Source organism: Charadrius vociferus, unplaced genomic scaffold, assembly GCF_000708025.1.
Source record: "Charadrius vociferus isolate BGI_N301 unplaced genomic scaffold, ASM70802v2 scaffold306, whole genome shotgun sequence".
Lineage (NCBI taxonomy): Eukaryota > Metazoa > Chordata > Aves > Charadriiformes > Charadriidae > Charadrius > Charadrius vociferus.
In genome coordinates, this window is record NW_009648963.1 from 1,462,386 (window position 1) to 1,534,474 (window position 72,089).

At 42.1% G+C, this 72,089-nt stretch overlaps 2 protein-coding genes across 2 annotated transcripts in view; both read left to right on the forward strand.

Annotated features, from left to right (window-relative positions):
- BST1 (bone marrow stromal cell antigen 1) overlaps nt 1-14,990 on the forward strand; it is a 16,962-nt gene extending 1,972 nt beyond the window's left edge. The window contains exons 2-9 of the mRNA XM_009887621.1: nt 2,120-2,249; nt 4,371-4,506; nt 4,994-5,076; nt 5,648-5,724; nt 8,895-8,987; nt 11,025-11,111; nt 11,611-11,670; nt 14,772-14,990. Coding sequence (XP_009885923.1) covers nt 2,120-2,249; nt 4,371-4,506; nt 4,994-5,076; nt 5,648-5,724; nt 8,895-8,987; nt 11,025-11,111; nt 11,611-11,670; nt 14,772-14,886 — 781 coding nt within the window. The 3' untranslated portion in view covers nt 14,887-14,990. The remainder of the gene's footprint in view (nt 1-2,119; nt 2,250-4,370; nt 4,507-4,993; nt 5,077-5,647; nt 5,725-8,894; nt 8,988-11,024; nt 11,112-11,610; nt 11,671-14,771) is intronic.
- Nucleotides 14,991-31,981: 16,991 nt separating this feature from the next.
- Nucleotides 31,982-58,786, forward strand: CD38 (CD38 molecule). Its single transcript, XM_009887622.1, has 8 exons — nt 31,982-32,220; nt 48,910-49,039; nt 49,687-49,822; nt 50,621-50,703; nt 52,452-52,528; nt 53,251-53,343; nt 55,251-55,337; nt 58,705-58,786. The coding sequence occupies exons 1-8, from the start codon at nt 31,982-31,984 to the stop codon at nt 58,784-58,786; spliced, it is 927 nt and encodes a 308-aa protein (XP_009885924.1).
- Nucleotides 58,787-72,089: the final 13,303 nt, after the last annotated feature.

A 72,089-nucleotide genomic window follows, 5' to 3' on the forward strand; every position in this document is an offset into this window, starting at 1 on the left:
GCTAGCTTTTACAGAGGCATGGCCACCTGGATAGGTTTTGCTTCTGAATTTATGTGCCAATAGAATAATTTTTTAAAAATACTTTGCTAACAGAAAATAAGCTAGCAAAGCATATCTTTACACTGCAACATAGTTAAAACATAAAGAAGTTTCTAGAAACATAAGAAAAACTTTCCCTTACATTAAAACAAAACATGCAAAATGGCAGTTAAAAGGTGCATTTTACAAGATGTTATGGTCATGTAGAAATGAGGGATTTGAATGGAAATCATATTTGCAATTTTCTAATAGGAGTATGCTCTATAACACAAATGTTCATGTAGCACATTTCCCCCATGTTTCTTTATTTGTAGTATATAATGGAAGTTTTGCAAACTTTTTTTTTAACTGACTAGTATGAAATAAATCTAATACAACTTACTAGAGTCTGTTAAGATTGGAAGGAATTGTCCTGAACTACAGTCCTTCCCCACCCTGTAGTTTCAACCAGTATTTTTGCCAGCTAAGAAACTTTGGGTAACAGAGCAGAATAATCCTTTTGATTTAAAAGCTGTTCAAACCTGGATGAGAAGACATGAAGGAAAAACATGTAATATGTGAATTAACCAGAAAATTACTGCTGGATTCAACTGTCAAGAAGGATGTTAAGAGTTCAGTTGATCATAATTTACAAGTACTAGCATGAATAAGTGAGTGCTTACAGTAGACAGCTCTTTAGCAGAGAGATAAGTATATGCAGTTGTCAGAAGCTAAAGTTTAACAGCCTGAAATGAGAAATAGGGTGCAAATCCTTTTATCAAGTAAGGCTATTTAAACATTGGAACTACTAATCAAGGGTCATATTGCCTTACTGAAGACTTTCAGATCAAGATCCCATATTTGCCTACGAAATATTGGGGTTTTTTATATAGTTACTGGAAGCATGACCAGAGATAACTGTAAGAGAATCTGTGGTCTGTTTCCTGTATGGAAGCCGCATAGCTCATTATAAGGGGTCCTTTATCTTTAAAGTGTCTGCGACATACAGCAGCGCAAAGCAGCTCCTTAAAGAATCGCACGAGGGGAAGCACCAGCAGAAACCTCGCTGTCTATGGATAACATTAAATGAGAAAAACACTCTGATGGTTTACTTCTCAGGACTACTGTTGTTCAAGCTACAGCTTTGTAATTGCAGCTGTTCACGTTAGGAATGCTGTATGCATATAAAATACGTTATTCTGTTCTGCAGAGTGTTCCCATCATAGACATTGTCACAGCGTATGTCGGAAAGGTACTGCGGGAAAGTGGTGAAAGTAGCAATTCCCTTTTTGATTTCTCCAGGCTTGCTCAGAGCTGTGGCAGATGAGATCCTGCCAATCCAGGGAGATAATACACTTCCGTCCCTAGATGGCCTGTCCTGTCCTTCCGCAAGAGATTATTGTGCCCAAGGCAGAGCTGGCAGAAGGGAACCATTGAATTGCGCAGCCTGGCATTTTATTTCAGGCCTCCCGTCACAAGCAGTTTAAATGCTGAATCCTAACAGTATTCTTGTAGCTGCTACACAGTGACAGTACGTGTCCCACGGTCACGGTACTCATTCCAGCAAGGTAAAGCTGCGTCATCCTAGAGCCTGTAGAAGGCATGTTTGTCAAAACCTTTATTCTACTATTGAAACTTTTCAGTAACTCCTCCTGCACTTGAATCTGACATTTTAAGAGTAATTTTACCTTTCAGTAGCTTTGCACTTTTAGCTGTGCCTTGATTGAAATGGCTTCTTGAATCTGGAAGATTTCAAAGAAAAGCATTTTCTTTAGTATTTCTAAAATGCTGAATAGCATGCTTGCTGTGTATACTGTACCCTCTAAGATTTTTGTTGAATTACTATGTATTTCTAATTCCACACTCTAAATCCTAATATTTTCCTTGCTTTCCTTCCTAATCTGCTGCTGTTAGGTATCAGGTAACGACAAGATCTATGTGCTCTTCCTGGGTTGCAAGTTTTCTACCACCCTAACTTCAGTTTTCTATCTTAAACTTGTGGGGGTTTTAATTTGGGATTTTGAAGGAGTTGGGAACAAAATACTTTCTTGCTCTGCTTTGAAAAAACAATTCTACTATTTCTTTGTTTCAATTATTACAGTGAGAAGAATTGTTCAGAGATATGGGAAGCATTTAAAAATGCATTTATTAGCAAGGATCCTTGCAGCATTCTACCTGAGGATTATGAGTTATTCATCAACCTGTCATTGCACACAATTCCACCTAACAAGGTAATGATTGTTAGTTATGTTAACAGTCCTGTGACATCCAGCAGATTTTCCATGACACAGTTCAAAATTGACCAAGACTCATTCTGTGGCTGACTCCTGATTCATTATTTTTGGCTTGTCTGTAGTTTACAAACAAGGCTCAAGCTTGATGGCATTTTTTCAATGTGTTTGGCTGCATTTATTTTACGCAGTAACTTCTCAGCAATTTCTCTGTTTTCATACCAAAGATCTCCCATTTTTCCTGTTGTGCCGGGAGCTCTGTCGTAGTCCCTGAACTTCTGCTCCTGCTTTTCCTTGTGGCTGGCAGATAGAGCTCAGAGGGTTGTGGTTAGTGGTGCAGAGTCTAGTTGGAGGTCAGTAACAAGTGGTGTCCCTCAGGGGTCAGTACTGGGTCCAGTCCTGTTCGATATATTCATCAATGACCTGGATGAAGGGATAGAGTGTACCATCAGCAAGTTTGCTGATGACACAAAATTGGGAGGAGTGGCTGACACGCCAGAAGGCTGTGCCGCCATACAGCGAGACCTGGACAGGCCAGAGAGTTGGTGGGAGAGGAACCTTATGAAATTCAACAAGGGTAAGTGTAGGGCACTGCATCTGGGGAGGAATAACCCCATGCATCTGTACAGGTTGGGGGCTGACCTCCTGGAGAGCAGCTCTGCAGAGAGGGACCTGGGAGTCCTGGTGGACAACAGGAGGACCATGAGCCAGCAATGTGCCCTGGTGGCCAAGAAGGCGAATGGCATCCTGGGGTGCATCAAGAAGAGTGTGGCCAGCAGGTCGAGGGAGGTCATCCTCCCCCTCTACTCTGCCCTGGTGAGGCCACATCTGGAGTACTGTGTCCAGTTCTGGGCTCCCCAGTTCAAGAAGGACAGGGAACTGCTGGAGAGGGTCCAGCAAAGGGCTACAAAGATGATTAGGGGATTGGAACATCTCTCTTATGAGGAAAGGCTGAGGGACTTGGGTCTCTTTAGTCTAGAGAAAAGAAGACTGCGAGGAGATCTTATTAATGCTTATAAATACTTAAAGGGAGGGTGCCAGGGGGATGGGAACAGTCTTTTTTCAGTGGTGCCCAGTGATAGGACAAGAGGTAATGGGCACAAACTTGAACATAGGAAGTTCCATCTTCACATGAGGAGGAACTTCTTTACTTTGAGGGTGGCAGAGCACTGGAACAGGCTGCCCAGAGAGGTTGTGAAGTCTCCCACTCTGGAGACATTCAAAACCCGCCTGGACGCTGTCTTGTGCAACCTGTTGTAGGTGACCCTGCTCTGGCAGAGGGGTTGGACTGGATGATCTCCAGAGGTCCCTTCCAACCCTGACCATTCTGTGATTCCTCAAGTTAGGTGCTCTGCCTGCAAAGACTGTTCCTGCTATTGTCTTTTGCTTCCACTCCTCACAGCCAAGTCTCAGGGCAATGACATGTTAAACATTGACATGTTAAACAAGCGTAAGCAGAAATGAGATAAGATGCTGTTATGGGTTTGATGTGCTGGCAATTGCAGACAACTGTGAAAGTGTAGAACACCACAGGTCTTTATGCCATTGTATCCCATCAGAATGTGTGCTTTGGCCTTCTCTAAAAGGTTGTGCTTTAAAGCATTTTTTCCTCTAGCACAATTATGCCTTATCTTTAAACGATACAAACTAAACTAATAAATACTCCTGTAAACATAGGTTAATTCTTGAATGAGTTTTGCAAACACAGAAATAACAGCTAGATGTATGATTTTTTCACACCATAAGTCAACATAGCAGTGTGAGAGAATTCTGGTAAGATATATCTGGCTTATAAATATCTATCTTCCTTTTTTTCTCCCTTTTCCTAAATCTGTCTGCTGAGGAAGGCAAAGCTAGGCCTAACTGTTTAATATAGGTCTAGCTCCATTCCCATCATGGTATGAATTCCCCTCAAGCCTCTAGTGATCAGAATTTACACCACTGTAAAAAAACCCCACACTTTTTTTCCTCTAAAAAGATAGCTAACATTTATGGTTATTAGCTTTATTTTGAAAGAAATACCAAAACATGTTTTAAACTGTTTTTAACACCCCATAATCTCATTGTGTCCACACCCAAGTGATGGTTCATTTCTCTGTTTTTTTTCCTTTTTTTATATAGTCTATCTTCTGGGAAAATAATCAGCTGCTAGTCAATACCTTTGCTGGCAGAGGCCGTCGCTACATGTCTCTGGGTGATACTCTGTTTGGCTTCTTTGCAGATTTTCTAAACTGGTGTGGGCAGGCAAACAGCGCTGGTAAGACAATGAGTGCTATATTAAACATCTGTCTGTAAAACTGTAATGGAGCCCAACGGGTGTGTTCTGGAGGAGCTAATTTTGCTCTTACCCCATGAAAAATCAAGGATAGCTTTGCTGTCTCGTTCTCTCCCGTTTTGTGTGAATATTTAACATTGCAGCCAGGGGAGCTCACAGTGAAATCTAACAGTGCTGCACAAGAGATAAACTTCCTTCTTAGTCCTCTGAATGTGGAGCGCTCTGCATCCTAGGTATAGAGTTAGAGCCGTTTCAGCCAAATTATTGAATCCACAGAAGGTCACTGTTTGTGTAAACTGTGAAGGATGGAAAATTACTGAAAAAAATACAATTTTCAGCTTTCAGCGTTATGTCAGAACATCTTATATGTTCAGTGAGTAATGCACAAATATATTTAATTGCTTTCTAAGGTCACTTTTTATAGCTATTATCATCTCTCTAATAACACAAATCACATGCCTTCCTACAGGACTGGACTATGAATCCTGCCCTACCACAGCGGAATGTGAAAACAACGCGGTGGAATCTTTCTGGAGGATGGCCTCAATCACTGTAAATACTGCATTAGCGCTGACTTTGTACATTAATGAGTGGTGGTACAGGAAAACATTGCCAGATCAAAACAGGTTTAAGTCTGTAACTCTGCCATATTACACTGGGTACAGTGTTTTATCAAGAAGAACCTAACTTTCACCTCAGCTAGATAATGTGTTAAAATTCTGTGTTAGCTTTGTTAATATATATTAAGCATATACTAAGCACAATAAGCGTACCAGTTGTCTACTGAATACAGGTCCTAAGTGACATTTGATAGCCCTGGGTGGAAACCCTTCGTTCACAGATCAAACCCAACACAGAATGCTTTCTTCCTATGTTAAGAAACTATAGGTGTGAGAAAATAGTTTGAGAAGGTGCATTGAATTAATGAATTGGCTATTTAGTTCTTGCCCTCTCTACTGCAGTGACCTGCTGGGGTGCTAATTTGGTATTATTTTCAGAATTCTGATATTCTTCTTGGTAAAATTCTTTCTTGGATATTATTGCTTGCAATACAATACTGAGTTATGTGACAAATGCTGTAAGATGAGTTCTGAAAAAAAAAAAAAATCATTGTGTATTTCAGTATGCACAGCACAGTTCTGGGGTGATACACGTCTTGTTGAACGGTTCTGCAGTTGGAGGAGCTTATCCAAGCCCAGGGTAAGAAAACTGACTTATTTGTGTGTACAAAGTCTGATGCCTGCAAAAAAAAGGGTCAACTGGTTGTTTGGGTCTTCTGCTGCACAAAGCATGGGAAGTGTAGCTGAAAGCCTGTTGCGTGGAAGTCTGCTCAGTTGTGGGCAGAGTTAATTGTCCCCAGCTGTAGGAATTAACATGAAATGGACGGAAACAATCCTTTTGACTCCTGCAGTTTATAAACTGCTGTGGCAAGCAGGATAAATGCTCTTTGAAAGCAGCCTTCAAGTCAGCATACATACTGTGGCAAAATGTGTATGTCTTAAAAAAGATGAGTGTTACAGAATTCCTATCCAGGGACATCTCCAAGGAGAGGACAGTGTTACAGGGAGCATAGCCTCTGTCAGGCCTAGGAGCAAACTTGGTAAGTTCTATAGTGAAAGTGCTTGGTCCTGCTATTTCTCCATGACAAGAGAGGAGATAGCTTGAGATCCGTTGTGGATTAAGAAAGTAAAAAAGATCATTGAGAAGGATAACAGCAAGGATTAGCTTCCTTTTCTCCTTATCCCTTGTATATTAAGGACAGATGTATTTTCCTGATTTATAGGTGTACCGATATGCAGAAGTTCATCTAAGCTGACAATGAAAATTCCTTGTAAAAATACACCCTTAAGAACTTTTACTGAATATGTGGCTGTAGTGATTGCCTACCTTTGATGAAAAATACATCTTTCCTCACCTCAGCAACTCTCCTGTCCAAGGCAGATCAAAGAAACCATCTTTAAAAAACCCATAGAACAGATCCTACTCCTGTGTGCTCAATGAGGACTAAAAATAATCATCAACAAAGTTAATTTTCTCTCTGGATAAGAGAGAAACAAGAACCATCTGTTCTAAAACACCTACTTACCTCCATCCTCCAAAAGGTCCATCTCTGTACACAGCTTTTAGCTAATCAGGAAGACTTACATGGTCTCCTTGGGTTGGTCAGGTGGTCAGCTGGGATGAAGTCTTCTGCCAATCATAACATCTGGCAGCAGGTCAAAGCCCAGAATCCCAGATAGAGTCCTTATTTCAGAAACAGACTCCTTATTTCTGTTAATCTACAGATTCCTTATTTCAGAAACCTCTGGCACATAAATTAATTCTTTCCACCAGTTCCCTGGGTTACCTGCCTGGTGGTTTCATAACCAGTGAAATCTCCACCACTGGAACACAGCCTGCCATGAAAAAAACCAAAGCCAGTTACTCCATCTGTTTTCTTTGCTGTGTATCTTCTGGCCCATTTATAACTGAAGATCTGGTTTGAAAGAGGCTTAGAGTTGAATAATTAATAGTAGAAGGTAATCTGAAAGATCTACCTGTCTTCCCAAATATCTCTCTGGTCCGTTTTCCGTCATTTCAAAGCCACTTCCAAAGTTTTTCCTGTGTTACAGTTTGTACGCATGAATCATTATTAAGTTACTTGTTACCATGTCAGTTAAGGTTTATTTATCACTTCACTGCAAAATAACTTTGCTCATCCACACCGTATGTATATAATTGGCAGAATTCTTTAATAATACTAGTTGGTTCAAAAATCAGTTTACTGACTCCAGTTGTACATTGTTCTTCCACAGTTTCTGATTCCTCTAGTTAAAGATTTCTTTATATTTTGAAGAAAGCTGAATTTTTGCTGGCAATAACATATTCACGAAGGGTCAAATGAGTTAAAAATAATTGGAATCTTTATTTTGGGTTATATTTTCACTATGTGTTTAAGACAGGCTTGAACACCTTGGACAGACAGACAAACCTGCTGTGGCTGCTACTGATCTCTGGTTAACCACCACTGTATCAGAGTCAACCAGAGAGGGGAACTGTTGGTATCCGCCTCCTCGTGTTCCAATTCTTCAGAAGTTTAAATTAACTTGCTAACCTCATGAACAGCTCTCAGCTGGCTGCCAACAGAGCTTGCAAGCCAGAGCACCAGTAGCTTGCCTCCAGGCATCAGGAGGACAGAGCGGTGGTGACATTGCCACCACTGGTCTCGTCCAGGAGCTGACAACTAACAATCTCTTCTAGTTTGGGGGGTCTCAGACCATTTAAAGTGGCTAAGAGACACTGCAGCCCAGATGTAGACATTTAAGAAAACCCATGATAGGCAAATTAGAGCACACACCTAGGCTCAGGCTTGGACCAAGCATTCAGTGCAGACACAGCCCGTACAAGCTTTCTGAGGGAGAAAAAAAAGCAATTAAAAGGATGGAAATCATTACAGTACATCTTGCTGGAAGGGTTGGAAATCTGTGGCTTTGAAATGCCTGCATCTCACAAAAAATTCAGTTTGCAGACATTAAAATACTCGTTTGGATTTGGCATCTTTAAATTAGATATTAGGAAGAACTTTTTCACTGTGAGGGTGGTGAGGCACTGGAACAGGTTGCCCAGGGAAGTTGTGGATGCCCCATCCCTGGAAGTGTTCAAGGCCAGGCTGGATGGGGCTTTGAGCAACCTGGTCTAGTGGGAGGTGTCCCTGGCCATGGCAGGGGGGTTGGAACTCGATGATCTTTAAGGTCCCTTCCAACCTAAAACATTCTCTGATTCTATGATTTAGTTGTCTTTTTATTATTTTGTTTCAATTGTTATTTAAATACTTATCAAAGTCAATTTACACAAAGCAATAAAGTGGAAGATTCCCTAGGTGAGGGATGGACACATCTAGAAGTTTCTCCTTTATGGTCTTATGTATCCTAGACAAATACTTCATGTTACTGTTGCTGTGATTTTGTACCTAAAAATATATTTGTCTTGAGACTGTTGTTATTTTTTTATTTAAAGCAAAATTGTATTGTATCTAAAAGCAATAACTACAAGAATGACCTTTTTCTTTTTTACTAAGTATCAAATGCTTTTTGGTTTGTTTTTGCATTTTTTAAAGTTCATTTCATTCTGGTTCATCTCTAAGTTGTAACTTTTTTTCAGCTGAGTTCTTCTAAGATGAAGAATATGAAAAAAAACCTTCTGATTAAATGCCTTTGACCTTTGAGGACATTTAGAATGTGAATCAGATTTTTTTTCTGTGTGTTGAGTCTGATTGTAATCAGAAGATATAAATGTAACAGAAGGATCAGAGCCTTGATTAATGCAAAGGGGAAAAAGATTATTTCTTTTTCATGGTCTTTATAGTTCTAAAAATTTGTTTCTTGAATCAGTTTTTTTGCAGATTATGAAATACCTAATTTCCAGAAAGACAAAATCTCACAAATTGTCATCTGGGTTGTGGATGATATTGAAGGACCAGATACGTAAGTTATGTCTTCCAAAAAATTTCATTTCTCCTTTTTGGACCTGTCTTCAAAATTTCACCTTAGCTTTCAGTTTGATTATAATTATATATTAATTAAACTAAAAACATTTTAGATGCTTTCACTAACACAGAAGACACACCCTACCATTCCCAAAGAGTATAGAAATACCAGTATTAGACAAAATATAAATAAATTCTAATATTAGGTCTGGAGTCCACTCTTAGTTAGAGAGATGTGTGTGTGGATCTCAGATCTTGAATGAAGATAATAGCACGTACAGTTTTACTAAGAAAAGCATAAATTTGAATTTTGGATTAAATGGTGACATGAAATATTTCTTTCGCCTTGCCATATGCATTCTTTTCATTTTCACCTGTCCTAACTGTTTGAAAATTAGTAGAAGCAGAGAAATACCACCAGGGGGCTTGTCTTCTCTCAATGCTTAAAATCAATCTAATAATAAAAAGTGGGCTTTAAAAAGTTCTAATTTTGCTGTTAATTTAATAAAAATTTTAAAAAAATAAACAAACAAACAAATAAACAAACCAAAACAGATTAGTCCAAACAGAATAGTCTGCTGATAGATAGCCAAAGACCAAGTGTTAATTTGCAACAGAAACATAATGGAAAATGGACTCTGAAGTTAAAAAAAATGAAATCATTAGGCCAGAAATTAGGTCTTGGGATTGATTAAAGGAAGAATTAAATAGTCTATTCATTATAGCTTTTGTGGGGTCCCTACAAATGTAAATAGATGAATCGGGGTGGAGGAGCAGAGGAAGTCAGTTTTACCCCAACCACCTGCAGGGTCCCTGCAGTTTAATATAACACGGTGGCACTTCATTGGTCTTGAAACTGCCCTGGCTGAAGAGAGCCAGAGAAATGGCCTCAGACGTCACTAGATCCACCACTGCTGACTGAATCCCTGATGTCATCTACATGCTTGGGAGCATGAGGCTTCTGTTCTTGCTACTCAACATTTTTTAGTTGCATCCATTTATTTTGTGTCATTTCCCTTTCACATCTCATCTCTTCTCTTTCCTATTACCTTTTGCTTCTCTTTCATTCAATTTTGGCATGGCCAACCCAGATGACCTATTTTATCGTAGTGCTGTGGAGTCTTATGAAGCATAATTCAGATTAGTGTTTCTCAGCCTTTCTCTTTAATCAAAGAATCATACCCTTTTGGAAAAAAAACCAAACGCATACAGCTCACCCTTGCAAAGGTCACCCTTATTACAAAGAAAAATTAGGAAAGGTACTGGCTGTTAATTTCTCTTTCAGTTTGTGCTTGTCTGGATTCATGGGAATATTTCTGTATTTTTATTAATTGCTTTTTAAAATTATTTTGTTGGACCCCATATGATTTCTTTAGAGTCATTTGTATTTACTGACAATGGGTAAGCAGCACTGGCCTTAATACTTGATGTTGATGCAAGTTTTAGAGGTCTCAGTAGGTTCTGAACTATGTTAAACTTTCTTTTGCTAATTGGACCACAAATTAAAAAAACAGTGCTAGACACAGAAGCTTCATTTGGGATTGTTTCTGGCTTTTTATCTCTCCTTGTCTTATTCTTCTGTTCTGTATTCAAGAGAGAGGACAAGCTTCTGACAACAAGAATAATTCTAATTTATTTTAACCAACTTATTCTGTGAAGACAGCTAGCATCAACTTTAGCACCACGTAAATAGCTGCCAAAGAATATTACAAATGAAACACTTATTATTTCACACAATTATTTTGCTCTTTTTCTGTTTGTCTAGTGAAATATTAAAGGTGGGAATATTGGTTAATAGAATCTGCAAACGCTACACTGGATGAAGCCAATCTTCCAGTCTCTGCAAACTGAATTTGTTAAACAACTGTAAGAAAATGAAGCATTATAAATAGCAATGTACACCAGTTTTCCATGGATGTTAAGGAATATAGAAGAGGCAAAGTAACGGGGATTTACTTTACTAATTCCATCACATTCAGTGAAAGGAAATTAGGTAATGAAAGACTTGCAGTAATATTAAAATCCTTTCTCACAGAGATTCCTGTGGAACTCATACTGTAAAGGTACTAGAAAACAGGCTGAAAACCCTTGGTTATGATGTCACCTGCACTGACAATTACAAGTAAGTGAAAATCCTTCATTAATATGGTGTATTTGCAGAAGTACCACATCTATTTTAAATTATTTCTCACCTTCTGATACGTAAGTGCCAGTAACGTTGTGTCTTCAGTAGGAGACTGGTGTGTTGGAGGGGTGATGCCACATTTTTCAGACGTAGCATTTTCAGGCCATGAATTGAGCAAAACACAACACCATATTGTATAATTAAGTGGAACGTTGTACTTACCCAATGTCAGACACAGAAGATGGCCTCATGTATTCCACTTCACTGTAAAATCTTTATTTGGATTGAAAATCTAAACAACAGTTAAAAACACTATTGAATGGCTGCAAAATTACAAGTTATTCTCAGCTCTAGTTACTCACAGTAGATTGTAAGAGAAATATGATTGAAGGGGAGCTTTAGACATGGTAATACTCTCAAGGGTTTTTTTTTGTTTTTCATTTGTTCTCCTCAGTTTTCTGCCTGAAAGATGCTAAATAAAATTATATCTTCACAGGTCTGTAATGTTCTTACTCTGCCTGGATTATCCTGATGATTCTAAGTGTACTCTTTCATCGTAAGTAAAAGAAGTTCAGTCCATCCTCACTGTCATTACAACCAAAGAAATAACACAGACATCAACAGTTCCACAGATTCTGCCTCTGTTATCTATGATATATCACCCATACGCAATATACAGTATTCTTGAATTTATTACTTACTGTGTATTGAGTAAGCAGTTTCTATCTACAACTTGTGCACAATTGTCTGTGAGCACCTGCTATTCAAAATTAGGGGTTAATCAGTTCTCATTGATCACGCAATCACACTGTATGAATGAAGCTTGTAAATACCAATGTTCTGATGCAAAATCTATTACAAAGTTGAAAATTATTTCATTAATACTCTTCCTTGAATAATGAAATTGTAGGTCAAATGGCAACAGATCTAAAGGACATTTCTCCAGCTACTGGAAATTTTGGGTCCAAATTTTGAGGAAGTTTCTTTTTAGTCTTCCATTTTGTGTGCAAACCCAATTTCCGTATTTTAATGTATTTACCTTGGGCTGGTAGGTTATCTGCAGAAAATGCAGATTACATCCAAGATACAACTTTCTTCATTAGAAGGCATCACTCCCAAACTAGCTTTTAATAGTTTCCTTTCCTATCCATATTTTTCTTTATATAATAAAGAGGGTTAGATTAATGTATGATGTATTTCAGTGAATTTACAGTAAAGGTGACTGTTTTTAATTGTGGCTAAGTTTCTTAGCTGTTGTTTAGCTGTTTCTTAGCTACTTATACATGCTGTTGCATGTATAGGTACACATAAGGTACTTGAACATCTGAATGTGAAAACTTCCTCACAGTTTGGAAAGTTGTAGGATACATAGATGCATAAAAGTTGTTCTCTAATTACAGTATTTTTATGCATAATCCATACATTTGGCCACATCCTATCTCCTACTGTCCTTTCTGCCCTAATTCAAGCACCTGAAAATACTCTGTATTTTAATACCTCTGTAATACTGCAATGATAACCTCTGCTATGAAAAACCTGATTTGCTGTCGCTGGGTATGGCAGCAGAGAGGTGTGACTCCTGCTTGCCTGCCTCTGGGTGTGTGGCAGTAATGCTTCATGCAGTACAGAAAAGGAGGTGTATATCACTTTCTGTAGCATATGTTCAGTTTTTAATACACCCTTACAGGGAAAGGGAGTATTCTCTGTTCCTGGTGGTCACGGAAAGCTTTTACTTATCTTGTGATGCAACAACATTTATTCTTACATCCAAAGCACCAACCTATAAATGTGTGATGAAAACTGGCATTTTAGATACCACTGGTATCTCCAGACTCCTCCTAGGTAGTACATCATAGAATCGGCCTCCAGGCCTGTTAAGGCATTTGTTTGTTACTGGATACCACTTGCACGGTGGATTGAAATAGGGTTTCCTTGTTCTGCCAGTGAATGGTAAGGCTTTTGTTCATGTGTCAAAGCAAAATACAGCTGTCCCATGCAAAATTGCAGCTGTGAACGTGGTGACAATATTCACAAACTGGAGGAAAAAGCACTTTACAGGACTTTAAAAAAATATAATATTGTGAACTCTTAACAGATTTTTCTCTCCTCCCAGGTTTTAAACCATTTCCCTCAAAGTTTTGTGATGTGGGTACATTCCTCAGCTGAGGAAATGTGGATGAAAAGGCTTTTGGAAACCATTAATGTCTTTTTCTTTCACCTAAGGGATGAGCATACCAGTTCTCCAGTATTACCACATAGCTCTTGCAGTATGTAACCAGGGGAGCAGCCACCCCTTCCTTTCCATCCATGTCAGTACTTAAATTAACATAATCACTAGTGTATTCTAAGCACCGGTCTCACACTTTCCTGGGGTAACTACTAGGCAACTCAGCTGTTATCCTCCTTAGGAAATGTTTCCTTGTGCCTTTCCTTCCTGAGCCTTCTATTCCCTCCTGTCTGCATGGCAATGTAATAGCTTTGATGTGCTTCATATCTATGTTATCCCTAATCAAGACAGAGCTGCTCAATCAGAATGCTAACTATCACTGCCTCTCCCTGAACTTTAAGTAGCTAAAATACTTCAAGCCAATGAATACTTACACTCTTCCCCAAATCACTTACTTCTCTGCAATAAATAACACCTCAGCTGAAATTAGCTGCCCTTAAGCAGATGAATATAAATTATTTGATGAGTATCTTCTAGATCTGTTTTCTCTGTGGATGGATCCCTGCTCTCTGATGGTCCATTAACTGACATAGTGATACCACTGCTGACCAAACTGTTCCTATTAGAAGCATGTATCTGCTAAGAAAGGGCTCTCTTTGCACAGTGTGCGCTCAGCCTACGCATGACATTTTCATGCTTCCATAATAAATAGCGAGACTAGGCATGCAGGCTGCGTTGCATCCCCTTTCACAATGCCTACTTGCTGTTACAAGACTGATAGCAGGCTTCTCAGCCCCCAAAGAATAATGTCCCGAGCCCAAAAACATGGGAGTTGTGCAAGGGACTTTGTCACCGCAGCTCCTGTTACATCAGCATACCAAAGGAGAGGGCTGTGTCAGGGTAGCAGGGGGATGGCTCGAAGGCACTGTGATGTGCTTAGCGCTTACTGGGGGTCATTAACTTTACAAACTTTGGCTTGTTGACACCCTGATGTTGGAATGAAACTTGCAAGTAAAAAAATAGTCACTAGATGGCGTAAATGGCTTACAAACACAAGCCGAAAGGAAGCCAGATGCAACCTCTTAGTAGTGGTATTTATTACTTGCATTATTGCGATGTCAGGGAGACTTAGAAATGGATCTGGATACTGTTTTATGACGTGCTGTAAAAATATAGACCTCTAGGACCACTGCTGTCTAGAAGAGCTCTATACAATTTCAAGCGTGAGGCTAGAGACAGTAAATGGATGTGGAGAGACAAGGAGGCTCAGCTATTAAGGTAGAAAGGGGTGTTCCCAGGGTTTTGCACACTGATATCCTGATTATAAAACCAGGACAGCCAAAGGGAATCTGGTGGCGAGCTCTTATAGAGAAACTTCTAGCTTAGCACTTGGACTGCAAACTTCATCCTTGGCAACAAACCCCTGATATTTAAAAGAATCCTAACTCAGCTCTGTGCTGTGAACATCCTGTTTGTTTTCTTTTCTTTAGATCTGCACCAGCAGCACAAAGAGGACCTATATCTTCAGACAGAGGAGGCAGCTGGAACAAGCTTATGTTTGTTTCTTTTGTAGGCTTTTTGTTCAGATTTGCTTTAATGTACTAAGTTAATCAACTGAATCCGTATCCTCTGTTTGCCTTAGCTGGCTATAAATTTGGCTTTAACTAATTTTTAACTGCAATTTCACCCTAGTTCTGGGACTGGCAAACCCACGTCTTAAAATGCTGCATACTTCCATCCAGATACCAAATACTTATAGTATCAAAAATTATTCTGCTGCTTCCAGAAAGCTTCACCCTTCATTTCCTTTCCTTGAATAGAAGAAATCCATTGCTATTCCTCTTATCCTTATTTCCCAGAATTAAACTGAGAGTAATGTTTCCTGTTCACATATTTCAGAAAGAAAAGTGAAACTATGCCTGTCATACATCTCCCACACAGCTTACTTGTTCGTAAAAACAATCCTAGCATTTGGCCTTGGAAACTAAGTGTCTGATTATTGTGTTTTGGGAAGGGGAAATATGAATTCAGATGAGAGAGAGCTTAGATTGCTCACTTGGTACAAGATGCAATAGGTAAGACAATGGAAAAATTAAACTCATTTTCATAAAGGGTCTGGCCAAACTTACCTGAAACTATCATACAGAGAGATTCTGGCTTGCATACTGTATTTTACCACATAATATCGATTCCTTCATCATCTGCACAGCTGTTCCTCAGCTGGCTGTTTGCTGGCCGCTGGATAGCCAAGAGTCAGGAATACCAGGTCTAGAAAGCTCCGTGGGTTTTCCACCATGATGTGATTTGTGGTATACCAAATTCAGACAAGAACCTGCCAAGTCACACATCTGCCTGCTTGCAGTGAACTCAGTTAGCGTGCTTCAGAATATATTGAGGAGAGAGCAGATGCCATCTTGAAGGTCTCTTGTGTTACTTCTGTGAATTATCTAAGTGTTCCAGCTAGATGCTCCTCTAAACCACCAAGACATCCAGCTACCAAGATGACACGTAAATCTTTGGAAGAAATGGTTGTTCTTCTAGAAAATAACTTTAAGTAGAATTTTATTGCACATTCTCTGTTAGCTTCTATATTATTTATTTGTGTTTGTATTAGCTGGTTGTCAGGAAACTGGAATAGGATGTTCCTGTTATCTCAGTGCATCTGATTTAGGACTCCATAGTAGATTTACGTCCTTTCAGTCCCTGGTACAACTGTATCATATTGTATATCTGAAAGATAAAATAACTAAAATATGTTTTCATTGCTTATTTTTCTGGCTTCCATTCCTGTAATAATCTTTAATTTGGTTTTAATGCAAATCCCTTTATATTACACACATAGTTGCATTTGCCTGCGTCACATCTGGGTCTAGGCTCCATCTTGAAGGATTTTTGTGTCTGTTTCAGACACTTGCAAAAGTACTGAAATCAGAAGTTACAGACCTTTTAAAATCTGGGCTGTATTATGCCTCAAAATTGTTCCTTACCTATGCTAAAACATTAGTCCTTTGATTAGTTCCTTCAACATCCTCCTCATTTTTATTGCTTGCTTGATGCTGTGCTTAACAGCAGCTGCCAGAATAATAAGAGAGGTATCTGTTGGTAACACAGACACAACTCAGATAATTAAACCCAAGCAATTTTGATCAATCTGCTGTTTGTTCACAGGAGATCACATCATGACACATTTTGGACTGTAGGCTTTAGAGCACATGTGAGGCTCACAGATAGGTGTCCCAGGCATCGTTTGGTCTCGTGTTGTCCTACACATTGACCTGTATATTGTAGTGAGTCCGGGATTCAGAGGATAGCTTAATACCATTAACAAGCCATGTGCCTCTGAGGCAACTTCCATCCACAAGCCAAACATCCCAGCTGGCCACCTTGTGCTTTCCAGCCTATAAAAACTTTGGAGCCTCTGGATGCAATCCAGTCCAGCAGCGCAGTCAGTGCCGGCCATTGCATATGATACCAAACACACTGAAAGAAGTGATAAATAATTCTGGTCTGAAAAAAGAGTAAAATACAAGGCAGCACAGATACAATTCATATAATTTGACGTTATTTATGCATAACCTTATTTCAAGAACAACACACTCAGAAACCTCTTGCAGTGTTTTCATATTTCTAATGTTCTTGCCTCTTTTCCCATTACTTCAACTCAGGAGCAAAGACAGCAATTTTGTTTCCTATCTTTTGAATAAAGTGTCTCATACTTGCTGGAAAAGCTTGGGAAGATCTGTAAAGATTTTTAGCTAACCAGCTAATATAGCTGGGGCGGGGGGCGGGGAAAGAAGGCAAAGTTTCAGATACACAGGCTTCCTGAGATCTTAAAGGCAACAAATTTCAAGCTGAATGTGGATCAATTGTTTTGAGTTTAATATAATGGTTTTAATCCGTGTGAAAGAACAGTGTGACTGGCATCTCAGAAGCAGAGAGGCAGAAGTGTCAGCAAAGCAAGAAACAATAAGGTTATTTGTTACTCCTGGAGGGAGGCAGGGACATGAACAAAGAGTTGTGAGCAAGGGAATCCATTATATCTCTTTTATTATTTATTTCTACATTTACGAAATGTGTGAATATTGCTATTTAAGCATATATTTTACACTTACGTGGTGAGAATCAGCTACATATGCCTGTGCTTGTCTTGAACACTCAGTAAATGCTCTGATTAGCGATGACTTGTGAAACAGTTGCAGCAGATTTGGAGAAACCATTTTTTTTAAGAGGCATCTGCCCTTCTGTGTAAACTCATGCAAGCCTGGTAATGTTCGGCAGGGTACTTCACATATGGATTCAGAATATTTCATACATTCATACTTGTACTAGCAGTACTGCAAAATCAGCTGTCTCCAGACCTGAATTCAAGGGGGATATGTTTCATATGAAAACATCATGCACGTCACTTCATTTTGAATCCAGTTGGATGCCACAATCCTGTGTAGATCTGTTAATATCCAGCCACTCACGGCAAATGAAAGCATCATGTCTAGGAGCATTGCAAGGTGCTCTGCATTTCTGCAGACAGATCTGGGGAAGCCACTGATACTAAGGTAGTATTTCCTATCTTTGCCTGTTTTGTGGACCACTTAAGAACTCAGTTATGTCACACTCTTCATTCCTATAAAGAAAAAAATATAATCTCCTCTTCTGCTAACCTACTTTTTTTTTTTTCCTGCTGCATGCGTTCCTGGCCATTGTATCTGACAAAAGCTGAACTCTAATTCACAATAATTCACTTTTTCAGCATGTATGTGCATGCACACGTATACACCTGCTCATACCTGCTCTGTCTACTTTTAAATGCAAACTCTCGAGTGCTCTGGAGTAAGAAGTTATGATAATAAAGCAAGGACAATTTGTTCACCTCTCTGCCCTTTTTCTATTGCTGGTGTTTATTTTTGTCATATTGGCCTTGATGTGATATATAGCTGACACGACTGTGTTTCCGATTTCCAGTCTCAAATGTAGTGAAACTGGAACTGAAACCTCAAGAAGTTGTGTAATACTTATTGTTCAAAGAAAGCTAACTTTTGTGATAGTTTTCCTTTCAATTGGATTACCTAGAAATAATTCTGATGTGTTTTGCTTCAACAATAGAGAGCATAAAGTGCTTTTAGCAGAGCCAAGAACTTTGGTTTAAAATAGCTCAGTATAGGGAGGAACGGCATCTTAATTTAGGCAAATGTTAGGGTGGCTCAAGCACTTCCGAAGTGTTTTTCTGATTTTCAGGTTTTTCCTCATTCCAGCTTCTGCCCAGTCTAAATTTACTCGCCATTTTATTTAAGAGGTGAAAAATATAATCGACCAGATTTTATTTATAATCTGCAGGCATTTGATTTCCTACAGTCCCCTGTGAATTACAAAGGCAAACTCAGTTTGTTGAGTTAACAAACTTTGCTAACAAAGTTTGTTAACAAACAAACCCTTGTTCCCTTCCTACAGCAGCTCAGTTCGAGTGCGGGCTGGCAGGGAGAGGGGGGAACTGGAGCCTGAGAGCGTGGCACATACGTACCCTCACACCATGCCAGAGTATCCACCCTGCCTGGGCAGCCCCTTTTTGCCTACCTTCTCCTCTATTTCCCTGCCACTCGCAGCAAAGGTGAACCTGGTCTCAGCACAGATCAGGGTGATTTTGTATTTTTAGCAGAGTGTGTGAGTGGAAAATTATGATGTTGGAAGTTTTATAGAAAGGAAATTAAGGAGGAAATTATATTTAATAATACACATTGCCTTTAAGTAATAGGCACTGAAGGAAAGTAACTAGTCCTTGACTTGTCACCATTTGACTAGGAATACCTCTGCGCTATGTTAGCAGTAAGTGCGGTAAGTTCCCAAAGTGCAGGCAGAGGGGTTGTTCCAGGACTGTGTATCTGGAACAACTCCAGTTATACCATTAGTTACAATAATTAAGAAAGAAATAGTATTTTTTAATCCAGTAACTGTGTTTGCCTGGGCATCTCTAACTGATTACACCTTATACAGTCTGATATCAGGTGCTAATGAGTGCTTAGATAAATAATTAACAAGGAATATCAGGTATTGCAGGCATAAACTAGGATGGTAAGTCAGGAATTTGGCAAACACTGGGTCACCAAACTGCAGGAGGACTCTTTTTTATCATCTGCAACAGGTAAAGTCAAGAGAGGCACTCAAGTAAATGACAGGTATCCTATGGGATATGCTAAGTCAGGGTAAAGGTGTGGAAAAGCTCCTAGGTCACCCTGTACCATTTTGAAGAGCAGCAAGTGAGGAATCAAATGGGCATAAATAAGTATTCAATCAAAATCTTGTGATCTCATATCCCAACTGTAGGACATGCTGGCCTGTGTCATGCTTCATTCTTACTTTTCCTTTTGTTTTAATGAAAGATGCCAGAAAATCCAGCGTTGGTATTTCCACAACACAGAATGAATGCTCTGGGCTTTCGCCCTGGATTTTCTGTCACCACTGCCCATTAGCATGGGGTTAAATACAAAAAGAGCTGCTGGAATCATATGAAAAAAAAGAGTGATGACAAGCAAAGTACATGTCATATATCTTGCGAAAAGAAGTTACGGACAGTAAGAATAACCAATAAACTTGGAAGCCACAGCATCAAATCCTGGACAAATATTTATATGTGTGTATACAAAAGCATATTTTACATAGCTGGCAAGCAGGAAAGATCTTGTTTGTCAAGTTTCTTGATTTTTGACCTTTGAACCGTCACATGGATCCTTTCCAAGTTGCAGATCTACCCCCTGTAGTTCTTTTAGGAGAATTTTTGCAATTTATGCACTCCTGTGCTTACAGAGCATACTTCTGTGTCGACTTTGTTTCCTTGGCTGCCTCAGTGGGATGGGAGCCTGCTGGGCATTTCCCTTCAGAATGTGTGAGCAGCATAATAATTGGTACTGGCCAGAAAACGAGCACTCAACTTCATGAAAGTCGGTGAACCTACTGCATTTGCTTTTCCTCTGCACTAAAACTAAACCTTGAAAAATGTTTTGCACAAAAAAGTACAGCAACCTCATCGGAAATCCTGGTAAGATTCCCTCACTTCTAGGTAATAACTTTGGTATAGCTCTCACTTTCTTGCAGACTCTTCTATTGCAGCTGTTCCGTTTTGTATAAATGAAATATGTATTGAGTAAGAAAATATTTTCTTTATAGCCTGATTCATGTTGAATGCATGATTCATTAAACGTGGCTCCCCGGCTCTGCAGATCAGTGTTTTAAACACTATACCCTTGAATGAGGGCCTTGGGGTTTTTTTCAGATTCGTCTAGGGCATCATTTTCTGACATGTCTAAATAGGCATATTAAAAAAAAGGTGAAGGTGATACAGAAGAATGGAGCAACCCCTTTCCTCAAACTGTTCTGTAGCTACTCCACAGCTTGTGCCCCAGTCCACCTCCTTCCCCACCAGCGGTGTGTTTGTACGTGTGGGGGATCTCTGAGCATGTTGCCTTGCTCCCTGAGAAAATCAATGCACAAACCCCGGCTAAGTCTTTGTTTTGTTACAAACCCACCTCTTTGGCCGAGAAAGAAATTGGGAACTGCAAAATGGTGACAGCAGGAAATTCTTCAGGCAGCAGCAAAGCTTAGGAAGCACCTGTACAAGCACCAGGTTCTCCAAGCGAAAGGGAAGGAGCAGATGGCCTGACACTCAAGAGAGCCAGCAAGGGAAAACAAGCACAGAAATGGGAGGAAGAAGCTTGGTCCAAAAAGGCAGAATGTTTTGGACCCTTTGGGATCTTTGTTTGCAATAAACAAAGAAAATAAAATGGTCATTAGTGTCTGTTCCCCTGTGTGACACTGAACAGCACAGTCAGTGCTGTCACGGCTCCAACTGGCCACGAGCGAGCTCCCACAGCAACACGCGGAGAAGCGAGTGCTAATCAGACAGATTCTAGAAAGGAACTAGGCTGTGCACGTGGAAAATAATGAAGGTAAGGTTCCCAAACACCCCTTCCCTGGGCATGAGCTTTAAATGCACATCCCATCATAACATTACTAATTTGTAAGGCAGTCAAAACTGCAGTACAGTTTGAAATATCTGAGCTGAAGGACAGATGTCACGACTTCTGAGAAAGCTCAGGGTATGTCTATATTCTTGTCAGTGTATCTCACCGGATACTTGATCCTTCTGAAGCATTCTGACTGTCCACAAATCATGTCCTAGAAACAAGCAGCTTAAAATCTAGTCATTCCAGTGCCATTTCAGCAGAGCACAACACTAATGGAAAAAGCAGGCCACTAATTTAGGGATCTTGCACTCTGCTGCAGGCCCTGAAAAGCTCTCATCCCTTATGCTCTCTCTGTAGCCTGCGGTGAAACAATAACATGTAAAAGATGGGAGCTAGTTTCCTATGCGGTGTTTGGTAGGAGTTTCCCCATCAGAAAGGTTTTTAGAAAAATTTACATATATACAACTAAAAAACTGTTTCAAAACATCCTTGAATCATTACTTAAAGAAAAACTTCACAGGAAAATAGGCAAACAGGAATAATTATCCATGCAAAGACAAACAAACCTTACCTGTACAGGCAATCAGAAAGGTTTGGAAAGGTAATTTACTGATCAGGAAAATCTAGCACTTACTGATAAAAGATTTCTCCTCTGTACTAAAGTACAATGTTTGCTGAGAGGGCAAGACACTTGCCTTCCTTTAGTTCTCCTGTTGGGATCTCCCATTTGAAAGTAAGGACATTCGGAAGGACAAAATAGGGTGAAACAGCGATTGTGTTCTAGGACTCAAGGATTCAAAGGAACTGAAGAGTCCACAACTGTTTCTGCTTTACCAAATCCCTAATGGAAATCATTTGGGAAAAAAAAAAAAAAAAAGAAGGAACTGAACCTGACAGCCATGCTGTAACTCTTTACCACAGCTTCCCTTAATCTCATCTATTTTCTCCAAAAATATTCATCTAAGAGGAAGAATTTCTTTAAATCTTTTTGAAATGACTAGGGGATGGGTGTCAGAAACTTTGTTATGGAAGTCTGGACAGCACGACTCTACATGAGACACTTCTGTATGCTATAGCAACAAATCTTCCAAAAGAAGATCCAGAAAATTATTCAGAAAGGATAGTTTCTTCTGCTATCGAGAGGACGTTGTAGAGAAGAGGGAGCCATATTCTTTTTCAGGGATGCACATTGAAAAGACTAGGGGCTATGGTCAAAAAGTACAGCAAGTGAAATTCTGATTAAACATTAAAAAAAAAACAAAACACTGTCAGGGTGGCTGCCCAGAGAGGTTCTGGATGAAAACCTCCGTAGAGGTTTTCAAAACTTGGCTGGAGAATGCCCTGAGCAATTTAATCTAACATTGAAGTTAGCCATGATTTGGGCAAGTGGTGGGACCAGATAACCTGCAGAGGTCCCTTCCAACCTACATTGTTGAATGAGTTTTCCAAGAATGGCAATTACTGAATATTTTCTTTCTGGAAGGGCCTGTCATACATAGTACTGTCCCCTTTTTTATTTCATAATGCTAATGCATAACTGGAAAGACAGCTTTATTTTTATAACTTCTTTAGCTGTCCATACAATTTTAGCAGCCAGTCATACTGGGCGCATTTATTTTAAAACCTGATGGCTAAGATGTTTTATCAATGGCATTTAAAATTCCAATTTAGGCAGCACAAATAGTATTCCACAGCATGTTGCATCACAGTCAACCTTAAGCTACCTGGAGATTTGCTCTTACGCATAATTGATTTCAGCTATTGTCTTCAAGGAAAGATTATCTAGATTTCCATCTTTCTTCAGTTCCCTAAATCCCAATATCTTTGTAGACCTGTCTGATATAGTTCTTTAATTCATTACAAAACATGGAGATCTGTCAGCGTTCAGCAAATCATTATCACAAGATTGTAGCTTCAGAGAATTATAGAATCATATAGGTTGGAAGGCACCTCTCAAAGACAAGAGTAGCTATGCAGTGATGTACACCAGCTTGTCCTTACTACCCCCAGATGCATCTCATGTGGACCCAGGGACTTGTATTCAACCAGTGTGCTTAAGTGATCCGCAACTCAATCTTCCTCTACTATGGGTAGTAATTTTCCCCCCAAGACTCCTGCCTGGGCACTGTAGGCACAAAGTCCCTAGGAGGCCTGAGAATAGACCTTGCCAGTGAAGGGTAAGTCAAAGAAAGCTTTGAGTCACCTCTACTTTTTCAGTGTCCTTTGAGACTAGGTCACCTACCCCCTTGAGCAGCTGCTCCTTGGTGTTTGTCCTGCTGTGGAAGCTGTTTTTGACATCCTTCCACACTTCACCAGTTTTAACTGTGTTTCAGGTTTGGCTTTCGTAAGTGCTTCCCTGCATGTCTGTCACACACACAAAGCCAGCCAGGACCCCCCCGGTCCCATAGCTCACTCCCACCCCACGCTCTTGCCTTTAGAAACACCCAGGTGCTCTCACAGCCAGAACTGGCCCTTAGAGACCTACTCACCCCTGGCTCCCAAGTCATGTCCCCTGCTTACCAGCTCGTCCAGCTTGATCTCCCCTAGCGCTCACACACTCACTCACACACACACTCACTCCAGGCACTGGCATGAGGGACACACGGGCCCTCCAACCCATGGTCTGACCCGTTGCTGCACTCACACCCCCGTACACACCCGTGCACACACAAAACAGAGAGCCATCACCCAGGGAAGGGCTTGAAAGGAGTGGAAGAAGAAGACAGGACAGACTGCCCTGGTCAGGCATGGGGAACGACCAACCGTTTACATGCGACTGGCCCTTTTTATTCCTGTACCCCTCTATTCTACCACTCTTACCCCTCTCAAATCACCTAAATCCGTCCCTTGCCCTGCCTTTACTTCTCCCCCTAAACATCCCATAATCAGTCCTGCGTGATCGTGAACAGCTTTTCCCCTGCATCCAACCCCTAGCCAGCAAGCTCCATAGTCCAATGTCACAGTGATGGGTGTCACGTCTGGATGGTGGGGCTAAGGCTCTGCTGGGACAGCCCTGGAGGAACCTGGACAGACTGTATGTTCCTCAGGAGTCGTTAATTTGGGTTCTTGCCCGCCTTTGTGCCCCTGTGCTCCTCTGGACTAGTGCAGATGGGCCTTGGATGCGTAGATGGCCCCAGTGATGGGCCTGGGAGGAGTTAAGCAGAGCATTATCTGGTGTCCCCCTCCTGCCATTGTCTCTCTGAGCTCCTTTGTGGGTGTTCAGATGAGTTTTATCACATAACCTAACAGTCTGGGCAATGCATCTAGTTTCCTTCCAGATACATCCTTGCTTCTACTCTCCTTACACTTTCTTCCAACAATTAAGCTGGATCAGGAATTCCTGATTTGGCCAAGCTGGCCTCCTGCCACAGCTATGACATTCTGCCCATCAGGATAGACCACTGTTGTGCTTTGAGGAGATGGTCCCTGATTCAACTTGCTCTCTTTGGTTCCTTTGATGTTCAGTGTCCCCTGGGGTCACACCTACCAGGTCTCTGGAAAAGCCACAGTCATTCAGTCACATGTTTCTGTCACACGGAATTGAGTGCTTCTAGAGTTCCATATCTGTTTTCCTTCATAAAGCCGTTTTTCAACATTTCCTAAGCAGTAATTTCTGACTAATTGTCTGTTCTGATCATAAAATTCCCCATCCTGCTGATTAACATCTAGAAATGGGTTACTCCCTCCATGGGTTTTGAGAAAACTTCTAGATCGATTCATCGCCAACAAAACCCAGCGAAGCACCGGTCCTCTACTGCACCAGGTCCCTGAAAGACAGCCCAGTCAGCGCTGGTGCCCAGCACCACAGCACTGGACTGATCTGTCCTGGGAGGTGGATTTTGCATGGACAAAGACAAACCATGGAAGTGGGGCAAAGGCAGAGAGCTGTGGAGGATGGCAAGAGCAGCTGGGGGTTTGGAGGGGGGATCCCCCCAAGCAACCCAAGCATGTCCACCAGGCACTGTCCCATGCCCATCTAAGCTTATTCCCAGGCGCAGATCTGACAGGTGAGAGACAGGTGGACCAGACCGTCCAGTGACTCACACAGGAATGAAAGAGCTTTGTGCTGGTGGCCTTGAGACACGCTCCACCCTGCCCTTCACCAGTGCACAAGTCTTGTATTTGAGAAACAGGAGGCAAAAGGGTGGCAGGAGGGATAAACAACTGCGTAAGCCTGTGCAAGTGCAGGAAAGTTTTTGTCTTGCAAGAAGACTTCCCATTTTAGACCTCACTTTGTCCTGTGCTGCTGTGCTGGCTCTTTCTGGCTCTACAGTCCAAAACCGGCACATCGACCTCGGGAGGCAGCCCAGCATTAAGCCCTTCACACACACATGCTGCTTCACATTATTCACAGAGAAAGCAGAAACACTATCTTATTTATTAGATTTTATGTGTATTTTTTTTCTTTCTTTCCTTATTCCCCTGAACTTCACACACAAGTCTTGAGACGAGAAGCAGCCACACCACACATAAAGCCAGGAGCGCGTCTAGGGTAATAAAACGGTCACTGACAAAACTACAAGGCACAGTAGTGACATTTGGTCCTCCCACACTCTCCTTCTGTGTGAGAACACATAGGAAAAAAATAGTACATTCCGGTCGAGAGAGCAGAATGCGTTATTGAGAGGAGACAGGCATCGCGCTTGTCAGCACGGGCTGATCTAGCACTCTCGTTTCCCCACCTAAACCCCTCAGCAAGCGTGTGAAACAAAAGGAATAACTTCCACATGGAAAAAAAGGCTGCTTACAAGTGACACAGATGAAAGAGATGGAAAGCCCCAGCAGCCTGCAGTGAGCAAACTGCAAATCGTGCCTGGCGGGTGCCATTTTACAGGATAATTTCCTGCATTCTGGGTCCGGCAGCTGGAGCCTGTTGCCCTGCGGTCTGGTGGGCCTGCTCTCACCTGCGACACTCAGAGGAGGACCCTGTGTTTGAAGCAGCCCAGATGACTTCGCAGTTTCAAACGTGCATGCTGTAAGGGGGCGTTAAGCCCAAAATGTGCCGTCAGCATGGAGTGATATGTGTGCATCCACAGAGAGATGCAGCGGTAACAGTGGTGGGACATGGTACCAAGTGGTAGCACCTACAGCAGCAGGTAATGGCAATGGTCCCTCTGCACACCTCTCCTCCTTCCTAGGGGAGGGTAACACTGATCATGATGTCCTTACTTACAGCAAAATTAAGATTAAAGTGGTCATATTAAGAACACCCACAGTGCACAAAGCCATTTTTGTGAGGGAAATAGGTACCTGGGCTTAAGAAAGCAATTTCACACCACTTTCTGTCCTGTGATTCTTAAATACAAGGATGCCTATGATCTGACTGAAAAGTCCCAGGTGCTTAAACATGGGTGTATTAACAAGTTCAGAAATGTCCATTAGTGACTCAGAGGCAGGTAGCAATTAAGACATTACCGATTTTCCCAACAAATTAGTTCAGGGGCACCTCCTCACACAAAATTTGGTAGCAATGAGTCAATGCACACCCACACGCATACACACGGAGACCATTTTTACTTTTGAGGACTGCTGCACAACTGATTTCTCTACAATTTTTCAGGATAATTAAAAGAAGAGTTCAGGACTGAAGTCTTATAGATTTAAAAAGCTGCAAGTGTCTAAAATAAAACATTGAAAATGCAGATATGTGCATCCCTTTAAACTTGGCAGTCACTTTTACATCTGCATTAGTGATTGCTTCAGTGAACTACTGACATAGGTCAGGTACAAACTAAATTGCCATTCAAGGGAGACAGTGATTTAATGGAACAGACCAAAGTTGTAATACAAATGCACCAAACCCTCAGCTTTAGTTGCTCAGAGGAAGCCAAGTCCATCTCTGCACTTGCCACAGGATTTGACGCAGGGCAGCGTTGGTGCTGTGTGTCAGCAGAGCCCTGTGCTCGGGATGCAAACTGCACAGCAAAACCAGAAACAGACTTAGGAACTTTCAAACAGCTTCTTGTACGCAACGAGGCAGAGAGAGAAAAGCACGCAATAGCCTCTCAAGGAACTGAGAAAATGCTGAAGATGTTAAAAAAAAGTCATCATTGCAATATCAGATTGGCTGACAAAGGTCTGAAAGCCAATTACTTAATCGGCTGGATTTTATATTTCACCTGCAGTAAGCAATGATGCTCACCACAACACAGCACTTTACATCATTGCTGTTGCTGTCATTTGCACCCTTATAAGTGGGAAAATAATTTATCTTGAGGCTGGTTTACAAATGAAAGGAGGCCTATGCAGCTGCTTGGTTTGCTTGTCCGTTCCTCCATCTGCCAGCCTTTTCCCTCCCAGAAACTTGTGAATTAATTAGCCAGCTTCGACCGAAATCTAATGAAGTGGGCTGCAGAACTGATGCTCTTGTTATCTCTGTGAATGGAAGCCACACTGTCCTGTTCTGAGAAGATTAACCCTCCCTAATATCTGACTAACATACAATGAAACATTCTGTCATCAGAAGTAATCTTAAAGAATTTACAGGAGAAGAAAATGCAATCAGAGTAGGAATTTGTGTTAAGTAACAACAAAGCAAGCAAGACGATACCACCATGCTGAAGAATACAACAGGGTAACAGCAACCAGCCGAGAAAAAAAGATCTGGGGCCAGGAAGGGAACGCTGGTGCTCAGACCACCTCCAGACAGCTAATCTTGTAAACAGGAGCGTAACGTGGTCCGTGTTCCCAGCAGCAGATATGGCCTTGCAGAAGACATGAATGGGACATTTTTCACGTTCTTTAGGTGGCCCCCAGTGCAAGGCTCAGAGTTAAGGCACTGTTGTTGGTCTGCCGGTCTCTTTGCCCGCCAGTATCTCTAGGGTTAGGCGCAGTGGGGGCTGCCACCAGGAAAACAGAGCAGCTTACAGGTTGTCCCATATCCTGCAAGTGCTCGTGCATTTGGCCCAGAGCACAGCTCTCCAGGAAAGCTCACGTTGTTACAGGCAGAGGAGCTGATGGAAAGGAGAGCTGGACGGGATGCCCAGACACTGAGCTACAAGCGCATCGTTCGCAGTAGCTGGTGTGTGCGGTTGGATGGCACGCAGCTCTTCACAGCTGTCACTTTGTACTAGCTGGTTTCCTTATCACGGCCCATTTATCACGTTGTTATTATCAGTGTTCATCTCAAACCCTCTCTGAATGTTATGACAGCATTTACACTGTGAAATTGGGAAGCAATGAGAAGACGAGAGTCATTGCTATTCCAACAAAGGCCAGAAAAGAGGCAATTTCTTTAATTATTACAACAGCTTCTGCTCTTTTCAGTTCAAAATCTCCATTCATAAGTTCTGTAGAGAAGTGACAGCCAGTAATTACACGTGTCCGCAGGACTGGGAGTGATTGGTAGGACTGCGAATACTGTGGTATCGTTGTAATCCGGTGCCTTACGTTAAAATGATTCTTCGTGACTCCTAAACTGTCTGTGTAGCATTTGAAGCAGCCTTTTGTTTTCTGTCACAGGGACAAATTCACTGCTAGGATAACTGAACTCACGTCCATTAAAGGCAGGGACGTCGTTTCCATTTCTACGGGAGCACTGACCACACAGAACACCCAGGTGAGAAATAGAGGCCGGTGAGGCATGACCAAAACACAGGCACACCACACAATCATAAAATAATTCTAGCAAAAAAGAAATATTTCCAGAGTTTCCTCGAAGCACTGAAAAGATGCATGATGTAGTTTCTTACCCATGTTTGCAGGTCACTGATGTTTTGGACAGGTTCAGTCCCACCTGCTGCACACCACCTTTTACCAGCAATTTCTGCCATGAAGCATTCCTTGTGCCCTCAGCTGTGTTTTGGGTGCCAGAACTATCTACATTTGACAGATAGTAACAAAGAAAAGGATAAATGAAACTTTTGAGTGATCAGGCCTTGGGAACGGCTGAGCGGTGGTTTGTTACCCCTTGCTGCCTCAAAAACACCATTTGCAGAACTTGCAGGTAGCAGTGGGAGTGAGCTGCTTTTGTCTTGCCATACTCCTAGCACTATGTATGCAGGCTGATAAATTATACATAGTACAGGTCCACTTTTATAGAAGTCCCCTGCTGCAACACATGGTATCACAGCAAAAGCTGACAATCAGTGCCTGAAGTATCTCTATCTTCTGATCTTTCACACCCACTTTCTAGTCACCCCACCCAAAGATTTAGCGGGCGGAAGAGTGGACACACCTCGATAAGACCAGGATTAGTTTAGATTTGCTGTCTTGGAAATTCACGTAGCTCAGGGGGCTCCGAAAGTTGGATATCGGTTTATGAGACATGGTGCTTTTAAAAACTGTGATTTTCCTTATATAAGGAAAAATAACCACTAGCAAACCAGTTCAAGAAGGATACAGATCCACGAGGCTTCCCTGCAATCTCAGGGGAAATCCAAAATTTGCATTTCCTTAGGGTCATGTTGCGGGTACTGAACTCCGGTGGAATGAAGTCGGTCAGCTTAAGGACGTCTGCTTGGGAAGACCTCTTAGGAAAGAAGTGAAATCCAGCTCACTCCACGGACCTAAGTGGATGCAAGACCCTTGTAAAACACACTGCTTTTCACCTCCCTTCGTCCTTCCCTGTTCTCTTCTGTGCTCCCCTCCCACCATCCTGTTGAGGGAATACTGTTTCATCCCTTCTTCGCTAAGGCACCGTTATCATCTTACTTACACCTCTCGTGGAAATCCTCTTGGGCCAGAACATTTGCAAGGAGTGAGTTCATGGTCACATTCATACTGGGAAAGAAACTACCACCTTTGAACCACTGGGGGTATGCACTTTTCCTGGCCTTTCTGCTGCCCCCTCCACTCTGTTTGTCCTATTTATTCACCCTGATTAGGCTGCCAAGGCTTGCTGAAAGGAGGCTTGACATTTACTTGTCTTTGATATTCCTTACGTAGTTCGAGGTGTTACAAAATCAGCAGCGAGGACACCTTACAAAGCCACTTGGGTCTGCACTCACCTTATTTAATTATTCTTGATGAATCAACATCATATCTGAACAGAAGAAAAAACTTTTCACACATCACGTTACTGAAAAATAGTGGATTGTAAAACTTTTTAACTTTTTAATTAACTATTCCATTGTTCCACTCTAAAAGTGACTCTTAGACTTACTGAAAATATGTATCTTCAATACCCAGAGCAAGCAGAGATTGCAGTTTTACTGCATGAAATGCTTAAGATAACTAGTTGTTTTCTTCAAACATGGTATTCGCTTAGTTAATGAAACTAAAGAGCAGCAAGTTGAGAAAACATGTAAACAAACATCAAGGGAAAAATAAACCAAATTCAATAATTTCTCTTGTGTATAATAAAAGATCACAAAGTTCAGCTGTGAATACCTTACATTCATATTTACAGGATGATGAAAACAAGGAACAAATAAAGAACAATCACCCAAGCCTGCCAAGGCAAAACCTTTATGGTTACTGAAAGGATTATGGGGAAAAACTTCCTTTCTGAGCCAATTCTTACTGAATTGCCTCCTGCAGAACTTCCTGCACTTTTTGCAGAACCTAAGATGGGGACCACTGAAGGGACGCAAGCAGCGTCATGAAGAGCTAACACTGTTATCTCTCTTACGAAGAAATCACACTGTTGGGAAGAGAGACAGAATAGAATATTTCAGTTGGAAGGGACCTACAATGATCATGTCGTCCAACTGCCTGACCACTTCAGGGCCGACAGCCTGATATGCCACTCCAAAACTGAGGTTTCAATTCTGAGTAAAACCCTCCCAAAGTTTGCATCGTTTCTCAGAAAACAGGATCAGAAAAATTCAAATTACGTGCTTAACATACTGCTTACCAGTGAAGGCTTTGGTCAGAGCACAGCATTTTTCTCAGGCCTTTCAGAACTGCCTCGTTCTAACTGAGATGTGTTGCAAATGCCCTTCCTTGCAGTCGATCTGTTGAAGACAGATTATAGGAGAAAATGTATTAACAATTTGTTAAATAATTTATAAGTAACATTATTCTGACATTGCGTAGCTTCTTTTGTTTAGATTTTGAGATTTGAGTCTTATTTGATGTTGACTTTTGACTAAGGATCGCCCTATTTGGAGAGGACAATAAGGAAGTAACTTCCCTCTTCCAGAGAACACTTAATGCTTCGTTAGATTATTACACACAGCCTCAGACACCCACAATTTACACATTAGTCTTAGAAACTCGTGTGACAACTAAGCCAAGCCTATCTGCAAGGGAGAGAAATAAAATACCCCATTGTGTGTTGATGACTCGAACTGTATTTTGATAACTACTGCAAAGTTCGTAATTGCCTTTGGTAAAGTCGGATTCAACACCCATCATTTAAAAACAAATTGATTTAGAGAAAACAGACCGGGAGTCCTTTGAATTCAGCTTTTACTCACGCATTAGCTGGAGCAATGGGATCTTTATCTGTACAAAGGCTTCGGGAGTCTTGGGAGCAATTTCCTGAAATTCACTGCCGTGAGTTTCCCCCGGCAGCTTCGCAAAGTTTCACTCGCGGAGGTGATGGCGACGGGCGAAGCAGCATTCAGCCAGCACAGAGGCTCTCATCTCCCCCTCTCCAGCCCCGAAAAAAGCCATCGTTTGGCTTTAAAAACGACTGGATTAGCCCGAGCCCGTTGGGAAGGCGGGGGCGGTGGGAAGCTGCCCTGCACTCGCCGCCTTTTATGCCAAAAGGTGGTGGCGCACGGTGACACTCTAGAAAGCTATTTATTTTCCCTTTGCGCTGGGAGAGCAGTTGCTGCTGCTCCTCACCGTGTCCCCGCAGGATGCCGTTCCAGCAGGGCTCTGCCCGGACGCGGCAGCGCACCGTCCTTCTGGTGGGGATGGTGGTCCTGTTGGCCGCCCTCATCCTCGCCGTCGTGCTGGCCTCTGTCCTGACTCATGGGAAGCAGGATGTCAGTCCCAGAATGATGAAGTGGAAGGACCGGGGGACCACTAAGAATCTGCAAGAAGTCATCCTGGGAAGATGTTACAGCTACATCATGGCGCGGTACCCTGAGCTGGGGTGAGTAGCGCGCCCGGTCGTGCATCAGGTGTGTCAAGTGCCCGGCCGTGCATCAGGTGTGTTGAGTGAACAGAAGAGAGCTGCCTCTCACCTCCACCCGGCCGTGTCCACTAGTTTGGCAGTGGAAGAGAGATACCGGGAGAGTGAGACCCCTGTTCTGTAGCAAAATGCACAAATTCAGACAGCAACTGTCGGTGCCCCGGTGGTGGTTTTTAAAGAAACTACGTGCAGTGTCAGTGTAAGTAGTACTAATCCTAAGTCAAAACATAATCATAAATGGATTTTGCAACTTTCTTAAAGCCAGCTAAAATAAAAGCTGGGTTCTAACAGGTCTGAGTCCGTGGAGGTGAAGCAATTTGCTGTAAAGCTAATCTGCCCAAAATCCTGTAGCGTGTGACATTGCATTCATGTAACCGAAACTGCACTGGAGGGAGGGAAAGATGAAGGTTCGGCACAGCTTTATAGGATGGACAAAAATGTTAGAAAAGCATTGAGAAATACCTCGGGGCTATCCAAACCAGATGTTTTTAGCATGTGGGTAGGACTTTGTGATGAGCAGAGACAGCTTGCAGGGAGGGGTGCAGATGGCTCGCAGTGCCAGCTCGGCCGTTCCAGGCAAAACCTTCACCCAGTGGTGGTCCCTGCTCGGCCTGTCACAGCAGGTAGTGCAGCAACACCCCGAGCAGCCCACCGCTCCGCTGCTGCAGAAGAGGAGTCCCCGGGCCCAGGTCTGCAATAACCTATTTGGGCTGAGAACTGATTTTCTGACGCCTGGCCCCACAGGGAAAAGCAGAGCACAATATAAGGAGTGCCCTGGGTCCCCCTGCGGGCATAGGGGACACCCAGCTCCTCAGGACAGCAGCCAGGGTCTCTCAGCAGGGACCCATCCATCACTTCTGTGGCACAAGCCACCCGATTTTGTGTCCTCAGTAAGCCTCTGGCAGATATTTCCCCCACCTCCGGCTGGGCGCAGTGAGGCTGCCCCACACCTTGGTCAGGTGAGGGAACCATCCTGGTCTTTGTCTTCAGAAAGACAATTGCCACCTCTTGTTTTCATGCTGTTGAGCTGACGAGAGCAAAGCTGTACATAGTTTGCTTGCATTTGGATTTCTCTTGGCCTCGGATGTCTGGTGCTGGGAAAAAGCTGATTTGCAGCATTTGAAGGGAAATGGGCACGTGGAAAATCATGGCCTGAGCGTGCAGAGACTTAAGTTCATGCTTTACATTAAACACCAAAGTGGGTTTAGTGAAGGGAAGGGGGATCCTCTTACAAATAAAATTTAAAAGCTCCTGAAGCTTTTGCAAAATCACGTACATGTTTCTAAAAGCACACATTAATTTATTAATGAAGTATAGGCTCACTATTTAAATCTGAAATTATTTTGAAACCTAATGGCCTTTATTACTTATGCTTGTTTTGTTCAAATTGGGGAGCTGAAGGTGTAAAAACCACTTTTGTGTGAATAGGTGTCCAGTCAGTTTCACATATGTGTTCATTCACAACACAGTCTGAATCTGACCGGAGAATATTTTTTTAAGCAATTCTTTCGACACTTTTAAAAAAATCACAAACCCATGATTATAAGTTTTCTAAAAGGTTCTTTTTACAAGGCATAACGTTTTGTGCTATTCTTAATCCAACAACGTTTAATAGCTTCATGGCTGTCAGCTCACTTCAGATGAAATGACTTCTGTATAGTAAGACCCTTTTATGTTTTATTTTATTCAAGAAACAATGTGAAATTTATCCAAGGCAGAGTGCACTGAAAAAGAAAAAATATGATCATTTACCTGAAATGTTCGAAATGTTCAGGAGGTTCCTGAACAGAGAATTAAACCTAGGCGCTTTTCTGGCAATCTAACCTGAGATTCCTCATTTCTGATCCTGCTGAGCTCAGTGTGGTTTGTCCCGTAACCAACCGCTTCTGTCTCTGGCATTTCTTGATAATGAAGCTGGTGCCTTTCAGACACATCAGAGAGCCCTGTACCTTTCATCCTGTGCTCTTTCATCATTAATGTAGGTCTTGGATCATGCGTCGTGTGAGATCTTAAGTGCACTCAATCAAAGAAAAGGAGTAGGAACAGGGAACTGCAGAAACTCAGGCAGGCTTATGAGCTGAGCAAGCGGAGTCCTATACTCAGTTAGGACTTTCATTCTCCCACCATGAGAACCTCGCTGCCTTGGTTAGAAATCTTCTCACTTCCTCATAAATTTGTCCATAGTCTGTTCTTGCCCTTTTAATCTTAGACCAACACACGCATTTGTTTAAAAAGCTCTGCTTTTAGTAAACTCATGGACGTTTCCTCATAGTTTTACTTTTTATATCAGAACCACTGAGTTCCATCTTTGACAATATTTCTTTTTTTTTTTTTTTTAAATAGCCATCTATTCACTGCAATAGGTGGTGAGGGTGACTATTTACTACATTTTGGAGTGCCATATTTCAAATCGGAATAGCTGGCAGGTTTTGAAAAAAAGGGGGATTGTTGACATGTGAATGTGGACTTTATAATGGTTCTAGATATCACAGATGGATTTAACCGGGGCCACAAGTCTATAGCCCCCATTTAGCTCTGCTTTTGCAACTGCGTGCTATAAATCATGTGAGAAGGCCACGGACGTGCTAATGTACACCTTCACCATCACGGCTGCTTTAACCCTAGAGGATAGCTCCTTGCGCTCTCCCTCATCCTACTGGAGCCCTACACGGTCAGCACACTCCGGTCACGCTCTTGTCTTTTCTGATACGAGTTGTGGGCTGAATCCAAGCCCAGTCAGGCTACTGGAGCCACTTTTGCTGTCTGCAGTGGAGTTTCGTAAGCGCCTCATGCAATCAGATTTTTATCCTGTTGGTTTGCTTGTTCTCCAACATCATCAAAATGTTCAGGCACCGGACTGAACTTGCTCACCAAAAAACAGTTCTCAGGTACCATATGCAGCACCTGCTGGTAATAATTCTGTTTAACTGCCTGTGTGCAATACAATCTGTGGTTTTATTTCTGCTGCTGGCTGGGTGACTCTTCTCATTTGTACACATACAGTTCTTTCAGTCAGTCTTCCTGCACAGAGCTATCGTCGTGCCAAAGTTGAGAAGAAACAAGCAGGGAATACCAAATGCTTCAAATAATGCTTTTTCAATATTAGCCCCATCTTTAGGAAGAAGCGCAGACGGTGTAGTAGCCTGCCTTCGGGGTTTCATTCCCTGCACACATCCCTAGATACATGCATTAAAGAGTAGTCTTTCATTTTGGCTTCCCTGGAAAATGCTGGCTGCTGCCAGAAGACAGAGCTAAAGCAACAGTTTGTCACAGCTCAATAGCCTTTTTTTTTTTTTTTTTTTCCAACATTAACAAAAGCTGCAAGTTGTGCTTTCAGTAGTCTTGCAAAAATTCTGTACTCATCAACCATGGCCACTGGTATGTATTGTAGTTTTGTCTGAATAAAGGTCAAAGGCAATTTGGTCTGTAGGAAGGATTTGACCTCGAATTACTTCATCTCCTCCTTCCCAATAACACGGACTCCCTCTTGTGGCTACCGAAACACTCGCAATTCTCATACTCCAGGTCTCATGCACTGCAAATTTAAATTTATAGATTATCCCTGGTATAATCAGAGGAGGGCAGTGGGATGGTGTGCCCGGAGCTGCAGGCTCAGCAGCACCAGGCTTGGCCAGGGCCAGGTCAGTGCCAGGTCTTTCAGAGAAGCAAGGTCGGTCAAGGCGAGCTGTGGCGACTCGATCACTTGCCCATGGCTCGAAGGATGTTGTTTATGGTGGTTTTGCACCTTGATGCCTGCTGGGGAAGAACAGGTAGTAACAGATATAGCATGAAACTTGTTGGTATGAAGTTGACTGGTTTAGTTTTCCTCTTCACCATGTTTGAATTGGCAGGCTGAGGTCAGATACCATCAGCACTTTGTGACCTGGGGAAGGAAGAGAGAAGACACATTATCTAAAAGGTCATAGTTACTGATTCCCAAAACACAAGCAATGCCTTTTTTTCAGTCGACATAAACTCATCTTACATTGGCAGCTCAAGAGATTTTTGATTCCCAGATAATTACCGTCCCCCTCCTCAGATCTGCAATCACTTCTTGGTCTCCGATTCACCCAAACTAAGCCAAGTTTGCAAGGATCTACTATTTAAAAATGGCTGAGGTCAAGCCAACTTAGTTCTTCTCTAACCTCTGCCAGTGAGAGAGCACCAAGGGCGCAGACAGGGAGCCACTTCAGTAATGGGTGTGACCCTCCAAGCCCAGCAATCTTACCGGATCTGACTAAGCAGTGCGGAAACCCAGTGATGGAGCTGGGAAGGGTAGACCTTCAATAAATTTTTCATGCAGTGTTGAAGGGACATGCAACATAGATTTCCCCCTTAAATAAAATTGGAACAGCAAATGTTGTTTCTATAGTTAGTGGCAAATTCCTGTTATAACAAATTTTAACGGTCTGTAGTTCCATTAAATTTAGTAAAAGTTGGTGCGTGTTCAGGAGAGCTTTGTCTCCTGACTTCATGATCGTCAATGCATTTTGTCTTTCCGCTCCTTTGCAGCCTGTGGAGATGGATACATGTTTTGTGGAAAAGAACATATGGAACATGCAGCTAAATTTCTTCCAGAAAGAAATCTGGGGCTTGTTGTTGTACGCTTACTTTTGCACTTTGCCTTCATGCTTTGCTAGACATTTTTAATTTAATTTCCTTGTATTTGTTGGCTGATCTTTAACACTTTCACATCAAGCATAGCACTAAGCAACAGCCATGATTTGATTCAGTGTCACAAAAACCTTAGCTTTACTTAACATAACCATGACATTGTACTTAAACTTACTTGAGATTTGTGTTTTTGTGAGGAAAAAAATGACTTATGTAAGAGAAACTTCTACTGAATCAGTCTTCTGAAAAGTGTGGTGTTACTACCAAATCATAATGTATTAGCATCCCTGCTAGAGTGCACTGCAGAGTTCTGAAGTTTCTCAATTTCATATACATCAAATTGCAAAGGACTTAGCTTATCTTTTTTATTTAAAAAAATACACTTTCTAAAAAAATTTTGAATTGTTACACCATCTCTTGTGGTTTCAGAGCAAACAAATGGCTTTATTTGCACTATGTATCTGCGGAAAAAGTCATGGGGGCCAGGTGGACAAACTGGACATGAGCCACCAATGTGCCCTTGTGGCAAAGGCCAATGGTATCGTGGGCTGCACAAGGAGGAGTGTTGGCAGCAGGTGGAGGGAGGTGATCCTTCCCCTCTACTCAGCACTGGTGAGACAGATCTGCTGTGCCGGGTCCAGTTCTGGGCTCCCCAGTACAAGGGAGTCATGGACATACCTGGAGCACATCTAGTGAAGGGCCACAAAGGTGATTGAAGTGTCTGACATACAGGGAGAGGCTGAGCAAGCTGACACTGTCCAGCCTGGAGAAGAGAAGGCTCAGGGGGATCTTATCAGCGTGTATAAATACCTTAGTGGGGGAGTAAAGAAGAGCTTTGCTCAGTGGTTGGACAGTTGCAGGGTTGGCCCCTTGTCAGTTGCAGGACAAGGGGCAATGGGCACTGATTGAAACACAGGAAATTCCATTTAAACATAAGAAACCCCCACCTTTTTTTACTGTGAGGGTGATCAAAGAGTGGAACAGGTTGCCCAGAGAGGTTCTGTTCGCTCCATTCTTGGGGATATTCAAAACCCGATTGGACATGACCCTGAGCAACCTTCTCTGAGCCGGGGGCTGGACTAGGTGATCTCCAGAGGTGTCTTCCTATTCTTCTATTTCTTAGAAAATGCTTTTAGACTTGCAAGAGGTCCATTGGGTAACTAGGAGAAGCGGTGATGCAGAAACTTTTTGGCTTATCCGTAGTGGCAATGGTGTTGATATCTGTTCCTACTTTTGGTTTGTCTCTTAATATTAAGATGCGTACTGTATCACCTGGGCATTTTAATAAGCACACACTGCTTATTAAAATGCCCAAGTCAGAACTTTTGTTGCCATACTTCAGTGTACACTCTTAGTATTTCCCTCCCTGTTTCATGTGCCAATGCTTTGACTTTAATACCTTTTCTGTGTTAGCCTTTGCTATAGGAAACATGAATAGTTCTGGTTTTCATTTCTTCCGCCCTTCAATATTTATGACAAGATCTTCTTTTACAATTGTTTCTCCCTGACTTGTATGAGAGGGACTTTGACCACTCTTGTAATTTCTTAGTAACTAAGGTATGATCATTATAAACGTTAACAATTGTTTGAATCTTACTCAGAGGTACATTTCCACTGAAGTATGTGGTATTGAGCTTTAACGAGGAACTGGAATATAACATTCAGTAGGCACAAATAGATAGTTATTAGCACTTTAGGATGTAGAGGCAGGGCTACTGATTCTATAGGTGGTCCTTCAAATAAGTCCTCGTGCTGTTTAAGGCAGGTTTCCATAATTATTCTGGGCTATAAAATAGGGCTCCGTTTGGGTTTTATTGTCATCTCTTTCTGGAGGCAGTTCATTAGAAAGAAGTCATTTTCTCTTTAGCAAGAGATAAGTTCATAAGGCAGTGAGTAGATATCGTTTATTTGTTCTTGAGATAGTTAATTGACAACATATTTATTTCTGGTCTTCCGGAGTATAAACATCAATGCTAGACTGTGAAAGGCCATCCAGTTCTGTGCACAGCTCATGCTCAGTTCCGTGCAGAAAATTTGCCCTCCCAGGCTGTAACTCCACTGACAACGGCAACTCAAAGTCTGTGTCTGCAAATTTAAGGGGCGGATGTCAAAAGATGCATTGTCTTTTCTCCATGGCCAACATCAATGTACTTCTGAGGTACAGAAATGCTGCTGAGATGTGAATTTATCTCTCTCTTTGGCAGCCATATGTCAGCTCCTCTGTCTGTTGTTTATATTGAGTTATGATCATATGAAAATTGTTATTAAATGACTATATTTCTCACATACTCAAACTTATTACATATAGTCAAACTTCTTACATTTATTTAACAGTGGCTAGATATTTAATGGTTCTTACTGCAAGATTCTGTAGGATTGCAAATAATTTTTTGCATTTGAGTTAGCCTACACATACTACATCACGATTACCCAACCATCATATATTAAAATCTCCTTGCAGTGAAAGTCCCCTTTGGTTTTAATCCCAGATACAGGAGAAAATATCATTCTGTCTGTATTGTACACATTAATCAGAAGTATTTGTTGATGAAATACTGTTCAACTTAGTTGTCTACTGCAGCTTTATGCAGCTATGTAGTCACGCACAGTCGGTTAGCTGCCTGTTCTTTGCCTTCTCTTTGTTTATTGATTTTATGCAATTGGCTATACAGATCCATGGCTGGTGGCTGGCTAAATTATAGTACCGCCCTAGGACTGAAATTATTAAATGTTTGGATGAGCCAATCTAAGAGCTTGTTGTTGCTGAGAGGGAGAATCCTGTTCCCTCCCACCTCTCCCTGCTTCAGCTCTTGTGTAACATCTGCAGAGATGCCAGGGAGAAGGACCATGCTCAGAGGTGGCTCACTGATGGAATCGCTCAGCTCTCATTGCTAAGGTGTGGTGAAAACTTTGAGAACTGCTTAACACCCCAGCACACTGTGGGGAAATATCACTTTGCTTATCCATAGGGATAGGAGGAATAGATCATTTTTCCCTCTAGGGTCTAATGAAAATCTCCCTCAAGTGTCCAAGGGTAAAAACAGATGCAGCCTATCTTTCCCAGGACATGACACCAAGATAAGGTTTTAGCAAGGAACTCACTCACAAGCACACCATATCCCTGGTTTGTTCCCTTGTCCTTGTCCAGCTGACACCTGCTGCCCTTGAAGCAGGGACTTCTCCTGACTTACTGCGTTTATGCCACATCCCAGCAGTTTTAGTTCTATAATGTGCTGCAAATCCATGTTGTGGGAAAAAAAAAAAATCTGCAGCTGCATTAAGCCATTGAGCATTTCCCTGCAATAACATACTTTTATTTAGATCATTCTTCTAGAAGTGTTTTTCCAAGTTTAATATTAAAAAGAAAACAATACTAAAAATACACTTTATGATCAAGGGGTAAGATGCCAGCTGAAATTTGTTTCCTCTATATCTGTTGAGGACATGGCTCTCACTTTGAAGCCTAAACTGTAGAGCAACTGTGACCCTCTGCCAAAATGCAGTCCAGGTGAGACTGCTGCCCTGCTGGGGGCTGTGTCCCACTTATAGAGCATCGCTGAAAACACCATCTGCTTAAGCAGCTTGTTTTTCACCTGGGAAAGCTGAAATCCAGCCAGCAAGAAAAGATCTGCTTATGTAGACGAACTCTTCACTGGTTTATAGCTGCCACCTCTTGGCTCAGCCCTTCCCAGAAGGGTGATAAGGCTTAGTGTTTTCCTGGAGCACCGATTTGCAACTCGCATAAAATACTCCAGGAGCTATAAACCAAAGCCACAAGTACAGCTGCCCTGACAACCCTCTCATTCCTGCCAAAGGTGAAGGACCGGTGGGACAAGGAGCTATATCATCTGTTCCAGGTCATTCCTCGTACATGAACATACACAGCCCTGAATTGCACCCCGGGGAAACCTCACCTTGTACTTCTTTTTCCAGACCTCCAGACTCCTTACCTCTGCCGTGGGGAATTTAATTGCTCTGCCTACAGGCAGCCTTTCCAGAAGTCATCTTTCTTTGAGACAGAGATCTCTGTTTCTATCCCCTGTCAGATTCTGCGGTGCTTTCTTTTTAATTAACAGAGAGCAATACTTACAGAATCAAACTGCCAAAAAATCAAGTATGTCATTCTCATATTGAAGTCAGTTAGCATAAATATTACAGTGGCAAACACTTTGCAATAATTAAGCTAAGTAGGCAGTGAGAGGCTAGTGCTCACTGAAGACACTGAGATTGACAGCTCTTCCATGATTTTTTTCCTTCATCCTTTCACTTGGAAGTTTTTCCCCTCTCTATTATCCTAACGCTAAAAGCAGCAGACAGTAGTCTCCTCAAATCCTCAGTGAAGACAGCATATTGGCTGACCTCTATTAATTCACATTTGTCTGACTTTTAGCACAAAGATACCTGATGGGAGATTTTACGTGCTGGAATAATAGAAACGAAGCTGTGCGTACCCATTTTCTGACTCAGTGGTCTGGAGATGGGTCGGGCCACTACCCGGCTTGAAGAACCGCACGCCTTTAGGGTTGACCTCAGCTGCTGCTCCTGAGAAGTCCCTTCTCCCGCCTGATGGCAGTGTTCTCCTTGGGTTCCTCTCCTCCAGCCCGCTGCTCCCGTTGGCTGCAGACAAGTCCAGCCACAGCTGGCTGGGCTGGGCTTGGCAGCGGCAAAAAAAAGGCAGCGGCTCCAAAAATGCTGCTCCAAAGCAGCAGTGAGACACGGCGAGACTGGAAGAAGGGAAGGGGCAGCAGAAGGAAACCCAAAAATATTTAGGGTGAAAAGGTAGCAAAAGGATTTGGGGTTGCAGGCGGCTTCCCCTCAGCACAGGCATAAAGGTTATTGTTCATTGCATTGGTATTTTTTTTACAATGTAAAGGCATGGCTTTAAGCTCACATGAAAAAACAAATTGAATATAGATGTATAAATTGCACTGCTGTTTATAGCTGTCACAGTTTACCTAAAAGTGGCAGATAAACTGACACACAGGCAAAGACGGGGCTGTTAGATGCAGAACCATTGCTACACCATTTAGATGCATTCTCCTTCGGAGACTCTGGTCTTTTACAGGTGAAGGCGATGCCTTAGACTCCCGCAGAGTGTGAATTTGTCTTATGCCTTTAAGGAGCTTTGTTGTAACCACAGACTTCTCACTGACTTCAGAGAGCCAGATGTCCGAGTGTGTAGGTGCATATCTGCATCACTGTTTTGGCTAACAGTGGTAGCAAAGGAGAAGGATTTTCTTATCCAAATTGCAACTGCTGCTGAGGTTTGATCCCTGCAAATGCCAGTAACATAGGGGGCTCTGGGGACTGTTTCCAGCTCTAACTTCAGGGCCCCACCACAGAGCCACAACTAAAAGCTCAGTGTGGCCTGAAGACATTGTCATGTTTTAGAAAGAAAACCCAGGACCTTGGAAGAGCTGCTGTTGACTGCAGGGGAGACCATGTCTCAGCAGGTAGAGTGATTTGAACAATATGAGCAGAGTTGACGGAGTTCTCCAGAACAAAGCCTGGAAATCCTTTTTGCTTGCAAATTTAAAATGGGTGCCATACTTGAAGCACCTCTCTCAAATTTCTGAGTAAAAAACTGGAGGCAACACAGCCTAAGGAAATGCTGCCCTTCTTAAGATGTTTTAGCATCCAACGTCAGTCTAGTGCTGAACAGAAAGCAAGACATTGTTCATGGTGTAACTGAAATCAGCAGAGATGAAACTTATCCTTGATATTATACCAATTAAATCAATTTAAATTGGGGATGAATTTGCTCCATCATATCCAGTTAAAGAAAAAAAAAATTACAAAGTAAAGAAAAAAAAAAAAGATCTGTATTAGTAATGATTTCCCAGGTAGCTCAATGCCATCCCATTCCTTTAAGTGAAGGGGTACTCTTTCAAGGTTAGCCAGACCAGTGTACTGATATGCAAGAGATAATGATGCAGAAGCTGTCCATTTTTCTAATATGCACATTAAAGTTTGGCTGCTAGGATAGCTGCTAATGGAAATATTCTTGGCCCCAGCTTCTGTTTGATAGATTAATGTGATATTCATAAAAAAGGTAAATGGATAGAAATACTCAAATTCATCGGCAAATGAATCTTCTACCAAAATGTAAGGACAAATGCAGGATATGCTTTGCAGTGTATAGAACATTCAGATTTAATAAGGGAATGTAGTTTTAATGGTTGTTTTTATCCCAGCCCTTATTCAATGCTATACTGTATGCAGGATATAGTTTCTGTGTCCAGAAGGTCGTAAGGCAAGTTCTGCAGTGCTCGCTTTCCAGAGAAAGGGTGGCAGGTTCGGTTCCTGTCTTTACAGCAGGTTTCACAGTGTTCCTTCTAGTCAGTTACTTACTATTTCATATTTAACAGCATTTCCCAAGCTCTATTTATAAAAAAAAAAAAAAGTTTGAAAAAAGTAAACATAGAGTATATTTATTTTACACGTCACTGAATTTGGATTAAATATTTCAGATTCTGTAGTAGAATAAAAGGTTTTAAATATTTCAGCGTAAACAAAGTTAGCCTCAAAGGAAGAAATCCACTATGCATAAAGTTATGATATTTGCAGATACGATGCTGAAATAATACGTAACCCAACACATACAAACGAAAACCAGAGGAGAGCACACAAGCCCTGCAGCAGTGTGGTACATAAGCCTGTTCACCATGGGCTTTGACTTTTGATACTGTCTTGTGACAGTGGCTTTTGACACTGTCTCCCATCACATCCTCATAGGTAAGCTTAGGAAGTGTGGGCTCGATGAGTGGACAGTGAGGTGGAGTGAGAACTGGCGGAGCGGCAGAGCTCAGAGGGTTGTGATCAGCGGCACAGAGTCCAGTTGGAGGCCTGTAACTAGCGGTGTTCCCCAGGGGTCAGTACTGGGTCCAGTCTTGTTGAACATATTCATCAATGACCTGGATGAGGGCACAGAGTGTACCCTCAGCAAGTTTACTGATGGCACAAAACTGGGAGGAGTGGCTGACACACCAGAAGCCTGTGCTGCCATATAGCAAGACCTGGAGAGGATGAAGAGTTGGGCGGAGAGGAACCTTATGAAGTTCAACAAAGGCAAGTGTAGGGTCCTGCCCCTAGGGAGGAATAACCGGTACAGGTTATGGGTTGACCTGCTGGAAAGCAGCTCTGCAGAGAGGGGCCTGGGAGTCCAACAATAAGTTGACCATGAGCCATCAATGTGCCCTTGTGGCCAAGAAGGCCAATGGCATCCTGCGGTGCATTAAAAAAAGCGTGGCCAGGAGGTGGAGGGAGGTCATCTGCTCCCTCTACTCTGCCCTAGTGAGGCCAAATCTGGAGTACTGTGTCCAGTTCTGGGCTCCCCAGTTCAAGAAGACAAGGGACTACTGGAGAGAGTCCAGGGCTACAAAGATGATCAAGGGACTGGAGGACTTTCTTATGAGGAAAGGCTGTGGGACTTGGGTCTATTTAGCCTGGAAAAGAGAAGATTGAGAGGGGATCTCATCAAATGCTTACAAATATCTAAAGGGCAGGTGTCAAGAGGATGGGCCCAGACTCTTCAGTTGTGCCCAGAGACAGGACAAGGGGCAACGGGCGCAAACTGGAACACAGAAAATTCTGTCTCAACATGAGAAGGGACTTCTTTAATTTGAGGGTGACAGAGCACTGGCACAGGCTGCCCAGAGAGGTTGTGGAGTCTCTGACTCTGGAGACATTCAAAACCCGCATGGAAGCCATCCTGTCCAACCTGCTGTAGGTGAACCTGCTTTGGCAGGGGGGTTGGACAAAATGACCTCCAAAGGTCCCTTCCAACCCCCACCATTCTGTGATTCTGTGACTCCCTGACTTCTTTATCTGAATTAGATAAATGTAATTAACTGGTAGACTGGGGATCTTTTTCTCACCCTCCCTTCTGTAAACCAACAAAGAAAACAAAATGAGCCCATTCTGTGATTGAGAACTTCCCAATGAGAAGTTTGGAGCAGCCTAAAGAGGACAGTTTGTTTCTCAGGTATTTTTTGGCAAGGCATACGTGCTTGTTTCAACCTGAAACTGTTCTTGCTGGAATTTTTAGCATACCAAGTGCCAGCAAACTTCTCATATTGTTTTCAGGAGGCCCAGAGCTACAGCAGGTCTCTGCCATTACTTCAGCTCAGTGTGAGTTAAATGCTGTGCACCAGACAAATATTTCCTTGCTTTGCTGGAAAAAGGGACAGATGAAAATTTATTGATAGTGTTTACCTCAAGAGTGAGGCTGGAAAGAGGGGCATATCTTCCTGGAGCCAGGATTAACCGGTCCTAAAGTTTTCTCACTGCTTATTTTTTCATATATCAACCAAAATCACAGTTCTGTGTGACTGGTAATCTCTTTGAGATGTGAGGCAAAAACCTGTATTTCATATCAATAGCTTTCCAATGGCAAAACAATGAATTATTTTTATTCAGTTGTAAAAATATATATGTTGATAGGTAATGATAGCAAAAATGAAATATTAGTTAGTTTTTGTATGTATTTTTTTTAAATTAAAGATCTGTATTGTGATTTCTAAAACAGTGCTGAAATTGTCCAGTTTCTATAAAAGCCCATCTTCATGCCTTATGATTCTTCTGTGTGGTGCAACTAAAGTGCCCCACTGATTTCCAGCTGTAGAAGAGTTTCCCGCATTTGAAGGCTAAGCCCTACAGCTTCTATTACATGGAACATACAGTTCTGCTCAGCTCTGCCAGAGCTGTGCATAGACTCTTCTCTCAGTTATAAGTGACATCCATGCACATCATCAGCTGCTGAGCTTGGTGTCTAGAAATGCCAGAAAGCTGATGCTTTGAATTCGTGACTCAGCAAGCAGTCTCGGCGGGATGGTGCATTACCTGGATGGTTGTTGCTTCGTGCTTCTTCGTGGCCGTGACTTGAGTCCAGCAGCAGAAATGCTTTGTACTGTGTCTGTCACCGATCTCTCTGCTTTGGGAATAAAAAAAGAAGTTTTCTTATGATTCCTTGAAAAATATTTTGTCTTCTGAGAGCAAACTTAAACACTTTGCAATATGGAAGGATAAATGAGCAGGTAACCAGCTGTCGCCTGTGGCTGTTAACGCTATTATATATAACAGATTTCAGGAGTAGCTTTAAAAACAAAGAGTCCTGCTAGGAGGACAAATCATTTGGCAGATTAGGAACTGTAAGCCATATAAATGTCTTTGAGATGTACTGGTGCTTACAGCCAAGCCCTACAAATTCTTTTTATGGTACCATTTACTGTGCAAAGCAAAGGGGACAGTTGCCTATTCTGTAATGTCACCCATTACAGAGTGGGAGTCCTCTCTTTTGATTATTCAGTGTGGTCATGTTGTAATCCCTGTAATCTCCCTGTAATCACAGGGAGAGGTATTTACAACTTCCCATCCTCTAAATGAAGTACCAAAGTTGGAAGGATGGTCTCTGTGGGTTATGCACACAGTTTGCAGCCAGAGACAAGCTCTTCCAGGAGAAAATGTAATACACCCGAGTTAAATCCTGCTAAGTAAAAGATGCGAATACCCCCTGACATGACAGTGTAACAGCAAAGCAACGACAGCGCTCCCCACAGCATCTGCAGTTTGGCTTCTTATTTCTACAGTGGCTGTAACTGAAAGTGCATTTAGACCTCTGGATAAAAGACAATAGTCCAGTAAAAAAGTCTTTACTTACCTGGAGGTAAATTTGGTTTATATAAACAGGAGGTGTGGTCCCTAACACAGCTGCGGCTGCCCCCGTAACAGTCTGCCATGGTAAGAAATGAAATTCGTCATGTGGCCAGAACTGCCCCACTTGGCCGTACAGCTGGAGACCCTCCAGGCTGACCTGCCTTGCCCCTGCCCCCAGGCTCTGTCTGCATTTCAGACAGCAGCGTACAGTGGCAAAGCCCAAGCTAGTTTTAAATCAGCAAGGCCAGGCTGTGGGATGTCTGCATCCAGACAGAGCTCTGCAGGGTGATGCGCTTGGCTGCCCCAAGAAGGAGAGATGAGGACTTACCTACCGTAGACACTTCACAGAGGAGGACTGGAGGAAGCTGGGGCATGGAAACCTGCTGTATTAACCACCTTCATGGTACGACCTCCCGATAACCGGTATCATATATTATGCTAAGTTAGATTTGTTACTACATAAATAAAGACAGATGGGAAGGAAGGCCAGGGACATCTTAGGGTGTGATGCTGGCCCAAGCCCCTGCAGTGTGTCTGATAGAGGCATTCCCTCTGGTACGTAGTGCTGCCAGGTGCTCTTGCTTTCTTCTGGACACAGAGAGACAAGAGTCGCCTTCTCTTTGTGTGATGTTTATTTTCTGTAAGGCTTAGGAGGGGAAGGAAGAGAGTTCATGTCCAGACAGTGAGGAAATGGCCAGGAGCTGACAAGCGGTTCTGGGTCCCGGCGTTTAGATGTGGCCCGTGTAATACAAACAGCTCAACTCTCTGCCTTCCAGTCTGCCTCTCTGGTGCTCAAATAGGCACTCAGTAGAAATCTTGATCAAGTGCAGTAGTACGAGTGAGATCGCACAATTGCGGGGAAGACTAACTTGAAAATGTTTGGAAATCTTCAATGATTTACTACCGTTTGTCTTAATCCCTTTGGGACTATTTTTAAGACTAATCATGTTCCACATCCTACCTGTACCAACTGGTAACAAAGCCTGCAGCTGTGTGTCTGTCATGACACTAATTGATCGGTGCTATTTTTATAGTGCTTTGGAGGCATTATTTTCTTCACACAAGACTAAGTCCATTCTTCAAAGGGCTTTTAGTGGGAACACACTGGGAGATGACTGCAAACAGTGAAGAAAGAGTGGGTGAGTCAAAGACAGTCAGAATAGCTCCATTCAGACATGCAGACAGCAGGATAATGCAGTCAGCTTTTTAAATTTACATAAAAATAGGGAAGAGAAGAATGCAAAATTATTGTCACTGCTGTAACAAGAGGGGCAGGCTTTCCACCTGGGCTTGACTCTACAGGAGTGGGAAGAGGAAGGGAAGTGCACCCATGGGCGACAGCCTTGAAAACACGTAGTAGACAGACAATAATTACGAATTATCTTAATGCAAAGTTTTAATTCATTACCTCAAGTACAAGAAAGCAAATGTCCTGAGCCGTCCCAAGCCTTATTATATGCTGCAGCTTCAGGAAGGGAGCGTGGCACTACTCCAGTAGAGAGACACGACTGCTTGCCCGCACCGTGCAAGAGATTTCTTCTTGGTAGTACAAAAAGAGCCCCGCTTCTGCCAGCAGAGAGGTGCTTTATTTCCCAGGTTGAGAAAGCATCATCTTAAGAAACAAGCACAGGCTGAGGCAATAGGGTTGTGTCGTGGCATGAAGCAGTTCCCCCCCGTGTAAATTTAGCGGAATTCCTGTGACTCACGCCAGTGAGAGCAAAAGGGCCGGAACCTGTAACAAGGTGGAGGATCGGGAGACTGAAAAAACCAAGCAGCTGATTTGGATCTCGGTGATATGTGTGCAAATCAGCGGTGGCTCCAGCAAAGTCAATAGCTGCAAATTAGTCTGTAAATAAAAGTAGTATCAGGTCCAACACTGCCAGACCTCTGCTTTTGTTTCAGATACAATTATAGGTATTATTTCTGTAGGGTCGAATGCTGTACCTGAGGTTGCAGTATCCTTCACAGCCGTACTTTTAAAATGTACAAGCTATATTCTGCAACATTTGCTTCTCATGATTTGGTATGAATCAAGAAGTTTGAAATCAAGAAAGCAAGAAATTTGATCTTCTGGTTGTGTGATATCAGTACTGCTCTTTTTAAGGGACAAAAACATAGAGGGAGTCCAGATATTGCAGTTATCAGTATTTTAAAATGTGGGGGAGAGAGAGAAAGATGTTTTAGAACTGTTCATTCCTCAGTTTATACTCAATTTGCTGAAGAGACTCTGCATTTTGCAATGGATAATGTATTTTGATGCCTGAGCATAGTCAGAACTCTTTTAAAATCTGATCCATAGTGGTTGACCATAACAGAAGGAGAACTTTTCACAGTCATAAATACTCATAAATACTAATTAACTATGTTTTAATCTTTCGGCAGAGATAAGGATTGCCTAAAAATATGGGAATCATTAAAACATGCATTCATTTACAAGAATCCCTGTAATATTACATCAGAAGATTATCAGCCTTTAATGGAGTTAGCGAGTCATCCTATACCCTGTAACAAGGTAACAGTACAATGCATGGTGGGCTGCGTAAGGAGGATTGTTGTGGGATGACATGTCTGAGTGATGGATCTTGTCCATGATGACTGTGAGTGTCTGTAGCGCAATTTAATAATATTTTGCTCTTGTGCTTACTGAAAAAAAGTTATCACCTTCGGACCCCAGTAACCCTGGTCATTCTCTGTCACTGGAAATCATCCCTGTGTAAGGTTTGCCTCAAACCTCAGTACTGGGGTTGTGCTGGTGAAGTGACGGAGATGTCCCTGTTCTCTGAGCATACGGCTCTCTGTAAGGAGCATGCTGTCATGCTGTTAGAGGGACATGGCTTCCAAAAAGCTGCTCTTCCATGGGCAGTTCAAAAGCACACAACAAATTACGTATATAACCTATGAGAACTAGTCAAACCCTTTCTTTCAAAATGCTGTACAGGCTGAAGACATCCATTTCCACAAAAAATAACCACCCAAAAAGATTTTGGAAATAGGAGTGTGGGCTGCAGAAATAACTGACCCACTAATGTGAACTTGCAGCATTTCAATAAAAAGTAAGACTCCTCATTATCATGAAAAATTTTTGCTTTTCTCCAGGAATATTTCCTGACCAGCTCTAGTATAAGTATCACTTATTAGTCATTGTACCTTATTTCACAGTCACTGTTTTGGAGCAAGACAAATGACCTCGCTCATCGTTACACAAAATCCAATCAAGATTTCCTTACCTTGGAGGACACCTTGTTGGGTTATATGGCTGATAGGGTTTCGTGGTGTGGAGACCCCTCTGCCCCAGGTAACAAGTCCTATTTTTTGCAAAACAAAGCAGAACACTTGAATTCCAGTTTATTCTTTTCTCTTGTATATCTAGACCTAAACACAGTCTTTTTCACATATTCTTTAAATTAGTTGAAAACCTTAACCGTATTTCTGTCCCATGGTATTGAAGAGTGAAATAATACGTATTTCTCGGGTCAATTTATAAAACACAGCTTTTTGGCTACTATTAAAACAACAGATTTCTTCTTGGACTAATGGTCCTATCTCGCCTTCTTTGTCAAGATGACTTAGTTCCTTCCTGTGACTTCTGTGGGACAAATTGCAATATAAGAGTGCCATTCAAGAAGGTCCTGGCCATAGGCCAGTCAAAGTGACAGGAGCAGTATGTAGTACCCTGGGGTTATTGATGCCCACAAGACTCCTGGGTTGGTGCTTAAAGCTAGCAACCTCTAAAATGGGCTGGAATTACTGAAAATGTTGGGCAAACCTTAATTTTTCAATGCAGTTGGACAGCATTGTCAAGAGCCAACCTGTTTCTCACATCCAGGACTTCATTTTTTCCCTTCTCAGTTTTCTGAGAATGATTTGCATACAGGACCTGCAGCTGCCTCGCTGAAACGTGTGTCAGCAAACAGGAAGACCTTTGAACACATGTGGTTTTGTTTTCCTCTTAGAGCCCTTTCCTCATGTAGCCTTCTTGCATCGGTAGGAGGGCAAATGTTTTTGCCATCATTAATCAGCTCTCAAAGCCATATTAACACTGCAACAATATTCACTCTAACGTTAGCTATTCTATAAATGTATTTCTTCTCAGGAATCAACTATGAATCTTGCCCAAAACGAAGTGAGTGTGAGAGCAACCCTAGCTCTGTATTCTGGAAAATGGCATCCAAGATGGTAAGATCTAGAATAAATCTCCCCGAACCTGAGAAAGTTGAAAGGCACTAAGTTCCTGACACTGCCAAAAATGTGAGTTTGCAGATTGGACTTAAAACATGGAATAGCAAAAGTTCACACGAGCTTTAGCCTTACGTGCTAAAAATCATGGGTTTGGAAATTTGTATTTGTACAATATTTAGCGTCACTGTAGATTGGACATTCTTATTTGTGGACAGGGACCGTGTGCCAGTGTCTAGAACAACACTTGGCAGGCAGCTGGAGCTTTGCAAATGGTGTTTACAGTAATAATAATCACCAACTTAATTAAATCACAGGACTGAAATTGCTAAAATAAAATACATTTTAGCATGACAATGTTGAGAGCAGTGCCCACATTAGCACAGAAATTTTCCAAGCAGCTGAGAATCCCCTTGCACCTTCCCGGCATAACCCTGAAGTGGTGCCTGGCAAGGTTCCTATGATGTACCCACCCATACGCACGTGCTAGCTCCCATCCCATGAATGAGACCCTGCTGGTCCGAGTTAAGCAGTTAGCCTGGCTTTGTTGAATCAGCACTTTACAGAAAAAAAAACTGCCAGAAAAAACCCTGCTGTCCTGTATCGGTTTAATTTTACATGTCTCTCAGGACTTCACCCTTGATATGACTATTAGTAGATGACTGCCCAGGTGGAAGACAAGCATTCCTGTATGCTTCAGCTCTCATGTACATAAGAAAAAGTCTACTCATCGTCATAAAAAAAATATGTTTTGTGAGTAAACTCGTGTACGTAAGTTTTCCAAGCTCAAAATAGTTTTGGTGTTATTATTAATCACCTCAGTTCCAGAGACTGGGAGGGATAAACCACCACAGAGAGTCAGGCTTGCTCGACTGCAGGCTTTTGAGTCCAAATAAATTTAAGATCTACTAAAACTCATGCTTATTACCCTAGAAAGTTACACATAATGAAACTATCCTGCATTACACATAATGAAACTTCACAGCTCTCGAGAGCTGAGTTTGAGCTGCATGTTTTAGATGTAAGAGGACTTGGAAGATCTGATAAGTACAGTCACATGTGTTAAGCTTTTTAAAAATTCTTTGTCTTACCAACGGATTATGCAACTAGAGTGGATGCTTTATGTTATAACCTTAGTAGTCTTTAAATATTTGGACATGAGTTTTAAAGAATAAAAGAGCAGTGATTACATGGTCTAGTAATTTAAAAATCAAGTCAAACAAAACTGAGTGATGAGTTTTACTAAAACCACTGAGGAGAAAAATCCCAAGCCACAAAAGAACACAGACCGTGAGTCACGAGGTAACAAATATGTGATGGTTTGCATGTCCTTAAACTTGGGATACCTCTGTTCTGGCTCGTCTTTACCACCTGAATTAAAGCAGTCTGAGGGTTATTCCAAGTTGCTGAGGGAGAGAACAGCCCCATCAGACAACTGGAGCTCTGGAAAGTTGCATCCCCCCATGAAAACTGAAACCAGCAGTGACAGCAAAGTTGCTGTACCAACCCCATGCAACCTCAGATTGCCATTTTATAGCTGCTTAATGCAGCTTTGTGACAGTTTTGCCATAGCCTTTGGAGCCTTTTTATTTTACACTGACATCTTTTGTTAAAATATTGCCCAGATCCTCTACTCGTATAAGTCAGTTCTGATGCCATCAAAGAAGTCACAGTAATTTCTACTAGCTCCGAGTCTGCCGTGGCGCTGCATGTAGTGTCAGAGTATAATGCCCATGTGTTTTTTTCAGTTTGCAGAAGCAGCATGTGGTGTGGTTCAAGTGATGCTCAATGGATCAGTAGAAGCCGGAGCTTTCAGAAGCAGCAGGTATTTACTCAGCATGCTACCACCCTTGTTTCTGTGGGGCCTGAATGCTGGTGAACATGTCTTTGCCAGTGAGTCCCAATGCAGAATGGATTTTGGTAAACTCATATAGAAGTCTAAACCATTGGCTATTGAAGAGATGAATCACTTAACTCCTTCTATACTGTGACTGGAATTGAAATCCTTCTGAGGGTATGTGGGTGGAGTATCCAGTATGCTCTTACTGCACAAAGTAACTTTATTATTACAGTTTATTTATTCACTATACATGAATGACACACTTCTCAATGCTCATAGAGCCGACTGGATTTTCCCCCCTCCAGACTGTGCTTCCTTGGGTTACCTGGTTAGAAGTGCAGTTTTGAATAATACTGAAAGATGACGAATATGCTGGTCGGGGGGACAGCCACGTTCATTTCCCTTGCACCCAACCAAACCAGTAGCCAATAAACCAAATAGGAGAAAAGGCTCTAAATACAGAAAAACTTCAACCTGTTCCAGTCTGCAGACAGTTTCAAAAGTTCTTATGAAAGTGAAATGAGAATGGGGAGAAAATGTTTTACCACAAGGTAATTATATAGTCTGTGAAAATCCATTGGCAAGATAATGTTCTTCCACTGAGAATAACAGCAACACTAATAAACACTAGTATTTGGGGAACATACTCTGCACATCTTACTTAGATAATTAAGAATGTTTTGATTTATTGTGTCCCATTCCTACAGCATTTTTGGAAGTATTGAGATCTTTAATTTAAATCCAGATAAAGTCTCTGCAGTACACATTTGGCTTATGCATGACATCGGTGGACCTCAAAGGTAAGTCAAGCTGGTACGAAAGGATGAGTGGTGTGTAGAAGGCCGATGGTGCAGCTCGGTTCTTACAAGTGACTGTCTAACAGTGACACCCTCTTAAACTTGCTCACAAAACCAGCTCTGCATTCACTCTCCTAGCTGCTTGCTTTACTGGAAAGAATAACATTTTTACTGTTGTTTCCTTTGGTATTTTTCATAGGTAGTGCTGAACAGTTATAGCTAAGACACAATGACATTTTCCTTGCTTTCAAGAAGTCCCACGACCTTTAAATCCTCCCAGCCCCACTGAGCTCTACAGGCCCTCATTATGGAGGCAGCACTGCAGTCACAGAGCAAGCTACGTGCACAAGGGTGAAGAGCTGGAAAATATGTTTTTCCACAGGAATAATAGGCCTTTCTGAGGGACCTTTTTTGTCCTGGTCAGATTCCTTTGCAGGGAGCTGGTTCTGTGGTTCACGGGGTTACAATGCATTGCCATGGTTTCTCCCGTTCCTAAGGACCCCACACTCCAGAGGCAGCAGCTTTGATGCTCTGGGTCAGGAAGGAGACCGTGATGATGCAGTGCAACTGAGGAATGAGTGTGGACCCAGCAGACACCCTTGCTCAGAGAGCCTCTCTGTCTGACACAGTGCCAGCTCCAGTGTTCCAACCCCTCACCTAACCCTGACACCCAGAAGTGTCTCTTTGCCACACAAAGAGATGTATCTACCACAGCTCACAGGTGTGCATCTGCCCTGTGGTCAGCATGCCAGACATATTCTTGTGGCCCATTAGAGGCTGGCTGAAGAAAAGGACTTCAGGTAATCTGTACAGTAGTTCCCCCAAACATGGCACTTGATCCTTTCTGCTGTGATTTCCCAACATCAGAAAAGCCATCCTGTTGCTCCTCAACAGCTTCAACAAGCTGGTGCCCTCCCAGCCTTCCTGACACATCCTTCTCCTCTGCCAAGTTCACAGCAGTTCCCTTTTTATTTTCTACTTACTTCCAAGGAGAAAGAGGAAGGCCAGCTCCAATATGTATTCCTTTTGTCTTCTGATTTGTATCCCATGTTGAATCATTGATAACATCTGGTAAGTCTTGTGAACAAGGAAGAGCTGTCTCTGCTTTCCACTAATGCCATATGTTAGGAACTGGGTTTGCCCTGATGTGTGTCCCATACTCTGAACCAGGAGATGATTTTTATGGTGAGGTAACAAGTCTTTTGCAGTGGCTCTGTCTGTGTCTCTGACATTTGTCAATCCTCTCACTAGAGCTGTGGGGCCCCTGGGGCTATTTCAAGCAAATTAAGCATTGAGATAAATATCTCATTGCTACATGCTTCATGAAAGCATTAGCTGGATGGAAAAGAATATACAAGTTAGGACTTCTATCAATGGAAAAGTAGTTGAAACAACCCCTTGTCAGAACAGAGTAGCAGCAGCTGCAGAATGAGTCAAACAGGAGATGCTCATGTCCTGCTTCCCATGTTTTCCATCTGCTTCTTCCTATCTTATATCCCTACCTGGGACTTAGCTGCTGTTTTTCATGATTGGCCCTTTCTCATCACACAGAGGACTTGATTTTTTGTCCTTCCACGGATTTGAATGAGCCTTCTATCGTTCTCCTGTGGATGGAGGCCACCAGCGGCTCTGGAGCAGTTCCAGATCACATTGAACTGTGAATGGAACTGAATTAATTCCCACCAATACCTCCCTGAACAAAAATTTTTGTGCAAGATGGACAGTTGAACATCACATAATTTCTACCAGCAAAGGACTAATGATAGCTAAAACAACTGACTTTAGAGCATATTAGCAAACTGCCTTTTAAAGAATCTTACCTGAAATAAGGCAAAGTGATAAGGTGTGGGACTTAGCCGAGCTGCTTGTACACACCGGGAACACAAGTAACGAAAGACCTTTCCTTCCAGTGAATCCTGCTCGGGTCATTCCATAAAGAGGTTAAAAAGCATCTTAGAAGACCGAAACTTTAAGATCATCTGTGAAGACAATTACAGGTAATTACTTGTTCTTATCGGTGTCAACTTGCTAATATAAAACTAATATTGCATCTCCCTCTTGATTTAATATGGGTTTCCTGGTTTACAGCAGACTGGAGCAGACTCCCCTTGTCCTGATTTGAGCGACACAGGATTAATTTCAGGAATTTTACTTTTCAGTATGGTCTTTGCTAATGCTTGGGAAAACTGCATTTTTAGAAGTCTTTTAGTGTCTGAATTTGTGAAAATATTTACTTTGTAGCCCACTGTGGTGTGTGGGTTTCAAGGTCTCAGTGTTTGCGAGCTCGCCAGGTGCAGGAAAGAGGAGGAGCAAGACCTGGGCACTTGACCCAAGCTGGCCAACAGCATTATTTCATACCATGAATGTCACATTCAGTATAAATTAGAAAGTTTGCTGAGGAGTTTCTCTCTCCCTTGATGGCTGCCATCCAGAGAACTTGCCCCAGTGACAGACCCCTGAGCCTTTCCCTTCTTCCCGAAGCCATAACACTCGCAGTGTCGGAAGTTTGCTGTCCACTGCTGGGAGTGCACAGCTTCCTACTGATAGAATGGGCTGAGTATAATCTTCGTATATTTCATATTGGTGTCAGGATCAATATTGGTCAATTATTTAATATTGTTTTATTAAATCTGTTTATATTTCAATCCTTGGGTTTCTTTGTTTTTACCGATTGCCCTTCCCAAGTGGGGAGGGATCATCGGGTGAGAGAACAATTGTCTAAACGACAATATATTGTTATGGCTTTTTCAAACTGTAACACCCCTCTTACTGCCATCACACCCCTTTGATGTGGCTGTGCACTTCTCCGGGGCTTCCACTTGTGCTGCAGACCCCATGTTGGCTGGATCTGGGGCTTGCTCTCCGCCTGGTGCTCCAGGAGGTCACTGCTGTTGCAAATGTTCGGTTGCCTTCAGGGAAGGAGGAATCTAGCTTTTCACAACATATTTTCATCTGACCGGGATTTTACCTACAATAATCACAGCCCATAGGCAGCTCTCCTCCCTGCTGCATGCAGATAACGCAGTATGTCAAGGATGGTCCTTACTTCCTTCACTGTAGTTTGAGCTTACTTTCCATCCAGCTGCTTTGTCAGAGACTGAGGCATGAGACATGATAAGTATTATGAATTACTATAATTCCCCATTGTCAGGAGATAAAAACAAGACTCCGGGAAACAGAACAACCCAAGTTCTGACTTGCCTGAAATCTCTATCTGCCTTCTGGGGAGATAACAAAAGCCTGAGACCTTTTGTCCCTCTGTATGGGTTCAGAGACCTTCACACAGAGCAAAAGTGTTCTTTAGTGACATTAAAAAAACAACAAGCGTTCAGTATTACTGGTATCTTATCTGTCAGGAACAGCTTTTCAGAGTGAAGCACTCATACTGGGATAAGAGCATTTCCAAAGTAAACATTTCTATAAACTACTGAGTTTGTGACTTTAGTTTTAAATAAGGAAAAGTTGGTCTGCAAAGGAGACAAATACCTTATCTGTTGCGAGGATTTTAATCTTGAAGGCAGAGCAATATATTCCTGTTTAGATATTGTTAAAGCTGATTAATGGGTACTCTGCACATTGTGAAAAAATTAACAGTGGTGTGGTGCGTAAATCTGCCAAACGGTGATGCTCGTGTACTTGCTTTCTCTTTGGGTAACTGCAGCCTTTAACCAATACTGCCAGGACCTGTAAGTAGGTACAAACTATTTCAGCCTATGATGAAATAAGCTAAGGGGCCAGTGGGGAAGGGGAAATATGTAGTAGCTTAGATCCCTCATGGCTCAGCACAAGGAGAAACCTGCAGCACATCATGAAGGGCTGTTGACATGCTCGTTGCTGCGGCTCACAACTCGCTTCTTAAGACAGATAACAAGTAGGGCTTTTTGTCAGAGCTCAGCTAACACATACATAAACAACTGTGTAGAGCAACACGGACAATTAATTTTACTATTTTGTGTACAGAGCAACAATAAAATAGGCAATTTACCCGTGCAGTAAAATTCTTCAGGATAGACCGCATAAGTTAGCGTACTCCCCTGAAGTCATTGCAGACAGAACCGAGTGGGTCCATAGCAGCCGAGCATCTGGCTTTTCATGCCACGTAGCAATTGATGCTGATCGTTTTCTCTTGCTTTTGGCAGTGTCAGTAGTGTCTTCCAGGAGTAACTGAAAAATATGATTCACTGGATGTACTTCTAGCAAAAGATCTAATAATATCTGACGTTGTCAGCAACAGCTTTACGTTGGAGCAGTAGGGGTTACCCCTGGGTGAGCAGGATGGTGAGCTCCAGCACAGCAGCAGCTATGTGGTCAGTGCCAGAGATCTTACTTCTTTTTCATAATTAGTTTTGTTATGACAGCGTAGCTGACATGCTGTGAATTCACACCCTGCTTTATTTCGTACTCACTTGCCCTTGTCCCTAACTCTTATGAACATCTGTCGCAGTTTAGGCCAAATCGGCTACTGGGGACCTGGGGGACCCCAGATGGGACCGACAGATGCTCCTCCCTCCCCCTCTTCAAAAAGAGAGGCAGAGGGGGAAAAAGAGACTTATGAGTTTAGAAGAAACTAAACTACTTTAATGGAATATTAATAATAAAATAAAAAGAAATAATGAAAATGAAATATATACAAAACCGTATCAAGCTCCCGAGATGACAATCACGACACTGGCTGGCACTGGGGCAGTCCCAGGCTGTCTCAGTGATGGATGGGAATTGGATTCCGGATCTGCATTCAGGATCGGGATCACAGGCAGACGAACAGACAGAGTCCTCCTCAGACGTCGGCCACTGAAGGAAGAGAGAGCTGACCCTTTGATCCCTCAGCCTTTATACTGAGCATGAGGCAGATGGGATGGAACACCCCGTTGGTCAGTTTTGGGTCACCTGTCCTGTCCGCTCCTCCCTGCAGGTGGGACCCCACTATGCTCTTCCACTTCCGACCCTCCAATGGGGCAAATAACAAAGTTGGTTGGCCTTGGGTGTTATGGCAATAAGTATAAGCAAGAGCCTCTCTGCATACCATGCCTGGGCATCAGCTATAAACATTGGTCTTCTCACTCTGAGAGAGTGAACATTGTCTGCACAATATGCTGTTAATTTCAGTAGTTAGAGAGGCCCAGCTAAGAAGCGAAGTTACTGAACAAAATCGGTTTCGTTTTACCTTAAACCAGGACAACATCAAAGTTATCTTTCTGTGGGAAGATCTGAAGAAAATTATCCTAAGAAAAGATATCCACTTGATAAGAACAAGTGTAACATGCACTTTGACTTTCATGTTGCATGTAGTAACTGTGGAGTTTTATTCTGTTGTACTTGCAAAGTGATTACTAAATATCTGTTTGCTTTTGTGTCTTATCACAGGCCGGTTCAGCTCCTCCAGTGCGTGCATAACCCCGAGCACGCGGACTGCAGGCTCTGCGCCAACACCACGGCAACTCCATGAAAGGGATGTTCCGCACTGTTGAAGGCTTTCATTATTTGTGTGTAAAGCTGGAAAAGATGTGGCTACGTAGCTTAGAGTGACAAATAGTAGGGTGGTGTGTACAGAGTCCGTAACCAGAAACCCTTGCTGTGATACTAACAGCCAAGGAGCAGGAGATGGTATTTGAGGTGTGGGTACTGTATACGCACGCACACTCAAACATACTATTTCAGAGGGGCTGAGGGCATGTTCAGTGGTTGAGGGCAGACGCTCTGCCCTGTTTTGCTCCTGCCTGTGCAGCTCCCCTTGTGTCCAGAGGGTCAAAGCAGGGTTTCCCTGGGCGTGCACAGAGAAGAAAGACTTTCCAGGGGAGGCAGAACTTGCCTGGATCAGCGCTCGGCTTCCTCCCTGATGGAAGGCTGGATGGGAAATGAGCAGAGCACGCTACGCTCTCCTTGCATCCCAGTGCAGCATCCCCCGGAGGGGAACATTCCCCAGTGGCACATGATACAAATCATGTTTCTCCCAGGGACTGTGGCACCTCTGAGCAGGTAAAGCAAGCAATGAAAGAGGCAGAGTGGGTCTTACCTGTTAATTGGCATCACAGTGACTTGCTGGTGAGGAAATGGCTGAGCTGAGCCAAGAAAGGACCAGAAACCGCTCAGAGGGTTGCCAGCATCTGTATGAACATGTCAAGTGTGTATCTGGGGAGATAAAATTGCAAGACAGACTCAGACAGCCCTATTAAAATCCTACTGGAAACACCACTTCAGTTCAGATTACATTTTATTCTTAATATAGCAGTAAGGGTAAGCCTTCCAACTCACATAAAAGGTCTCTCAGGACACAGCTTGGCCATCGACTGGAATAGAGACAAACATCAAAAGGTTGCCACAATAAGGAGTCTCTCTTGACCTCCAGTTCTGAGGTAAGAGGTGATGCCTTGCCGTGTATAATTCACAAGCACGGACATGCCGTGGGCCATTGGAACAGCAAGTTTCATTGATTTCCTTTCATTTCCATTTTGCCGGTCTTATATGCGTATTGAAGCACAGTGTTTATAACAAAGTAAAGGTCTGAGGCCAGCTGGTGGCCTCTGCTGTAGTGCCTTTGTGCAGTGCCACTGTCACTAAGAGAACAGGGCAGGTTTTGCTGCAGATACACACCTAGGTGTTGCAGGGCCAGCGTAACCAGCAATTGCCAATTCCTTAGGCAGACTGGGGTTTCCGCGGTCCCACGGGCAGAAGGTTATAATGCTGTGTGTTGTAGGGGTGACTACCCAGAGCGTGAAGCATCCTTGCGGAACTACACGTGCTGGTGTAGTTTTGAGCATCCCTAGAAAGACCCTTGCTCTGTAACGCACAGGCCTGCACTGAGCATAGCTGGAGCACACCCAAGACCTCACCCATAATGTTTACATTAAGTGAAATGTATTTTTGTTTGCACTCTTTTATGTAACTACTTAGACGCATCGAAGCTGACACATACCAGTACTTTCAAATAGGTTCTTTCTGACTATAGGTCAAGAATTTGTCTTCATGCTCACTTTTGTACCTCTTCTTTTGTAATACAAAACATTAACTGTAAAATCAAGATCTGTAATAAAATTGCCGATGGCAAACATTGTTAATTCAGTTTCACATTCTGCTTAACCTCAGACTGAACACAGATATAAGCCACTTCCTAAAAATAACTCAGAAATTCATTCAACATATGAAGCGCCACGTATACCCACCCAGGAAAGCCGAGAAAGGTCACAGTCCTGTCCTCCTCAGACTGAACTCTTCCTGCCTCACTCTCTATCTTGTACAGAGAAGTCATCATCTTTGTAGTTGGCTGGAAGCGAAACATCCTGTCTTTATCTTGAACACAGATATGCAGATATGTATGTTGTTCTCAGCCATACTAGTTGAGAAAGATTACTGTTCTTATCAGTAGTAAAATGTAAAGAAGCAAACCTGTGTTCTTGAAAGCTGAGGTGCACACTTAATACAGGTAACTGTGCTGGTGTAAAGGACAGCTTTGTAACACAGGTGGTTGGCACGAACATGGTCCCAGCAAAAAGGCTTTATTTTAAAGATTCATAAAAATGACACATCTTTACAGGGAAAGTTGGCAATAAACACAATTAATGTTAAGGAAATCATTGAACTTGTCATTGCCCGGCTGCATTCTAACTGGTTATTCTGCTGCCATGAGGGGCTGCAAATTTTGTGTGTTTGCAGGTGGATGTACTGGAGGGAAGGTGCAGGATGGTCATTTGCATTTCCCCCCATTAGCACTTGTTGCAAAGGGAGAAGAGGCAGCGCAGGTACTGTGGCTGTCGCACACTCTGGATATGCCTCAACCCCTTTTCCCAACACCACTCCCAAAGTCCACAGAGCTTGGTGTCATCTACTATGTCCTGCTGCTGGCCCTTAACGCGGGAGCACTAACATTGGCCCGCTTTATTTATTAGTACAGATGCACTGCAGGTGAACATCTGGCCCACTAACACACACTCGGGTCTGTGCTGCTCGGATCACGTACATAGCGGAACACGATTGAGCTAATTCCCAACAAGCGAGGAGAAGTACTTTTATTATCCATGATCACACATTTGACGTGCCATGCAGACATACCCTACCAGACACGTATAATTCCAAATCCTACTGCTCTGCTGATAATTTATAAACCAAAAAACTCCCAAATCAATACAAAGTCCCAAATTCACAGAAAACTAAATAAAAGGAAAAACACACAAGCCTGTGAGTTTTTTTCCCACTACATGGAAGAAATGTTTCTTATATAGTTTGAAACATGCTGGGGTTTGAAAATACGCTTTCAATCTAATGAAGGTAACCTCCGTCACAACTTGTTCAAGATAAATGGGCTAGCTTGTGCCCCCGGCCCATGGCAAACCCTGCCTCTCAGAAACCTGAGAGGAATCTGCGTTACTGTGTGATAAGGTGATATCGACATTATGCACTCCCAGAACCACACAGCGCTGGGAAAGCTACTTCTATGACCCTGTTATCACAGTATTGCTGCTCCCCCAGCCTTTGATGTACTTAATCTGACAAGAGCCTGCAATTATTAAACTTATTTTTGAGATTAGGAAACAAATGAAATACAGAAACATTTGTTCTCCTTGCTAGCCATCGCTTGGCCTTGTGTGTTTACCATGAATCACAGTGTTTGATTTAAAGCATGTCAGCCTCTCCTGGGGTCAGGAGGCTCAGTATACAAACGGCCTGAATTCCACTTAGGTCTGTACACCTCCTGTTTCTTCTTGGCTGCCCCCAGGTAGCTGCCCCCACACGGTGCTTTGGTCTCCTGGATCTCCCTGTGGTCACCCTTCAGCAGCCACTAGCTCTCTCCATTGCTTATGTGTAGGGGTGTGGGTGAAATTAATGACTGACTATGGGCTTTCAGTTAAAATAAAAAGCCTTATGAGCCTAGAGATAAATTTGAAAACTGGAAACAAATGTTTAAACATGTGAAGGGCAACAAACCTTACCCTCAGCATGTTTGGTTGTTTTTTTTTGTTTTTTTGTTTTTTTTTAACTGCTTGTTTGTTAAGCTATTTCACTGCTTTTGGGGAGGGGCAGCAGCGTTCAGTTCTGTTTATGTACAGTGCGGTGTATCGGGGTCCCACAGGACACTGGGAGTAGGGAAGTGGCTTCGGATGGGACTCGACATAGCTGCAGCCTTGCAGGGTTTATCAGGCAGAGGCAGAAGTTTCACCTTGCTTGATTTGGGCTACCCTTCATGCGCACACCTGGGAAGACTCCCTGATACTCCAAACAGTGACCCTCACACATTGTCTTACATAAAGGAGCCCAGTAGAAAGAGTAGAAAAATAAGATCAGCAAGCCTTCAGGTAGGAAACCCTGCAAAGGAGTTGCATCTCAGAATCTCTTTCTTAATAACAATGTCATTTACAGGCTTAAGACAACAATTAAATGTGCTAAGAGGCTGATCCTTCCTATTAAATAGTTTGAAAGGAGTAAAGCACTGGCCAATCCAAAGGAAACTCTTTGCATGTAAAACATGAAGGCTGGTGAAAAGATTAAAAAAAAAATAATAGTATGGCTGAATGACAGAAACAAAACCACAGAAAGTGCAACTGGAGCTGCAATAGTTGAAGAAAAAGATATACAAAAGATCTGGCTATGCAGTTGGATCATACCTATGACTACAGGATGTATGTCTTCTTGTCCCCACAGTGGAAGGGCTGGATTCAGCGTTTGACTAAGCCACAGAGAGCTGTGCAGGCTTAAGCAGTCCCCACACAGGCTTTCCAGTTACCTCCTTTATCTTGCAGCAGCTGCAGCCCTCTGTTCTGCCAGCACCAAGTGTTTCCTAAAACTCCTGATGAACCAGTACTGGCAAATGGTTTGGGATAATATTTTTTTTTTCCCTGCTTAGAAAAATAAAAGCTTATATCTAGCCGGAAAAATGTGACTCAATAGGAACTTTTTGTTGCAAACTGTATGTTTATTCTCATCACGGCTTTGTGCAGTGGGAGAGGGCAGCTGCCCGCTCGCTGGTCCTCCTTCCTTGTGGGGCACTGCTTTCCCAAATCCAAAGAGCCCAAGAAGCACGTACAGCCATATCTGCTCTGCACCAGCACATTTCACAGCAATACAGCTGCCTTAACCCTGAGTCATTTCGCTACTGGGATTTGGGTGTGCATTGAGGGAGAGTAGAGCGGAGAGGGTTAAAATCCATACTAAATACTTTAGATAGGATTTGTGTCATTTAAGGTTAGTCACCTGATTGTGCAGACTTTATCTATAGTCAAAGGGACAAACCAGGAACCTCCTGAAAGCGGTTGCCCCACTCTGCGCTGTAGGGTAAGACAGAAGGGATAGTGCGGACTCCATTATCTCTCTCTACTGACAATGAAAGCTGCCTAGGTTATTAGCTCAAATTTATAAAATTAGCTTCCAGGTGGCTAAAGTTGCATCAAATGAATCCCAAACCTAAAATGTTTCCCTGTGAGAAATATTCCTAAACAGGAAAGGACTTCTAAACATCATCTCACATGAAGTAGGTGAAAGGTTTTTGCAAAATATTTAAAATCCTAATTTCACAATCCATTTTCTGAGTATGTAGAGCCACAGTTCTAAAATTTGCCAACCATTTCAGAACGGACTGTGTGATAATGCAGTCTTTCAAGCATACCAAATGCAGTCGGTTAGAAACCTAGCAGAGCGCGAGAAAAAAAATTTGCTGTTATTAACCTGCTGCTTCCATTTCATAGGTTGTGTTCTGTTGGCTGCCTCCATTTTCAAGACCGAAACCACATACGCTTGCTTTAGGGGTTCCTTTCTGTGCACTTGTACTTGGATTTTTTTTTGCTGATTTAGTTACAGAAGCACAGCTATAGTTGCTTTATACCACAATGGCAAAAAGCTTACAATTTCTTTCCTATTTCCTAATGGAGTAAAAATGCGACAGGTATAAATTATATTTACACCTTAAATAGTTTAAAGGATAGATTAAATGTTTTTTTTTTTCTTACTGAAATTGAAAATCCAGAAATTGGTCAATATAGGAGATTTACACTAATGCTTTGCACAGGACTGGGACAAACTCCAGGGAAAAACTTTTTTCCATTCCTGAAAAATCTTGGAATACTAATCAAATCAATAGCACTGCATTGCAATTAGACGTGGGACCTCCGCAGGTGAAGTCTGAACCTTAGGAGCTTGGGCAAAAGGTCTCTTGTGTGAGAACATTACTAAAATTACATTCTCTGTGGGTCAGACCCTGAGGGGATGTGTAATTCACTGAACAATCAGTTGGAGTTGCACTGGGGTAGATAATAAACTTCCTGACGATGAGGCCCTATGCAGAACCATATTTTTGTGCAATAATACGCTACACAGAATGTTAGGCGACCAGAAGGAGCCAGCTTTGCTTCCCCTGAAGCCAGACTTTCCACATCGGTATGTGGCTAAGTGTTTGGTTTACAGCACAAAAACATTAAGAAAAGAATAAGAAGTGGTTTAGACAGAGATAAATTACAGAAACAAACAAAATAGTAATATGGAAAATAGCTCACTGTTTATACTAAAAATATTACTAAAAACATTACTAAAAACAGGATGCAGGAAGACAGTGACAGTTTACACAATTTTTTATCAGAGGGTCATAACTTTTGTGAGTAATATCAGACACTTCCGATATGTGATACATGGGGCTGCTTCATGTGAAGAAGTAAAAGAATAACACATGGCTTGATAAGTTTAAACAAGTCCTGGGACACTTGAATCTTTTTGTCATTAATCAGCTATGTTTTTCTCTGGGCTGTAGCTGTATTGAATGCACTACGTAGATAGGGATTCATTTCTAGGACTACCAGGGACTTGCTCTGTAAGACTGGGCAAACAATTTAATCTCCAAATTTGAGATTTCCTGCCTGAATGGAAGGAACCATAAGCCGATATTTTAAAATTTTAAGATTATGAGGGTTACCATAATGTCTAAGCTGATCTTATGAATACTACAGCTTCTTAGTTTCGTCCTGTATTGTGCCTCTGCTCTGTCCTCAAATTGTGCTTTAGGCTAACACAACCTTTGCAGAGTGGCACTGGCCTCATGCTTTCTGGTATCACAAGGCAGTGAAGCATCCATGCTCCCCATGGTAGGTTGTTCCAGTAATTAGCCACCACCATTACGGGAAATTAATTTGTACTTTGCCTATATTCAGGTTCTAGCAACTACTACTTCTTGTATCCTGTGCTAAAGATCTTTTGCCTTGAGGGGAAGGGTAGCTTCTCCTCCTGAAAGGAATCCTTAATCCAGACAATTCTTGCTCTCTTTTTTTTTTTTGCGTGAATTAAAGGGATCAAGCTTTGTAAACATCTCAGGATGATATATTTGCTAGAATCTTTGACTTTTTACCTCACCCTCTCCCATTTTTTATTACTCTTGCAGTGCAAAGAGACTCCTTATATCCTCAGTGGCACGTTGACTGTTTGACCAGATTGGCATAACTGGACTGAAATTCAGTCCCTGCTTTTATTGTGTTTATCACTGATAAGTCATAGTAAAATGATTACAGAAATTACTCACAGCTTTGTTGGAGCAAAGTCGAGAGGCAGATTCTCTATTACCGAAAACCAACTCAGCTGTTACTCTGACAAGCAGAAGTGGGTGGATATTGTGGTCAAAATACTCAGCTGCAGGGAAGTTTCAGGGAACTTCTTTTTCAAGTATGTCTTTCATTTAATCTATTTCACATATTGTTTTTCATAACATAAGATCATGGCACTAATTAACACATGATGGTAGGCAAGATTTTTTTCGAACTTACACCACAATGCGTTCTTATCATTCCACCATGATTAATTGATTACAAAATAACCTTTCCCTTTAATTATTAGCCCAAACATTCTATCTTAACAGAACTATAACAAGTTCATTTTTCTTTCTAATCCATGCATTTTGTCACTCCAACCTTCTTGAAAAAAAGAATTTCTACATAGCAATACACCTGCAAGTACACATTATGTGTATCAAGCTTTACTTACTAGCCTTCCTGAAAAAAACAAAAAGCCCTCACCAGCATCAACATACCACTATCTCAATTTACCAAGAGAAAAACAACAATCCTGGCAAGTTAAAGAGCTCTTTACCTATGTCTGAGATCCTTCCTAATCTAAATACCAAATTGAAGTACAGAAAGTCAAAGAAACATAGCTGTAGAGCTGCTGATGCTCTATAGTCCTCTTTAATGCCCCAACCCTGTTCAAGTGTCACACATCTTACACCTGACCATCATTCCAGTCATTTTTCCTGTTTATGTCTAATTCCTACTCAGTCCCCAGGAAAATGGAGACACCCATAAGTAAACCAGATGGAAGGCACGAACATGTGGGCTGTGGGATATAACTGAACATTGAAGCCAAAAAGTGACATTGACATTTCAAAGAAGAGGAACAAAAGCACTTAATAATCCATGTCCTTTTGGTATGGATTGCTCATGTTCACAGTCTCACAACATTACCTTAAAGTGAGTGGCACAGAGGTGATGTATTGGAAGATGACTGATTTTGATCTGGGGATGTACAGCATGACAAATTGCGTCAGTGCAAAAGTAATTGCTTTTTAATTACAATGTCAAAAATTATACAGTCCCACTGCATTATACAGTCCCCATTCTGCTTTTCTAAAATTGCCACTCTTTTCATTGACATTATATTCAATTAGCTCAGGCAAGGTTACTTTGGCCAAGTCTTGGCATGATAAAACTTGAATCAGTAAATTAAAAATGGATAGGAAATTATTTATGTATCTCCTCCAGTATGATTTTCGGCAGTCAGTGAGTTGTACTAAATATTAATGGCAGCAAAAGTAGAAAGTGCCTGGGCTGTCCCGTGAGTTGATAGGCACCTACTGGTCAATAAAGCCACGGTAGAATCTGTTGCAAAACACCCTTAGCCAGAGATAAGAATGTCATTATCATTACCTGGATTCAGTTAAAAGTCTGCTTAGTATTGACAGGGATATTCCAGTTAATCATTACTGAGACAGAACCCAGCCTTTTGTGCTGCTTTGTCCCCAGTTCTGAGTACGTCCAGGAAACAGTGCAGCTCCCACACGTGTGGATGGAGCAGCACCCTTGAGGTAGTGACTGTGCTACAGCAGCCCGGTCCACTGCCTACCAGAATTCGGGATGGACACCATTTTGAAGAGCAGTGCTGGCAGTGGAAGACTACCCAGGGAAGGAGAACATTCGCCATTCCCTTGAGCATCTCTGACCTGAGTAAGGGAAAACAGGAATCACTGCAGGAAAACATCCCCCAAGGGCAGGATAGGAACTCTGTCACCAGAGACCCAATGTTTCCCAGAAATAAAAAGCTGGAGGAGGAGTGAAGAAATATGGTGTATCATTGGTAGTGGTGAATTTTTCTCCCTAGTGTGATTGTCAGGATTTTCAGTCACCCCTAAGAATGCTTGGAAAAAAGTGTGTAATCTCTGGAAGGTTTCACTGGGCACACTGCAGCCGTAACTGCAGTCAGAAGAGAGTGGGATTAGCCAGCTTCTCTGACTGCTTTCCCATTTAGCACCCAGCAATGCCCTCCAAAGACACACATTTTCATGATGCTCAGCACACTGGCAGACGCAGGTAATTTAAATCCAAATTCAGTCCTTGAATGAAATATTACAGATTTATTGGTAATATGCATGTATTAGTAATTATGATGACAGAATGCATAATCAATATATAAAGAACTTGTATTATGGTAATTATAGTTTTGCCTGTCATGAATATAGTATCTCAACACAGGTCTCAACAGAACTACAGTTCTTGTTACCAACTGAAACAGAACAAGCTGTTCCCTTACAGAAAACATTGTTTCTTGGGATATTCCTGCCTGTAAAACTCACAAGACAGCCTCAGGTAAGGGCTCTTTTTTCAGCAAATACTACCGGCAATTTTCTGGCACCGGTACTAAGTAAGTAAAGGGTGAGTAATGTCGAATTTTGACATGTCAGCTTCAGGCTGAACGTTTTAATTTTCTGCAGACAGGATCAACGTCAGCAGATTCTGTGGACAATACGCTGCTTGTAAGCCATGGGGTTATTTTATGTGTTTTGGGTAAGTCTTCTACGGAAATAGCACAGGAATAACAGAAACTCAATCTGTGACCTATAGGACTTTGGACAATAGCACACATCAAAGGTACGTCTCTAAATTGCAAATAGCACAGATAAGATTAACATCGGTGTCACAGATTCCTGAAGCTGGTGGAGGTTTGTCACTCCTCTGTGTTTCCTCTAATAAAACCACCGTACTTGACTCTGGTTGCAGATGGCACGTGAAATGACATCACTACGTCCAGAATTTACTAACATACTATGTGTGTGCTGTTTTCCTGAGGCTCTGTTTAAACTACTAGATGTCCAGAGTCCTAGGTAAATGCCTGAAGTCCTCAGAGAAATCCAGGACAACACTTCTTGATGAAAAAAGAGATGAAGTTCAGGCAAGGCCATGAACTTTGCTCTTTAGTTTGTTTCCCCAAAGGAAAAATCAAGCTGCAACACATTTCTCTTTTCCCCTAACTCCTCAGTGTTTATTGTAACAGGTTTCTGCTCTACTACTACCAAACAAAGCATTCACCATCATCATATAGCCCTTGTGGTTGAGAATGACTGTGCAGGACTGCTGGTGAGTTAAGCCCATGCCTTCTGCAACGCTGCTCAGCATGACCATTACTGTTGCTCTGTTGCTGCTGCTCATTATTTCCCACCTTACTCCTGTCCCAGGTCTCACCACTGCTGATCTAAGATGCCAACAGCTTTCCTTATCAAGGTGCTCTGTACAGCCACTTGCAAAGATTTGGTTAGTATATTGCACACATTCAAACATGTCCCTCACGTATCCTGAGGCAGTTTGTCTTTCTTCATTACCAGGTGATATATAATGAATGAATAATGAATAATTGTAGGCTTCTGACTAAACTGAGGTCTTAAGCATGGTTGTTTGAGTATTTCGTTGCACATTTGATCCACCTCTCCCTATGAAAGGCCATTAAACAAAATGTCTGGCAGCAGGTACCATTAAATGATCTTATTTTTGTATTATTACTGCTCTCTGATTTTTCCAAAATTTTTGGCAAAGGCTGAATTTTTTATAAATACATTTTTGTGACAACTTCCCTACAGTGGCAAGCATGAGTAAAATTCAGCTACAAGGCATATAAAGGGCCTCACCTCCATCTATGTGAGCTTCCTTGGAACATGGTGTTTTGTCTGTAAGGCGGGATGGATACCACACACCTGCTCAGCTGTCAGCGTAGTCTAGAAGTCTAAAGCAACAGTGGGGCTGAGGAATTTATTTCTTTAGTGCAACATACAGATTTGAGTGATTTAAACGTGGATGTAGAAGACACGAAACTTTGGAATTGTACAGAAAAGTCACTGCATGTGCATTTTAAAAGCCTGCACACAATGGTGGTTGGGATTGCCAGCTTGTTACATTTGCTGCATCCATTGCTTTTAAGATGTTGACCACAAAAGAGGCGCATGAATTTCCTTGTGGGTGAAAAAGGATATTTTTCAAACTCTTTTCCAAGCTGAATCTTACCTGGCAGCTCACCAGTAATGGTGCCTTCATCAGACAGACTTCACTGCATACTAGCATCTCAGTGGGAGGTCTCCTCAAATCTCAGTGAAGCAAGCTGGTTTCTGGGAAGAGCAAAGAAAGCATTGTTCATATGCGCTGCTTGTTGCCAGACAGATGCATATCCAATGTGCAATAAATCAACTTGGTACAAGAGGAGCACAGGTAATTGTTTTTCTACAATGATTTTCAAAGGGGAGTTCCTTTATATCTTCAGTCTGGAGCCCCTGAGGCACCTGAATGGTCTGCACTGCAATGCACTGCTCAGACTGTGCCCATTACTTGCTGTTTCCTGTGCACCAGCAGCATGGGTGCTTGGTGATTTAGTACCGCATGACGAAATGGCACACAGTAGAAAGAAAGAGCACTACACATCCTCCATCAGAGCATAATTCAGCTACCTCTACCTCATCTGATGGATCAAATCCAAAGACTCCCCGATTCCATGAAAATATCTTTTCTTATGACATTCAGAGTTCAGAGGTCAAGTTTTAGACCCTATTGATTGATTTCTGAGGACCAGAGGCTTTTGGAAACACTTACCACCCCAAATGAATAAGAGAGAATAGGACCATAAGATTGTCTAGGGTCAAAAACGTGTCTAACAAACAGCAGATATGTTGTAGTCTCTTGCAGGCCCGCAATTGGTAGATGAAATCTGAGGTGACTATGACGAGCAGTAACTCATCATAGTTGGTTGCAGTAACAAGAACTTTTAAACTAGTAGGAACACGCCTAAAGAAAACAAACATTTAAAGCGTTACTACAAACAGTGAAGTCTTTTCTTTCTGTACTTAAATTAGGAAGGATATTGTGACAGAATAGCAGCCACTGGGTGAGATGGTTGATCACTACCAACGACTAGTGTGAGCTCTGGGCTACAAATGAATGACACCCTTAAGAACTTCCTGTCATCAACAAAAAGCAGGAGGAACCTGCCCAAGAGTGGGAATAACACTAAGTGATAACTGGATGTCCCAGTCACAATACCGGCCCGAAGGAATACACTTGGATTTTTTTGGCACACAACCGTTTCACATAATGTATATGATTTATGTGAGCAGATAATTTTAAGTTGCCTTTTTCCATACCTTTATGTTCACATGTATGGTTATATAATCTAATAAACATGTTTTTAAGATGCCTAGAATTTTAAGCTGATTTCTTCTGCTTATAAATTAAAGCTATTTGGTTGATTTAGTGAGTAGAGTAGATTGTCCACTAGACTGATATCTTAACAGGGGAGTTGGATTAAGTTTATAGACTGGCTTTGTATTACATATCAGTTCTTCCAGAATCTAGGAACTGGTTGGATTCCCACTTCATGATTGTTCATATTCCTTATGTTCAGCCATACACACACATTTCCAGTTTCTGGAGGAACCGAGAAGTTGATGCAAGTGTTGACATTTTGAGCTCTTGGAGAGAGTAGGTGCAGGTGGAAGTCATCAGGATTTATGAGGAGGGCACTGTTACATTCAGACTAATCAGAAGTTACAGTAAAATTGCTAGCTCCTGGTCACTTGGTGTCATGGTGTTCCCACGTGCCTTTCTGTGGTGACTCAAACAAATGAACACTCAATCAGTAAATTCTGAAGCCAAATTGTTACTTAATGTAAGTCCAGAAACCTGAATGCACTTGAATGAGGAACAGATTTAGCTTACAGATCCTACCAGTACATTGACATACAGTCTTAGTTATTTCAGCCTTCTGTCTCCATTCTCCTGTTTGTAAAACAGAAATAATCTCAGTAATATGCAAGTAACCATTCATTAATCAGCTCTGCCCTCTGTTCTCCAAAAATGTAAATTCTACCTGCTCAGTACATCAATTTCTACGCTGATTACTGGATTTTGCTAATCATGAGTTTTCATGTCTGCACAGAGGATGAGTTCTCATCTGCCGACTAGTGTCAGTGGTGAGTATTTCAATATTTCAGACTTACAGAAAACTACTCAGACCAGCCTTTCGATGTCCTCCCAAACAGAAAGCTGCAGAATGGAAAAGCTCCAAAGATCATCTAGTCCACCCCCTCTGCAATGAGCAGGGAGATCTTCAACTAGATCAGATTCCTCATTCTGAAGTTCTTAAGACCTCATTCAGCTCATTCTTCAGACTCATTCAGCCAGGCCTTTTCTTGTTTACCTGCACAGAGGTAGATTTTTCTCCAAATGAATAAAAATTTTTGGTATTTTGTTTCTTCT

Bases quoted from the DNA above. Each gene is read 5' to 3' on its own strand.
- CD38 (XM_009887622.1), top strand. From the start codon at position 31,982: ATGCCGTTCCAGCAGGGCTCTGCCCGGACGCGGCAGCGCACCGTCCTT. The intron at 32,221-48,909 runs GTGAGTAGCGCG...ATCTTTCGGCAG, and splicing joins GCGCGGTACCCTGAGCTGGG to AGATAAGGATTGCCTAAAAA. The intron at 53,344-55,250 runs GTAAGTCAAGCT...CTTTCCTTCCAG, and splicing joins GACATCGGTGGACCTCAAAG to TGAATCCTGCTCGGGTCATT.